This window comes from Pempheris klunzingeri, chromosome 19, assembly GCF_042242105.1.
Source record: "Pempheris klunzingeri isolate RE-2024b chromosome 19, fPemKlu1.hap1, whole genome shotgun sequence".
Classification (NCBI taxonomy): Eukaryota; Metazoa; Chordata; class Actinopteri; order Acropomatiformes; family Pempheridae; genus Pempheris; species Pempheris klunzingeri.
In genome coordinates, this window is record NC_092030.1 from 17,122,353 (window position 1) to 17,188,553 (window position 66,201).

Consider the following 66,201-nt stretch of genomic DNA (forward strand, 5'->3'; position numbering starts at 1 on the left):
CTACATTGTAGTCTAAACTATGGACTAAAGTGACTTGATGATGAGGTTTAAAATTTTGTTGTATGAAATTTCCTAATTAGTTGTGTAACTTCACTGTTCACTATGGAATGTGGTAGAGTAGGAAAAACCCAAGTACCTCAAAATGCATTTTAAGTGTAGTACTTTCCATCACTGGCGGTTGATCAGACCTTATCTCAAACACTATCCATGCATGAACTTTATTCGTACGTGTGCAAAATTTGTTGACTGACAGTTATGACAACTGAGATATGACGCAGGCGGTGACAGAGCTGTGCACAGCGCAAACAGAAGCTGCTACCTCGAGCACAAATGCGGTGACTCTCTGACAGTACGTGTCTTCAAACAGCTCACTGGTTGAATGAACTGCAGAGGAGGAGCTGCCTTCAGAGGCCCGATAACAAACTTCCCTGCCAGTTGGTGAGTGTGACAACAACGTGAAGCGCAGCTCGCGGCCTCGGAGCATCAATTTGCAGACCAAAACCACCACAGTTGACACCTCTATCCTGTGGACTGCTCGTGTTTTCATCAAGCGGCGGAATTTTGAGCTTTCGGTCTGTGCGTAAAAGTGCCATTTGGCAAAAATGGATTCGCTTGATGATGGCGAGCCCGGACAATGCTCATTTATGGAAACTGTCACTATTTCTGAAGTGAGAGGGGAACCTTTGCTTGGTGTCAAACAGTGAAAGAAGCCCCTGCAGGTATGAATTCCACGACAGCAACTAGGAGATTTCAACCGCCCACCATCCCTGTGATTATGTTCATTTTCGGGGTGGTGGGAAATGTCATTGCCATAGTGGTTCTACGAATATCAAGGAAGGAACAAAAGGAGACGACTTTTTACACCCTTGTGTGCGGCCTGGCGGTGACAGACCTCCTGGGCACCCTGCTGGTCAGCCCTGTCACCATCGCCACCTATGTGAAGGGCTCGTGGCCGGGAGAGGACCCGCTGTGCCAGTACTCCGGCTTCATCTTGCTCTTCTTCTTCTTGGTCCAGCTCAGCATTGTGTTTGCAATGTCAGTGGAGAGATACTTGGCAATAAACCACGCGTATTTCTACAACGAGTACGTAAATCAGAAGCTCGCCGCGGTGACTCTTTTGGTCATCTACATGTCCAACATCGTGTTTTGCGCGCTGCCCAGCGTGGGGCTCGGCCACGTGAAGCTCCAGACCCCGGGCACCTGGTGTTTCATCGACTGGCAGAACAACCAAACAACCGTCGCGGCTTTTAATTTGATGTACGCAGGTGTGAACTCAGTCATCGTGCTGGCCACTGTTATATGCAACGTGATGGTGTGTGGGGCTCTGATCCTGATGCACAAGCGGTTCATCCGCCGCACGTCTTTGGGGACAGACCAGCGGCGCATCTCGGAGCTGCGGCGCCGGCGGAGTTTCGGGCGATTAGCTGGAGCAGAGATCCAGATGGTGATCCTGCTTATAGCGACCTCCGCTGTGGTTCTCATCTGCTCCATACCATTAGTGGTGAGTATTGGAAAAGTTAAACCCGTTACATTCTGCACCGGGTGTGTGCGTAAAAGGGGATGTCACAGATTTTCCACAAATAAGCAACTGTGAGAAGGAAAATGCAAAAGGATGCTACTAAATTCATGAAAAGGGTACTCAAATAATAAGGAAAACACTTACTTAATGAGCACTGTAAGAAATTGTGTGGCTCGGGACTGATCAGTGTCATCTGTCATGTGGTGTTTGCAAACAGTCCCTCAGAGTTTTGCTCACTTTAGCTTTCAGCACTAGAAATTAGTGATCAAATTAAAGGATAAGTTCACAGGTATAAAACAATCTGTCATAAAAAAATAATCAGGTGCTCATATGTGCACTGGAACAGTTTTTGTGGGTGTAATCCTTCATCCTGTTCATACCGCCAGTGGAACAACTCTCATATATGCTTCAAGTGGAGGAAAAAAAATCACTGTCCTGATCTTTAGAACAATGTTCATCTGAAAATCTGAAAAAAGGTTTCAGCAGTGTGAGTGAGACAAATCAAGTGAGTGTCCTCCAAAGCTACAGTATTTTAGTACTAAATTCCCTCTTTGTGTTACTCTCCCTCCACTGCAGCAGAGAAACAGTGTCAGGAAAACACAGTCTTTGTATTTTTTCTGATTGCTGGAGCCTCACAGTAACATCAGATAATCAGATAATAATTGGACTTTTGGGAATGATTACAGCAAATAAAATTTGCTTTAACTTTGGTTTTGTTTTAGGAAAAGATGAGAAACTATCCTTTAAGGACCTCATTCCTCTGATTGATGAAATGTCAGACATTAAGGCTTTTGTGATAGGATATTATTAGACCCTGGGGAAGCCCAGTGGCCAAAGGCTCTCTTATGATGAATGATGGTGAGAAATGTAACTATGTCTTCATTGGCATCGTACCATCTCTACACTGCTGCACAGAAGTTACATTCAGCCAAGTGTCTATTTAGATTTGACCATTGTATGCCAACCAATGTAGGAATATATAAAATAAACACTTATGTCACTCTTGTAAACAAACTGCTGACAGTTTTGGGCTTGTAAAAACAGTAGCTCACATTGCCCCCACATTTGACATGTTCCATGTTGCTTTGTGTGACAAACAATTTGTGGATGCACGTTAAGTTCCTAAACTTATCTACCGTTGCTGTTATGTCTTCTGTGTCGTCAGTTGAGGATCTTTGTGAACCAGCTGTACAGGAATCAGAACGAAGAGTCTTATGGGTTGAATAAAGACCTGCTGGCCATCCGCATGGCCTCTGTCAACCCCATCCTAGACCCGTGGATCTACATCCTGCTCAGAAAGACAGTGGTCCTCAAGCTGATGGAGAAAATCAAGTGTCTGTTCTGCAAAATGGGCAGAAGCGGACGAAGGAACGGGGGGCAGTTCCGCTGTGCCGACGGCCGCCTCTCCTCCTCCGTTGTCTCCCGGGACTCTCCCTCACTGGTGTCACGTGAGCTGAGGGAAATGATGAGCACCTCACAGATCTCCCTGTACCCAGCGGAGGGAAACTCCAGGAGGCTGGGATCATTTCAAGCAGGGGCACAGGGTGGCTCCACTCCACCAGCTGCGCAGACATTACAGGGCCCCCAGGAGGTCGAGAGGCCTCAGATGGGAGTTTCGCACAGTGATTTGGAGGACACAGCGCCAGGCGGGCTGCTGAAAGACCTCCCAATGTGCCCTAAGGACCCGGCTCTACATGTGACCTTCACAGATGAAACTACAAACATACAAGAGAAATGCATATAATATAATAATGAGCACTGCAGAATTAATGGAAAAGCATCTGAAGATTGAATAATCATCCATCGATCTGTAGATATGTAGTGGACTACTGATGTAAGTTTGTTTGACAGATGCATTACTGAACTACCTACTTATTATCAATGTATTACTCTTCAGTCATAACTTGCCACAACCACCATATCGCTTAATACACTTCAATACAGTCACAAAAGATGTATCCACAAACCCATAGAGAACACGACATTCTAGAGGAGCTCTTTTGTCGCACTTTCTTAATCCTAAAACCACTGCCAGGCTGTTCAAAATGTTTGTTTCATAGCATTTTGACAACCTGCATGATGACTGTAAAGAATTCATGTTGAAATGTGAAAAATGTTCCATGATGTTAATTTATTTCTAAGTATGAAATTGGATGTTTTCGTCTTCTCTGTGAGAAGGACCAGATGGAGCCATTTTAAAACGATACAAGATGAATATGTTCATAGTTTTTTTTCCTTCTTTTTCTTGGTACATAGGAACATTTGTGAACAATTTGGTGAAACTAGTTGACGACGCAACTCTACCATCAAAGCTAAAATCACACCATCCCCTACATTTCATAATAAAAGGCAGCTATACTGTGGCTTTTCCACAATGCAGACACCGGAGGATGTTGGAAAGTAATGTCTTAATACAAAATTGTCAATTTAGACTTTTTACTCCATTACTTCCTAAGAATTAACCCAACCACATGTTATTTCACTGTAACGTAATGTGCAACCCCTCTCATCTAATCAGCCTTTTTCGGGAAAATAAGAAAAAGAATGAAAATTGAACTCATTATTAAGTTTCCTGTCTGATCTGTTTCAAGATTTGGCCTCTCTTACAATCGGTTTCCTGGTGTAACCCAACATTATTGCTATTGTGGCTATAAAGATTGATATAAATATCATGTTCATATGTCATTATTAAAGTTTTTGTTGCAGCAACAAATTTACCACAAAATGTTGATTGTCTTGTGAAAAACTTACCAAACTCATAAATAAACCAAAAATAAAAGTTGTTAAATATTTGTGTACATTAAGAATTTGTGTCACTCTTTTGCAAACTGAAACAGTTAATCACAGGGTTTAGTATGACAGTGAAGTATGTGTTAGTACATGATATTTAGCTGACAATACCAGTTGAAACCATCATTCGATTAAGGAATTAGTCAATGGACAGAAAGTTAATCGAATAAAAGCGTATATCGCTAATGGATTAATCGTTCGTCATTTTTGAAGCAAACATTTTCAGCCTCCTGAATGTGAGGATTTACTGCTTTTTACTATTGTAAACAGGATATTTAGAGTTTGGGTTTTGGATTGTTAGTCACAAAAAAGTTATTTCAAGGCATCGCCTCAAGCTTTAGTAAATGGTCACTATTTTCTGACACTTAATAGACCAAATAATTAATTAGAGAAAGTAATGAGCATATTAAGTGAGAGTGATAGGAATCGTTAGTTGCAGCCCGATCTGTTCATAAACTGCACTTAACTCAGCAAAATCTATCAAATGGGAATGAGGCCTCAGCTAGCGACCGCTTCTATGAAGCTGAAAATTAAATATTGATCAGTCCTCAGCAGAAAAACTTTAATGCTGGAAATCAAATTCAATACTAATCACTTGAGGTTAATAGGTGGGAGTCACACCATTATCAATCACAACAACTGAGCCTGCTGTCAGCGCAGTCACGTGCAAAGAAATGCTGCAAAGCTCATCATGAAAACCCTATTTAATAATATTTACTATATGATTCATTTCTATGTAAAAGCAGATGTAGACCCAGATAGCTCCAACAGATCCCAGCTGAAATTCTAGCCAGCCATCAAATAAGTGCTCTGCAATAACATTTTGCCAGCATGACACTGTCAATGCCATTTAACTGACAAAAATATGGGTCAACTTTTGTCCCTTTCATCATCTTACGACGGTGCTAATGGTTAAAACACACTGCTAACCAATGGCCAGATCAGGTGGCATGTCAGAGCTCACCTGCAGACAGATGGTTTCTGCACCTCAGAACATTTCCAGCTCCAATGTGGCCGGTGCCTACAGCCTTCCGGGAGCAGTAACACCTCCCTCTGAGAACAATATCCCATTAAAGAGAGCTTTGACCTCAGACTGAGAAATCTGTTAAAGCTGTAGAGTCGCTCATGAGGCAGGAAAATAGTGATTGACAAAACAGTTATCATAAGATTTTACCAGAGGGTGAAAGGACAAAAGATTCTTCTTGGAAACTTGTCCCCTCTTTCCCCACCCCATCAGCTAGTGCCAGTAATATACTACAGTACATGTGACAGCCTGTTTTAGACATTTAAAGTCGAGGAGCCTGCAAAAACAATCGGCTATTAGAAGACGCCACTCAAAAAGCAGTGTGTTCATCATGAGGCCCAGGACAGGAGTGGAGTTAAGAGCATTGGGGAATTCCAAGAAACAATATAAAAATGATAATATTTGCACGACTGTATCTGGGCTAAGGTTCATTTTAGGGTTGAGGTGCATGAAAATTAATAAGTGAGGTCAAGTCTATTTAGGATTATGTTTAGGCTGAGGTTGTGGCCAAACACAAAATACAGCTAAATCTGATGGGAAAGCCATTAGTTTTGCAGGTATTTGGTCATAAACCAAAGGATTAGTATCAGGTGGCAAGTCAGAGTGTCACCAAAGTTTTTACAAGTTATCCTCAGGAGGACATGAATGTCTGAAACCAGTTTGATGACAATCCATCCAACGGTATTAAAATGTGTCGAACTTAAGTGTAGCGGTTACCAAAATTAATAGGATTCATCATCTGGGAACCATGAGTATAAGCAGCAAATTTTGTGCCAATCCATCTAGTATATGTTGAAATATCCACATCAGAGTAAAAACGTTGACCTGATGATGGCACTACATGAAAATTCAGGGGTTTACGAATCTAATGGAAATTCATCCTCTTTCTGTTCCATATTTCATGGTTATCCATTCAACAGTTGTTGAACTGATACTTCACTAAAAGTAACACTCATGTCAACCTCTTGGTGATGCTAGAGGAAACGTCAGATCTCCAGTCAGCAGAATTTACCCTCTGGGGACTATGAATCTCTCTACTACATTTCATGGAATCAATTTAATAGTTGTTGAGATATTTCAACCTGGAACTTACCATTGCGTTCCCTGGAGCCATGTCAACAAATGAACTGTTTATTCTCAAATGTGCCAAAACCAGCAGCTGTAAGTGTTTAGTTTTAATAGAACAGGAACCATCAAACAATTAATAGCCAATTCTTTATTCCTTCAAGTTTTCAATAAACTTGTCATAGATTAGTTTGGAATGTGTTTCTTCATTATGCAATGTTAACTTAGAAACTGTTTCACCATTAGTTGGACCATCCAGATACATGCGTACTGAACCTAAAACTTGGCACACCCTCATTACACACAGATGAGCTCCATTTATCTCAAACAACTTCTAAAAACAACTGCTGTATCAGCAATAATTTGGGTGTGTCATGGGCAAGGGTTTGACAACAAGGTTTTTTTGTTTTACATTTGTATTCAATTGAGAGCTATTTGTAGAGATTTGTTCCCTTTGTCTCTGCCATGAAGACCTATTTTTAAATTCATGTCTAGCACTAATACGTGCTAATTGCAATACTTTGTATAGTAGTAAGCATGCAACAACCCTTGAATTGATTTTCTGTGTACATCATGAGTCCAATTTAACTTTTAACTGTCGTCTACTCGTGTGACAAAAAGATTCTGATTATTAGATTGAAAAAAAGAATGCAGCACTGATATTTCCAATATTAAGACATTGTTGCATGTTTAGATTACCTGCCGGGGATGCTGACTAACCACAGAAATGTATACAGATATATACAGTGTATGTTCCAAATAATGGAGTTATTCACAGAGAACCTTGTCTCGGGACATCCAGTGGCCCTTTTACAGAAACTCAATTATTTCTATATTTACTCTGCCCTACAAAGCTGTGGGCCACGAACTGCTTCGGAAGAGAGACTGAAAATGATTTTTTTGTATCATGTTTTCCACTGAAATGAATGTTGTCCTTCACAACTTTTGGCTTTAAAGAACACAAAAACCCTGAGTCCTTCAAATCTGCATAATTATACAAAGATGCAATGTACAGCTAGAAGCTACAACAAAGGAATAAAAGCACCTCATCTCCTTTTATTCCATGCAGGCCAGTTCTGTTGCAATTGCTCCATCACATAAAAGACATGAAAAAAGCTTGACAGCCGATAGCAACAATTTCGATTTTCTTTTCCCAAGGTTACAATAGAACCACAGCTGTGAATATATGAATCTAAATCATAACTTTTTTAACAATTAGTCTCACTACTTACATTCTGACTTAAAAGCTGTTAGAAAGGAGACACTGAGAATTCTGCAGCTTGTTGTTTACTGTCTACTGCTTTCTTGTGTTTTTCCTGTTCTTTGTTTCGGCAATAAAATCCTCTGGTTTGTCCTGTAACATATTGTATAGAAGTGTGATCTACTGCTTGTCCTCCAAGGGCGTTCAGTGTGTAGTGGGTGAACTCAAACTTAATTTTGCTATGTGTGGTCTAATATTGTTCTGCAAATTAATTCAAATGCATTCTCAAGATTCACAGAAGTACTATTTTCAAATAGCTTATTATTGAAAAGACACAACAAATTATCAATATCAACAGTATTTTATCAGCTGTGAATCGCATGTATAATGTAGTATTATTTTGTTTTGTTTTGGCTTGAAAGTCTGTATTTGGTATATAGATTTCCACTCACGCCAGCACCGTGGCTCTAAGGATGGCATGACATGTCTGTCGGCCCACTGCTTTGGGCCAAACTGAAATATCTCAACAACTGTTAGATAGATTTTGTACAGAAGTTTTGTACAGATGTTCATGGAGCCCAGAGGATGAATCCTAATGACATTTCTGATCCTCTAACTTTTCCTGTGGCAACACCAGCAGGTGAAAGTTTAAACATATTCAGTGACATATGTCAACATCTTCCGAGCGGATTGGAAAAAAAGATTGAACAGTTATTCATGGTAACCAGATGATGAATCATCTGAATCATCAATGACGTTGGTGATCCCCTGACTTTTCCTCTACCTCCACAGTGAGGTTAGCATTTTTGATTTTAACCAAAACATCTCAACAAAAACTTGCTGGATTGCTGTGAGTTCAGAGTCAGATTCATAATCCCCAGAAGATGGCCATGCCATCTTATGGTGAAAAAAATTAACTGTTCAAAACTTTGGTTTATGACCAAATACCTGCAAAACTAATGACATTTGCATCAATCCTGGAACAAGTTGGTGAAGAAACTTGTAGCTCATTTCCAGAAAACAGTAGTATACGATAAAAGTACAAGGTAACCTCTGGAGTCCCTCAAGAAATATAACTGCAAGAAACAGAGCTATTACACGATGTTTATTACACTTTGACAATATGCTGAGCATGCAAGCCATTTTTCAGCAACAATCTATCTCACACAAAAATATCGAAACCTCACGTCATTAATGTTTGACTATCAAAGCTGACGTGCCTTTTGCTTGATAAAGGCCTTCATCATTATGCTGCTGGATTTTTGAGTTAAGGTAACTATTCTGTCATGCTTAAATCTCCATCTCTACCACTTCTCTTTCTGGATTTTGATTTGTGTTCATATACTTTAATCCTGGAGAATACTAGATTCTTAAAGATAAATTAATTTAGAGGCACACAGCTTTAACGCAAATGCTTGATTGTGTTGCCTCAATTGTGTGTTCCCAACTTTTGCCTGCTCTGTCTATAGGATAATTGCACTCCTTTATTTGTACATGTTTTATGTAAACTGAGTCTACATTTTATAAAATTTAGACCAAGCACTATTTGAAATCCTGTTATTTTCATTAAAACCCATGGACTCTGCAAAGAGAAGGTCTTGTTTTAGACAATCAGAAAGTAGAATCTAATGTAACTACAGAGTACATTAGCGAATAGCTAAAAGTGCTATTGTGCTATTCAGGAGATAAATCCACATTACAATGTAATAAAACTAGATGATTTATAGCGTTTAGATTATAGTGATGAATAGGCATTTAATGGCTGAAATATGACTTAGCTGTCTGGAACCAAATGTGACTTTGAGTCAAACATTCAACACAATTAACATTAAAGGGATGGCAAATGCTTTTCTTTGTTTTCATTCTGTTGCACATAACCCTTCACCAGAACTAAGTTGGTAAGTTTTCTAGCTTTACACACTCACAGTGGTTTCAGAAATAATATCATTCAGTCCTAAAAAAGGTAACTAGGACGATCAATTCATGCTGAGACAAGTTCAAAGTCCTCTTGCTTTGACAAACTGTTCTTTTGATGGCGTCGCTGTGTCCTCTGATCCACCTTCCCCAGTGACTACATGTTTTATATTTCCCTCAGTGTCCAAGACCACGGCAGTCCTCTTCAGCTCCTCGTAGCGTGTCTGTCGCTCAGCAACCGCCTCACAGGCGGCCAGCACCTCATCAGACTCAAAATCATAGTCCTGCTCGAGCTCAGGGGCATTAATGATCTGCTTTTGGGTCTCCTCCTCTTGTCGCAATTTCTCCTTGGTTGCTAAGTGCTGCCTCTGTAGCCTCAATGCCCATGCCAGGTCTTCCTGCCAGAGGGTTTGCTGTGATGGGCACAGGTGGATCGAAATCTGGAAGGACCTCACAGCCTACAGGGACAGTACCGCATGAGATTAGGATTCAGACACACGCTTTGAAAGGTGGTCATGACAGACAGGAGGAACTGCTCAAACTGCCGGTGAAGACGAGTTTATAGTCTCCAAATTCAGGCCTGTTTGTGGGTTTGCTGTAATTCTCACAGATGAATGGTGTGACAGTGGCATCTGTGCAGCTGACTGAGCAGGTGGATACATCACCAGCATGTCGACAAGCACTCAGCGTTTTGTATTGCAGGCAGATTTATGGTTTCATTGAGGAGACATCAATGTCTCTTAGCTGACTGTTCAGTTGCTCATTGATGTGAAAATGGTTGCTCTATTGAACAGGAATACAAATGGTCACCAATCTTTTGTGGGACCTGATGTCAACCTTTAGCTACACGCCACTGATGAGCTCATGAATCAGTCCTGACAGATATTAGATACCTGCTGTTTAGTAGTTATGTATTTGTAATTGTCCACATTAATATGGTAATAAGGCCAACTAGATAATTGGAATACCAGTTAACTTGGCTCCACCTTAAAGGGTTCACAATTATCCAAATGACCCTGGCTGGACATTGAACACATATTTTGATCAGTAGTTCACCCAATCACAGTTCTCATGACCGACTTTTGCATGAATTAGAATGACAGCGATGACACACCCATCCAGTTAGAACAAAACAAGTCAAAGAGCAATAAAAGGTGAGCAATGTGATTTTGTGGCCTTTATCCTATTCCGATACTTATTTTTACCTATATGTCCATAAAGTATGTATTTAAACACATTGTTAAAGCCTACTAACTTAGAATTTCCTTGACCTAAATATTGGAGGTATTTAGTTGATAAACTTAAATGATTGATGTGCTATGAATGAAAGTTTGACTTCACACAGCTAGATCCTTTTACTAGAGAGGACATATCACTCTGTTGGAGCTGTTGAAACTACACAACACTCCACTCGGAAGTGGTTGCTTGTGTTACAGAGTGGACTTTCTTTCTTCACAAAAGATGTTTTTGATGGTACTGGTCCTGATACCACTGCTTAGGATCATTTGAGGACCTGCAAGCCTGAATTGCTAGCGTACTCCTACATGTACCTACATGTGGTACTGATGAGAACACACATATCTGACAAGTTCACATCCTAATGAGGAAAGCTCACCTTTAGAGCTGCACCTGTTCCTACTCCCAGTGAGCCACATCTCTTATGAAAATCTAATCCAATGTCAGCCCTGGAACAAAATCCAGGTTTGGTTCAGGCCAAAATTAGGCTGAGGAAGTGTCACTGATGCATCAAATGGCAAGCTGAATAGAACGAAAACAAACTCTAGCTTTTCTTGGCCATAAACAATGGCTTCAACAAAATGGGAACCTGCTACTACACTGTGATCACTGATCACTTTGAATACAGAATTTGGCCTGTTTCAAGGAAATTCTTCATTAAGAAAAAATAGACTGGTTCCTATGTGAAAGAATGAGCCTTTCGATTAACCGCTTCATCAGAATCTCTGCTCACAGCTTGATGTGAAACATTCCCAACTGTTACTTCCAAAGCAGATCAACCGGCTTCTCTGGGAGAGTCGTAGCCAAAAGAGAACTTAATGATAATGAGAAGATAAATGGTGACAGCGTTGTCATGTTGCAATGTTTTCAATGTCAGTCTCCAATATTATTATACCATTAAAAGTGACAAAAAACTAAATCAGAAGGAATACTGTTTTATTAGGGTGCTTTCCATTTTCCTCAAGTGAGAGAGAGGAGTGGAAATTAAAGAAGGAAAAGAACAGACTCATAAAAGAGAAAATGAGGAATCACTGCACTCACATTTGCACAAACAGGCGCTACTCAAACATGTTGATGCATACAAAGCTGTACAACTTGACTGAACAGGTCAGGCTAAAAATAGATGTGTTTTTTTTATTCCTTTCCTTCCCAATAGCTTTATTATTCAAAGAGGTGTGTCTATATTTGGTTTAGTTTTTGCTCAACTAACTTTCAACATTTCCCATTGTTATTTTTGGTGCCGTAGGACAGGTCTCTCACTCTAGGAGTGACAGGCAGGGTCATTAGCTGAAGGCTTTCTGAGTTCAGCCCTCTTTGCTTAGCTCGAAATGGGCCAACAGTGTAACTGTGATCTGCAGGTTTCATACACCCACAGGTCCCAGCGTGTTCTGGGGCAATTTATGCAATCGTCCCAGCCCCAGGCACCTGGGTGTGCTGTGAAAGAGGGACTTCATCTCAGAGGCAAGGAAGGAGTTTGCAGAAAGTAGTAAACAGAAGTAACTGATGTATCTTAACGGCTCTTCAAACACAAAGACGCACCTGATTTATAGTCAGCGACACAAACAGTCATAGCTTGTAGCAAAATCAAATGTTAAAAAATGAAATAGGGAAATTTAGATGATCATCATTAGTGACTGACTGAGCGAGGAGCCGTCAACTGTTATGCAACACTACTGAGTGAATGTTGGTACAGTCAATACATGCCAGCTTGAATTTTGGTGTGTTAGCACAGGCAAAATGGTGCCTTTTCGCTTATGTTTAAACAATGCGTTTGGTTTTTATCTCTGCAGTCAGCACAGTCTAACCACTCTATTCACTTTGTATTTGGTGGAACACACCTTTACGCGATCATCTGCAATTAGTAAACAATTTTATGTGGTTTTTCTTTCCAGTCTTTCGTGTCCCGTTGTGCAACATCTTCCATCTAGTACATTTGTTTGCAGGCCTGAATTTGACAGCAGTTTGACAGCTTTGTGAACATGCTGTACTCTCATTTTGGAGTGTATTGCTGGTCGTACTCACCAGGTCCACCTCTCCCAGGTTAAGCTGGGCACGGCCAAGAGTCTGCCAGCCCTCCCACCAAAGGGGATGTAACTTCACTGCCATCTCTGCTGCCTTCACAGCTGGGAATACTTCCTGCAGAATGGTCAGTACCTGCAGAGAAACATGATTTGGTTCAAGACTCTATACCTCCTCTAATCCAGTGATTCCCAGTGTTAACACAGTATGCGCAAAATAATGATTTTATTTGCCTTGAACTACCCTTGAGGCTGATCTCCACAGGAGCTGTTTTAGACATGTTTTTCAGCCATCCATTCATCAGAAGTGGTAAAACAGCATTAAATCAAACAAATGTGACTCATTCACCATTAAGAACATGCTGTATAGTCGTAGTTACAAGGTGACTCTGTAATTGACTTATTGCTCATCTTTAACTGTGTTGCGCTCACCTCATTAACCTTTTACCAGACCCAGTAGAGTCTTAGGAAAGATCTTTTAGTCAGACACTAAGTGGATAAATGCGTGTAGTTCTATGGGAAAACGAGCTGTCAACAGGCTTATACCACTGTGCATGTATTTGCATAACAATTAAATTAATTTGAGACTTAAGGGGATTCAAGAGGCTCACTAATTATTGGCAGTGCTAGAGGCTTTTTATTCCATTGTTATTTGTTGTTTTAATCTAAGCACCTGTAATTCTGTAAAACTATTAATGCGCTTGGAGCACTGAGAGTCTGTCTTTGGTTCATACTGAAGAAGGATTTTAAAAGCACGTCACAATAAAATGTGGCCAGAACAACAACAACAGTTGTAATGACAGCAGTATTAGCAGCATCTTTTTTAGAAATCCTTCATGCAGACAGAAGAATGTGGTGACAGTGTAACAAATGGAGCCAATTTCCTCCACTACAGTCTGCGGTGGCAGACATACAGGGTGCATATTAGGCAAAATACTGATTGAGGAGAAGTAAATGACAAGCATCAGTGAAACAATCCTCCTCATCTGGGGCCAGTAATGATGAGGTCAAAACTATTTTCAGCCGGAAGAATGTGAATAACATCAACGCAGCTAATGGACATTAGTATGCAAGATGTGCTATACACATGTAGTCAAACACTTCATTTAAGCAAAGATAGACATCTGTGCTTATTTTATGCTTCAAGTTCGTCATAACATTAGTAAAGAAAATAGGCCTGGTCCTCTAATGATTTCCTTCTCAAATATCCAGTAATGGATAATATTATATTAGGATTAGAATACCCCATGCGATGTGAATTATTCTGGCTATAGGGAGAGATTTTATTGTGTTAGTCGTCGTAAATGAATGAGAAATAATGGAGGGAGCTCTGTCTGTCTGTCTGTCTGTCTGTCTGTCTACCTCCCCTGTCTTCTCCATTTTTCCAAATCATACAGTTATGGGAACCTTTCTTTTTTTTCAAAGATGAAGAAGAGGAATGATGGCTAAATAAGAGGCAAAAAATACTCAAAGACAGTAAAGTATCAACCCAGGGGAAGAGGAAGTGAAAGGAGCAAAAGAAAGCTGTTGGAAACATACTGCAGACTCTCAGCGGTGTCATCAACGTGCTGATATCACTTATCTGGCTTAAAAGCATACCAAAACAGCAGCTGAAAGAGGGTCTACGTGGCAATGATGGCTGATACATAAACACACACACGAAGGGATGTGTAGAAGAGCACACACAGCATGCTAGTGGTCAGTAGCAACACAATGTGTGTTTGGTAAGCTTGAGCTTAAAGCTGCAAAACGAGTAAACAGTAAGATAAGTTTATAAAATACCTGAGACTTCATCTCATACAATGCTGGGTTGTCTGGAGTCAGCTGGATGGCCTCGTCCCACTTCTTAATGGCCTCCCTGTGCCTAAAAACACACACGCCATGGTTCAAACACACATGATAGAACTGGGGAACTGATCATACAAAGAGTTTATTAATGACAGCAGGTGCTAGGGTATGCTTTGCGTAGTAATATACTGCTACAAAGCCACGCATCTGAACTATTTATAGAACATTAATGTTTGCCGGCTATGATTTAAAGTTGCCCAAAGCTACGCCAGACACAGACATGCTGCACGACATCGGGTTAAACATGGCTTTGTACTGACTTTGGCTGATGTTCAATGCAATACTAAAGCGTGATAGGGTCAAGTAGACAGTTGCACAAAGCACTGCAATTGGACGCTCATTTGATCAACATAGGGCCACATGTTTGTTCAGTGGATATCACGGAGCTGTTTTCCCCAGTAATTTCTTATACAACATAAGTCACTTGTGTTATTGGAAAGCTTCCCCCATCCTGTCTTTCCATCTTGACTACAACCTCTCAAAATTTGAAATGAACAGACTTTTAATGTGTTTTGTGCATTTTAGTTATACTTTTTACTCAAATAAAAAGTTCTAAATAGAACTGACTGATCTTTTTTCACATAAATAGAGTGAAAAAGGCGAACAATTTGTTACAGGGGCTTCTTGACGTTATAAAGCTGTGGGTCCACAACACCTGTCCCCATATGTGGCAGATTGGTAGCACAGAGTGTACAAGCTCTACAGCAAGAGCAAGCTAAATAAACACACACACGCACACACTTTCTGAGCTAGCAAGACCCTTAGTGGCCAATAGCTCCTTTTCAGACATGCAAGGTGAAAAATAAACAAGTCACATTAAGCATGATTGCAGATAAATTTGTTTGGTTTGTGAGTCTTTAGAGTTTTGACAAGCAGATGTTCATTCACACAATGAATGGAAACATAAATGTGTCTGCGCTCACTGCAAGAACCCTCTCCTCCTCATGTCAATATTGACTCTGGAATCATTTCAATAGCCTGATCAAGCCAAAGGCTTTGAAAGATTATGAGGTGGAATCCTGGGTTTGACATCACTATGTCTGCTGTGTCTACATCTTTTATAACTTTATGGACATCCTGAAAAATTCACATGCAATTAAACTGCACAATGAGCCCAATAACACTAATCAGTTACAAAATGCAGAACCAGGATCAAGCCTGAGAAAACATTGCTATTAAACAAACAGAGAGGGGAAATGGACCTCGAGCAGTGTGGAAATCTTTACAAAAGATGGGGCAAAACACACTGCAAAATCATGTGAGGAAATGAAGCAATGAAGTGATACACCACATGAAACCTAAGAGCTAAAAATGACAGCTGTGCTTTTATCACAACCTATGTACAGCAGACTGGGCAGAGAGCGTGCTCTTTTGTTGAAAAGAGCAGAGGGTTGTGACATTAAGACCATTTCACACACTGCTGTCCAAAAGAAGGAAACATCCCCAGTGCATGGTTATGATGACAGCACTAACCTTGCAAAAACCCCAAAAAGACTGAAAAAACTGACTCAGCACGGCAGTTGGAAGCCAGACAAATCAGAAAACTATGAGGAGTATTTGGATGACTTGCTGCCTCACAAAAACTCCCACAATGGGGTCAAGCGGATGTCTGAGTGAAGGAGAGAATTATCAATCATCTTTTGTACAAGCGATTTGAAATGACAGCGGCCTGTTGAGCTTTGTCGGAGTCTTTGCACGGCTATAACAAATGTTCAGAGACCTAAAGACTCTCAAATTAACTCTCAATTCAGCAACGAGCAGTGGCCCAGAATTAAGCCACGTTTACAAATGAATAGGGATTCTGCATCGTGTGGTGTGCTTTTGATTGCTTGTTTGTTCATTATTCACTGCTCATTCGTCAGTCAGTCAGACAATGGGCACTTTTCATTTTCCTTTCAGTCGGTGCAATTCATGAATAAAAGTCACCTTGCTCATTCATGCATATAGAACAATGACAGGACAGTCTGTCACCCTTATTAAGATTCCACTCTGCATGGCAGCAGTAGCTGATATTACAGAAAATGCTGGTGTGCAGCTGTATGAAGATTACGGTCTTTCCAGAGAGTTTAAAGTATTTTTCTGTACTGTTCAAGAGGAAAAAACTCATGTAAGATTAAAAATGTACACTCTCAAATATAGCTTAACATTGACTGTGTCTGGAAAAACCTTTTTAATTGTATGAGTACAGGAGGCCGAGCCTACGAGTGACTATGGCTGTGAAGATAATGTCTATCTTCACAGGTCTGCCTATCTGCATAGGGTGCGACTCAAGAGGAGATTCAGATCACAAACAGGTAATAGAGGAGCTCTTCAATTACATCAGGAGCATCCAAACCTTGGCAATAACAGACTGACATCAGAGGTCAATGTTGTTAGAGGAGAAAAAACTCCTGGCTGACATCCCCGACCAGACACCATCTCAAACCTCTAAACAGCCATTACGGCGCAGCAAAACATCATTTCCTCAGCAAAATCCACTTTCTCCTCGCAAATACAATTACAGACAGTCACAAAGGGCAAAAGCATTACATCTTATGGATTGGGGTTGGGGGGGTAGTTTATTTAGCTATAAAGGTCAATTATCGTGGAAGAACGATAATAGTCCGATAATTTAGTTTTTTAACATCTGCGTCCAACAAAAAAAGACAACTTCACACACAGGCTGAGTGGTTTTTGTTTTGTCAGATAGTAATGCTAGTCACATAATGCTAAAAGTGATGCTGGATATCTCTTTGAAATTCACAAGTAGAGAATCATCACTTAACTCCGGTTAACATTATTCAAAATAACATAAACTCTCCATAAGAGTATACTTTGCAGGGTGCTAGAATAGCTTGTAAGAGCAATTTAAACATGCATTTTTCATCACTTTCTGTTTGAAAAGCTTTCCTTAAATTGCTTCATGCGTTTATTTTTCCCTTTAATATTAAATCTAGGTTGACAGGCCTGAGCACCAGCTTCTCCCATGGCCAAAATAGAAATTACTGTTGTATCCATTTACCCTTCTCATCCCGAGAAATACAGCTCTTCGGCTTTTGAAATTCAAATCTACACAAGAACATATGATTATAGACACCAAAACACATCTTACTAAAAAGCCACAAAAAAGTCATTAGATAATGTTAAAATATGCCTTTGAACAACAATATTTATAGAATGTTTCTCTTGGTTAGCACACCAGTGGAGAGCTATTGGCTGTGTGAGATGGGTCTGCATGCTCTGTACAATGGTGCCCTCCCTTGGACAATTTCTAATATCACAAGTCCTTGCTGTTGGCAAGATTGAGCTCCTTTAGGCTTTCCTGTAGATAATGCAGCGTGATGATCGACCAAAATACATAAGAAAATCTGGACGTGTCATCCTCACTGCACTCTCCTCTCCTGCAGTAAATTTCCCAATCGCTCATCTTTGACAGAGCCTGCCTCAGAAGATGAGCAGCTGATGGTTCACTGGCTACGGAAATAACTCTCTCTCTGGACAGGATGTCTCAGTATCCTTAAAGGTGAAATTAAGCACCAACTGTCCAAGCCAGTAGTCGAGCAGCACACACAGGAAGCTCTCAGTATCATAGAATAAAATAAGATTAAAGTTGTAATCCTGCTTGTTATAAAACTGGCGCAGAGCATGGAAAAGGCCTTTCAAAAGAAAAAATGGCGTGTGCATAAAGCTTGTTTGTTCAGCTTAATAGTTTTTTATCAATGCAACAGGTAATCCAATATTCAATGCCTAGGATTTAACAGTACAATGTGCATGTTTCTAATGAAAACTAAATACTCCCTCCACCCACACAACAACTAATACTTCTATGTCGACTTACTCTGTGCTTCTGTATACAAGCAATTTACTGTGTACATTATTGTAAAGCTGTCACACACGTGATGTGCACACAACAAGCTCAGAAAGCTGCCAGCTATAAACAGTATCCCTCACCGGCCTTGCTCAGCCAGCAGTGCACCCTCATCCTTCAGCCTCTTGCTCTTGGTTGCACAGTCCTCCAGCAGGATGCTCCGCCGTCGTTTGATGGCGTGCAGCCAGTCCACCTCCTCTTCCAGACCTGCTTCATCATGCTCTGCCTTCTCAGCCTCAGCCTCAGCCTCAAACTGCTGCACCACTGACTTTGAAACCTTCTCGCCAGCTTTCCTCTTCCAGCCAAATGAAGCCATCCTGTGGGGGAAAGATGAGCGGGGTAAGCGGTGGGTACGGTCACACGCATTCTACTCAATGCAATCGGATTTTCATTTAGAAATATCAGAATACTGGCTAAATTTAAGCACATTTAGCAGATACTCGTGCAGCTTACCCAGCTATCTGGATGGCTAAATTGTAGCACGGCTGTTAGGTGTATCTATTTTTAAGAGTAGGACATATAGCTAATAACTACAACCGTAAGACTAGTTCAGAAACAGAAAACAATTATGTCAACGCTAGCTAGCGTTAGCTACGCTAGCCTACCTAACACTTCCCTTAACTCCTGCTAACTCGATACATTTGCTCAAAGAAGCTGCACGTGAATACATTTTGACAAAACATAAACAACATTAACTATATTTCATACTGTTGTTTTAAGACAGCAAAAATACGCAGGAGAAAAGGTATACGCACAAACGTGTACAGTTTTTCCTGAACACAACTGGACAAGCTAACGGAAGCTAATGCTTAGCCATATTTGGTGACCTTTCAGATGTAGGACCCGGAAGCTGTATAAATGTTTACATCGCGTCTTAAAGAAACACGAGACCTATTTTTTTAAGTTTAGATATGTGATATGTGTTTAACACTATGTGAAAGAAGAATCAAAAATTTATTATACTAAAAATATCTTCAATTATACTAAAAATGCAATGCTTGGATCTGACGCACAGTTTTGTCCACTAGATGGCACAACAGGGATGAGCCAGGATAGTTTCCAAACTTCAAGATTGAAGATTCAAAGCGTTTATTATCATGTGTACAGTGCAGAAACGGGTTTCCCTGTACAATGAAAATCTTACTTTGCCATCCACACTGAATGCCAAAGAGTAAAAAAGAAGAGGATAAAATATAAAATATAAATATAAACTACTATTGCTATATAAACTGCTATTGCTAACATATAAATATATTTACAAAATGTGCAATTTAACATGAGGTAAAGTGAATGTGCAGATTAGAGGTAGTAGTAGTGACTCCTATTGGCTGTTAAGGAGCCTGATGGCGGAGGGAAAGAAGGAGTTTCTCAGTCTGGATGTCCTGCACTTCAGACTCCTGTACCTCCGGCCTGAGGGGAGGAGAGTGAACAGTTTGTGTTGGGGGTGGGTGGGGTCCTTGATGATGGAGGCAGCCCTCCGGTGGACTCTGCGTCTGTAGATGCTCTGCAGAGAGAGCAGGGGAGTCCTGGTGATCTTGGACGCGGTCTTCACCACTCTCTGCAGGCGTTTGCGGTCCATGATGGTGGTGCTGCCGTACCACACAGTGATGCAGCCGGTCAAGATAGACTCAACAACGCAGCTGTAGAAGTTGGTGAGGATTTTTGACGACATGCCAAACCTCCTCAGCCTCCTCAGGAAGTACAGCCGCTGCTGGGCCTTCTTCACCAGCTGTGTGGCGTTCAGTGTCCAGGTGAGGTCCTCGTTGATGTGGACCCCCAGATATTTGAAGCTGCTCACCCTCTCCACTTCCTGACCTCGGATGAGCAGTGGCTGATGAGGGCTCCTCTCCCTCCTCATGTCCACTATCATCTCCTTAGTCTTGTCCATGTTGAGGGTGAGGTTGTTGTCCTCACACCATATCACCAGAGTGTCCACCTCCCTCCTGTAGGCTGCATCGTCCCCACCGGTGATGCGTCCTATCACAGCGGTGTCGTCCGCAAACTTCAGGATGGTGTTGTCCTTGTGGGAGGCTACACAGTCATGGGTGAACAGGGTGTAGAGGTTAGAGAGTTAGGGAACATTAGCTTGCAGTTTACTGCATACAGCCGGTGGCTGCACTGAACATATGATGTGGAAGTTACACTGGAATTTGTCATTTTTTAATGTGCCAGATTTCACAAAACTGGAGTGACAATTGTGATGGAAGTTTCTGGAGCTTCAGAGCTCAGACTTCTCCCCTGTAGTTTGTGATCATTGAAAAGTCACTAAAGTTCATTAATATATGAATGATATGAAAACATGCTGATTTGTTTTTTCTGCATGAATAATTGTTTTAAAAAAGACCATTTGTTTAAGGTATTACACATGACCTGATAATCCAATCTGAGTGTCAACCCCACCGACACGCTTAAACAATGCATGACAGTGACGGGACCACCTTGTGGGTGATGGACAGACACAAACCAGCTGCAGTTGCTGATGAGACTACACTTGTGCTGCTTCCAGCAGCTGCTTAGCTTAGCTTAGCACAAAGACTGGAAACAGGGGGAAACAGCTAGCCTGGCTCTATCTAAAGGTACAGTGACTTCCTGTAGGCTCCACTGGTTTCTTAGAAAGTTGATGGTAATGATACTGGGTCTGATTGACAGGCTCTTTTCATTTTGTCTGACTGCTCAGCTGTTCCTTAGATGATATCTGGCCATGAATGGCGTCAAACTACCAGCAGTACAGTAGTGAAATTCTGTATCACATTTTGCATGGATTCAGCTGCCTGTCCTGTTTCCTTAAACAAACTAGCTGCAGTTTGCTAAAAAACCAAGATGGCGAGGGCCATGAAAACAATATGGCGCCGCCTGTACAGCGGGACTCAAGGCCTCAAAGTGGCGGTACACAAACCAAGCCCCGAGTCCAGATAAAAATTCATAGTTGAAAAGTAAATACGAAGATGGAATGATGCAGGCGGCACACAAACAGAAGCAGCGCTACGGAAACGAGTCAAGCTTGGCTTCCCCTATACCCGATCTTGCACGCCGAGTGAATCTGACAGCGGGGGGAACACCCTGCAGAAACTCGACGGCTCAACTCGAGGCCTCTGTTTGTCGAGGGACACCCGCTGCATCATCCCATCTAAGGGAGCGGGTCGACTCCAACTCAGTGGGTTTGATCTTTTCAAGGTCTATATACAAACTTCCGTATGACAACTGGTGACATCATTTGTGACATCATATGTGAGGTCACCATTCCAACCAACTGTGACATCATCTGTGAGGTCACTATTCCAACCAACTGTGACATCATCAAAAGAATAAGAATAAACTTCAAACACACACAAAAAAATCACCTGTGAAGTAACATAAGAGGCTAAAGCCTTAACACAACAAAAGACTAGGGCTGTACTGGAAATGGCCTACTAGACTGGCAGTTTGTATTGAATAGGACAAAATGTAGTTTGTCTTATACAGTTTGCAAACAAAAGCAAAATCTGCAGCATGCATGGGACCAGTCTACTTCACCTACTGTGTCCCACAATGCAAGGCGCCTACCGTTGTATGAACAGAGACGTTTCAGAAAGCCATGTAAAGTTTGACTTGTTTCTCCTGAGCAGTCCACCTAGAGCTGTTGGCGAGGGAATTCCAGACAAGAAATATGCTACTGGACATTCACTTCTGTTAGATTTACAAGGACAATTTAAGTGCTTGTTCCCACTTTGGTGGACCTGCTTTCTTGGCCACTAGCCTGTTAGCTTACCAGTGGAATTCCCCATAGAGGGTGGGGCTGAGGACACACCCCTGAGGTGTGCCGATGTTCGTGATGATGCTGGCTGAAGTCCTGTTTCCTATCCTGACAGACTGAGGCCTGCCAGTCAGAAAGTCCAGGAGCCGGTCACAGAGGAGGGGGTGTAGTCTGAGTGAGAACAGCTTGTGGGGGTGACCGTGTTGAACGCAGAGCTGTAGTCGATAAAGAGCATCCTGATGTAGGAGTCTTTATTCTCCAGGTGTGAGAGGGAGGTGGCACCGGTGGTACTGGAGCTGCTCCTGTAGTCCGTGATGTGCTGCAGGCCCTGCCACACGCGCCTGGAGTCAGCAGAGGAATAGAAGCCACCCAGCTTCTCTCTGTACTGCCTGTGATGGCCTTTCTCAGTCCGGACTTCGCAGCTTTGTACTCGGTCTCGTTGCCAGATGTGAATGCAGCAGAGCGAGCACTTAACATGTGACGCACGTGACTGTTTCTCCAGGGTTCCTGGTGGTGGTGGTGGTGGTGCTCATGGGGACGCACAATGATTTGCAGGTCCGGTGGTATGAATCCGCTAAACTCCAAGTTGTGCGAAAGTTTGGCAATATCCAGCAGTGCTTGTCTGTTCTATGGTAACAGCGCATGACATCTGCGCAGTGCAGTACAAACAGAGAAAACACAAAAAAGAACAAAAAGCCGGTATTCGAGAGCGGATCTTGATCTAAAATGATCACTGCCTTCCATCACAGTAAAGCAATGTTCCACAGAAATACACTAAAGCTGAATAGTTAGGAAAGATATGAAAGAATAAATGTGATCTCACTCATATTTCATGTTATTCTGAGTCAAAAGACTAGAAACATACAAAGAGACTTCAGCAGAATTGTGTGCAATTTAGCAGTTTATTAGGCAGTTGTGTATACAAATGATTTCAACACTGTCCATTCAGACTTACACTGGTCAATCTGGTAGGGTCCCTTTACACACCAAACAAAAATAGAACAATATTTCTTTGAAGCAGTTCAGACAGACTAACAGAATTCATCTGCTAACAGTCCACTAAGACACCACTCAATAAGCGGTCAAAAAGGTCAAGTTTTCACACATTCAGCTTTCCTACAAAACCCATCACGGAGCCCATGACATGTTTTGTAATCAGAACTTGCAACTGCCCTTTAAAACTAAAAATGTTTCATTTTACAATATCTTTCAGAGACCATAGTGTGTGTGTGTTTTTTTTAACCATGATCACTCTATTTTATAAACTCTAGTTTAAAACTGAAACATAAATGTCAAATATCAACTAAATATTTCAGTCCAAACCTGCCTCGCAAGACAGCAAGAGAAACAAGATGATCATAATTATTGTCACTCTTGGCAATTTTTGTTGTATGATACCTCTGAAATGTCAATCACTCATACAAACGAGATATTTTAGATTTTTAAAGCTGTGGAGAGCTAAACACTGGAAACCTAGACTTCAGCAACTGGTAACTCCAATTAATAAAAATACAACTTCAAGTGTCTGATGATACAGTGAGAACATGCAAAGTTCTTTAAAAAACCTGGTTTAACTGACTGAAGACAAAATGCAGATGATGAAATGAGAAACCAATGTACAGTTTTTAAGTGAGCTTTGTCTTTCCTATTGCATATTAAAAGGTGGTAGGAGTTACTGAGGTCCATAATAGTTTGGCAACAACATAAACAAATTAAATTTCACAATTTTCTAATTTTTTGTAGTGATGATACTTTAAATAATCTTAATTAACAGTAATTGTGAATTAACAACACTGAGGAAATAATTTGTGGACATCAACCCTTAAAACTGCAAAAGGTGCCAATAATTCTGACCAGCACTAAATTCCAACTTTTTTCGACATAAAAAAAAAACTGATTAACAGTACTGATAATGATAAGGCAGCCAAACAACAGACACCACTTAAAACTTTAAGACTGTGGACAGGAAACGGAGGGAAACGCGTCATACTTGTGATTAAAGACATATTTTAGACTTTGTGAGCTTGCAAGTGTCAGGTTCTGTCTGACAAGTTTTTAAACCAGCCACACATTTCTGATCTTACTACATGATGTTTTCCCCTCTATCTACCCAGCAGGACTTTACATTTCCAAGCTCACAAATCTGTTTCAGGTTTCAACATATGTAAACCTTTTTTTCCCCAAGGTCAACCTCCAAGGGAATGTGTGGGCAATCAAAACATAAACATATCCAAAAAACGGCAATATTTTGGATGTATTTATCTGCCAATAGACATTGTCCATGCACTGCATGTAATTGCTACTACTTACTACTCATGTTCAAATTGAGCCCTGAGGCCTATACACTTGTGATGGATTGGCATTACAAATTGAATGTAGGCAAAAGGCATTTCACTCAGTAATCATACTCAAGTCCTAATCCTTAATCTATAAAACAAGAAATAGAGAAATTACAACAAAAAAGTCAAAATCATCTGGTCATTTTAATATGTGACACTGAAAATGATATATTTCTAGATTTTGACTGTCATGGCAAAATACCTCTTAAATGGTAAAAGCAGGCTATATTCATCTGGAAAGACAATCAAGTATCAGAATAACTGTGATTGAAGGAAACAAAACTGTGATATTGATTTAAAAACCAGACAGTAAAAAAGAAAAATATACACCATCCAGCAATAGATCTTAATGCAATAAAGAAAAAAAAAAACAATTCCATTTCCAATAGAACCAACACTGCGTCCACTTAACGCACTGATAAATATATTCACGTCTTTATATATAAAAATGTAGGGGACAGACAAATTCAAACATATTTTTACAACAAGGACAAAACCATGAAAATTTAGTCTCTGTCAACTCAGATTCACAAAAAAAAAAGAAAACCAAACAGAAATCTGATGAAGCATTATTTTGTCCCTGACACAAGACAGAAATACAAGGGTCATTGCACTTCTTAAGAGTCCAATGAATGTGATGGGCATGACAACCCTAGTTATAGCCAGCGCAGCGCCCCGATACATCTGCACCACTTCTCCGTCCCCCACTGAGAGAAATACAAGAGCAGCAGGAAATAAAAGATACTTGTGCAAAAGTGCTTCCTGCATCCTATTCGACTGCCACCCAAATACCAAACCCTCAGTGGGTGGCTTCCTTCTCTGCAGGCAAAAACTTGATCTTGTTCTCTGTACTGGAAAGCAGTGCTCACTGGCTACAGTACAGAAAATTCAGTGTAATCACTTGCACGTATATGTAAAGGTGGGATGTGGTGATTTGCTATTAAATTGATCAGAAAATTGTAAACCCCCCACCTAAATGTTGTTCTGTCCTTGCTATTAAGTAGCTTGTCATTCATCTTTCCCGGTAACACCTTACATTCCCTGCCAGCTCAGTATACATCACTTCCACTTAGAGAACGCTAACCTGCATCAGTGCCATGGAACAATCACTTCATCCTCAGGCGGGATGAATTGAGCCATGAATCGGTTGCATGCTTATTGCTATAAAGACACTCGGAGAGGAAAAAAGGCTAGCGATTGTTTTGCAAGCTATCGTGCAAGTAGTTTAATAAGATTTGCACACATCTCAAAGAACTCGATGGTGTGGCTTCCTGGTCGGGGGACAGTCGCGTTGTCCACCCCTCCCGTTGAGTCGATGGATGAGGTCAATGATGAAGCTAAAGAGCCTTCTGCAGCCTTGGTGGGGTGCACAGTGCTAGATGTAGCTGAAGCGTCTGCCCCATCTACATCGTTCTTAATAGTGGTGCGGTAGTTGCCCACAGACCCAGAGCGGAGAGGGGTAGCAGTTCCAGATTTTGTCTCCAACATATCATCTGAATAACACAAGACACAAAATGTTTTCAGCAAAATACTCATACAAATAAGTCTTTCAGTTCATTCAGTGGATTGTGCACGCAGGCAGCTTTTCAATCCTTTTTTATGAAGTTTTAATACATCTGATATCCAGCAAACAATGCTAGCTACAGCTAGGAAGCTCATCGAATTATAAGTGTTACTTTTATTCAGAACTGGCTAATCCATCTATCATCATCATCATCATCATCATCATGCTCTGCCACTTACCTGGGTCCAGGTCATGCTGACTAATAATTATATACAACTAAGAAATATTGTAGTGATGTCACGATCAAAGTTTCAGTTCTAACTTGATGAACATGGCCGAAACCACAAACGAAATCTCATTAATCAGCTTCAGAGGTTCTGCATTTCTAAGCAATGAGCTTTTGACATTAATGCCAAATTCAATCAGGCTTCCATTCCTTGAAGCCATGACTTACAAAAACACCTGATAAACATAAACTCTGTGCCTGACTTCGCCGTAGTCTGTCAAAATGTAGTGCCCCCTGTACCCTTTACACAGCATGCCTATGCAACGTTAATGGCCTCTAACAACACACTTATCTCATATTTTCCTTTGAGCTACCGCTGCACACCTACACAGACTGTAAAAGCCCAAGCCCTCAACCCTAAGTCAATCATTTATGAAGTCTGCACTGATGCAGCCTGCTACAGGACAGAATAAACACTACATAGATACAGGGAGCTGAATCCAGGGCTTACCAGGATATCGTTTCAATGTTATCAGGTTATACCCTGATATAGAAGTGGTATGAGTCTGGTTTACAATAACATTGGATAATAACACATCTAGCATTTTGACCATCTTTTAACACATACATTTTTGTTTTTCCACATACATCTCAGTAAATGCAACTGACAGTGTGGTTAAGACTTACCATCTATGCTACGGAAGTCAAGGAGGTAGGTTCTACTGTCCACCTGGTAGAGTTGAAGGCTCATCTTGGTTTGCATTCCGGTAATTGGATTCTTCCTTCTCACACGTAGATAATATGGATTTACAACCTGGAGGAGTTATGAAGGGTGAAGAAACAATGACTGTATAAAGCTACCTTTTTAAAGAGTCCTCTGATAACATAACATGATCTCAACATTAATTCATGTTTATATATGTGATCGCATTTTAACATCAACAAATGAAGAACCATTAGAACCTCACGTGCAGTTTTTCCTTACCTTCCACTCATAATCCAGCTGTTTCATGGCACGACACACTTCTGACATGATATCATTGGGTCTACTCTGGCTGCGGATACCCAGGTGCCACTTGGCCCTCCTAACACCCTGGTGCTTGGACTTCTGGGGGTTCAATTCATCCAATGTGTGGCGGGGCCTGGGAAGAGTCTCCGCCACGAGGAAGGGTACACGCTCAGGGTGGGGTTTGACAATGCCGGTCACGGCTGCACCAGACGAGGTCAGGTGCTGGTCGTCTAGAAAAGAGTCGGGAGGGCTGGATGCCAGGTAGAAATCCTTGGCTTCGCTCATGATGCGACGATTGTCAATGATGAGGTGGTAGGCCACGGCCAAAGGATCCTGATGGTTGCGGCTGTATATGCAGGCTAGGACCTCCTCCTCTGTGCATTCAAACTTCTCGCATACCTCCTTCAGGGCCTCATCATCAATCATGTTGTTGCTGTAGGAGGGGTCCTCAGGAAACAAGTACTTGGGTAGGTCCTGTTTGAACCACTCATCCTCTCTGTGGGAGGAGAAATTTACGTACAGAGCATGAATGCAACTGAATCAGTAAGACTAAACGTGTTTAATTATCATTTGGCTTTGTAATTAAGCTGGGCAACTCACCGAATTTCTCTGATGGTGGCTCTTTTCATGGGGTCCACCTGCAGCATGTGTTTAAGGAGGCTTATTACCGAAGGGTTCAGATACTGTGGGGTGAAAAAGATCCCGTCGCAGATCTTCTTAAAGAGTGTTGGCACATGGTCATCATCGAAAGGAAGTGTCCCACACAACAAGGCATAGAGAATGACCCCACTGCTCCAGATATCTACCTCTGGACCAGCATATAACCTGAGGACGAGTAAAAATAAACATCCTGTAATCACGACAGCTACATTTTAGTTTGTTAGAGTTATTCAGAAACATCTAGTAGCAACATAATTGGAGGCTGTTAAAAGTTCTGTGTCAATTTCGACTTTTAATGATGGCAAAAATAATATTACCTTCCTGAGATGACCTCAGGAGCAGCATAGTTTGGAGAACCACAGCTTGTTCGCAGGAACTCTCCATCTGACATCATGTTTGATAAACCTATGCAGAATTTGACACCGTTATATAGCATACACGTGTAATTAAAACACCCATACATTTGAACCTTCAGTTACAGATTCTTTTTTGGGCCCTGTGGGCCAGCAGAAAGACGTTGTGAACACACATTGACATATCAGCATCTTTTAAGTTGATTATGTTAACAAACATTGGTTTATTTACACACCCTACAGTTATGGAGAAATATCATTATTCATTTTGAGTTGAATCTCTGGTCACCTGGTGAATCCAATAAGTCCAATATTCCTCTATCTTTTGACTCTGTTTTTGGTTTCTGCCAACTCCTGGGGGAAATATTTCACTCTTTAGCTGTTAAACACTCCACTATCTTCATCAGCTCGCCACTATTTTTGTCTGTTTGTTGTATGATACTGAAATGTGGGTTTTAGAGCTTTTTTCCACCTAAATCTGGTGCCTGCTGTAGCCAAAAAAAGACACTATAAGAGCAGTGAGAATGAAAAACTAGTTAAGTTTAACAGCTAAACAATAGAGTTGACACTCATTATAAAACCCTGTCAACTGAGGAAAACTGCAGAGTTGGGTGATAATTCTCTATAGGCTCTGTAGGTTCTACAGTTACTGCAGTTCAAGTCTCCAGCAAGGAGCAAATGCCTTTTTCTCTCACAGCTAAAGCAAGAATTACCCACAGAAAAATATCACAGAGCAATGACACAATAAAAATAGATGGATGCAATAAAGATTAAAAAAAAATCAAAATTCAAAAGAATTTGGAAAAAGATCTGCTAAAGAGGACAGAGTAAAATAAGGTGAAATTCTGAGTTTGAAAACAAGTTCTGCACATGTAGATTGAGGCTTAAAAGTAACCTGCTGTGTTTTCTTGTAAAAGAAACACAGTCATGTTTACATGTCATTCTAACCACAATGCACTGAGTGTAGTCCTTGAGGCTTAACAAACATCCCAAATACATTTCCTTCTTCATACAACATTTGCTTTTCTAAAATATTTTTAAGCCTGGATTGTTTGCATCCATGTACACTAACTGTTAGTTTTCATCTTCCTTGCTGGCATGTTACTGCACTTCCTCGGCTTAGTCCTGTCAATCAGCAGAATAGAGTGAAAAATCTCCTGTGTATTTCATCGTACGCATCTGTGTATTTAGGGATACACCAGTCCAACCTTTTCTCTCCTGATTTCAATACCTCAACTCAGGGTATACAGATTGCTGATCAGACACCAGTGCACTATTTTTCCCAAATTTAAAGTGTGCGTACATCAGTGTGTGGAACTTACTGGAATTTTTTTCTCTACAAAAAGGTAACATGATACCCGGGATGATTCAGCACTAAAAACTGAGTCAGCCACCCGCACTGACTTGATGAGTATAAAGGATAATAGAAACACTACATTTTATAATGACATAGACAAAAAATTTGCACATAAAAAAGTCAGTATCAGCCCTGATAGTGACCCAACAAACTGGATTGGTGCATCTCTACATATCATAAAAGAAAAAGGTGAAACCCACTCATGAAAATGTTGTTCCATAGCTCTATTACAGGTCAAAAACTCCACAAGGTACATTTCATTTAGAGTTACTGAACAAAGTCCTGTCCTATTGTGCACATTATTTTTATATTAAAACAATGTAATCTGGTAAGAGTCCGAAGTTTCGGACTAAGACACACTTACCAAAGTCTGCAATCTTGGCATTCATGTGTGCATCAAGGAGGACATTTTCAGGCTTGAGGTCTCTGTGCACCACCATGTGTCTGTGGCAGTAATCTACTGCTGAGATAATCTGCTGGAACAGCCGACGACTCTCCTTTTCATCCAACTGTCAAAGCAGAAATGATCCATTTGGTGAGATCTTCTCTGTGAATCAGTTCACACATCAAAGCTGACTAAGCAGCGCTTCGCGTTGTGTTTTGATATCTTTTCCAGTCGCTGTTAGTTTTTAGTTCACAGGTTACCGTATCCGCACCGAAGGCTGCCAATAACACCAAGCACATAATGCACTTCTGTGTTCTGTTCCCCTCACTGATGAGAAAATATATAACAATGCTACAAGATGGAAAGGGTGAAAGAAAATGAGGGACACCATTATACTGGATTATAGGACAGTGCATTACCTTTCCATTTTTGCAGATGTAGTCGAAGAGCTCGCCACCTGAGACATACTCCATCACCATGAAGATATCTGTAGGGGTGCTAATAACCTGATACCTGTAGACATTAACACAAATTTAAAATCGTGTGACTCAATAACAATTAGCAGATATTCCACTGTTCAAATACAGACAGTTACGATTTATTTTTTCCTTGTTTGTACAAAGAAAATATAGGATTGTGTGCTTTTAAATCTATTGGATTTGCTATCCATTTATGGAATATTGTAGAAACCTCAAAAGTGGCAAGAAGAAAAGGTTTGGTGTTCTTCACGTCTCACCAGACATGCATAAAACCTCTCTAGGCCCATGGCAGAGCAACAATATGATATTGCTACGTCAAACATGTTGATAAAGGCTCTCAATTGTTGGTTAGTTGTTAATAAATGTTCATAAAAGACATACACACAGACACCTATCATGCTAACATCTACTGTATTAAGACAACACTGGCTGTGTGGCTACGTTTGCACATAAGTCACATCTCTCGATCAAGAAGCAGAATAAATCAACTGAAACTTCTGTTAGCAGCAGAGGAACCAGGTTGTAACCTTGCAGTGCTTCAGTTTTAAGTCTCAAATACTAAAGGCACAGTAATGACAATGTGACAGAGTTACGGTACTGTAGTAAAAAAACACTGACCCTATTATCCTCAGTTCAAAATGTCACAAAATGAACATGTCTGGTAAATGATTGTGGCACAGTCCACAACAGGAAAATTTAATTACCAAAGCTTCAGCAGATGTCAAAGATGCTGACTAAGTGCTCGTGTCATGGGTCACGATTGCTACAAACATCCTGTAAACCAAGTGAAGCTGTATTGTGTCAGATTGCTCCATTTACTACACTAGACATTATTCAGACTAGATGGGCAATGCTATGCACTCTGCCTGAGTGTTTGTGCCCCCTGTCAAAGATGGGATCTCTCTCTCTCTCTCTCTCCCTCTCCCTACAGAGTTTACATTCTTGTGCATGCATGACATGGAGCTGGTATTTTAGACAATTAGCCACACCTCCTCGTCAGTTTAACGACCCCTTAACTGTGGCCTTGGGCCACAGTTGTTGTAATCTGTGTAGATTTACATACCAGGCAAATGGTATCTCTGCAAATTTATGATCATATTTTAAGATGTGACTTTTTCAGCAACAATGAACCACCACAGCATTTTCGTGTTGCCAAATAGTGTTCACTTTAGGCTAATAGTGGTTACTCTGAAAAGTGTCACAGTCAGGTCAGACATGTGAACTCAAACAATGACTCATTCAAAATCACGTAGTCATGTATCTATCTGCACCAACACATGCAACTGTTATCAGCAGTAGCATAAACTATTTAAAACAGAACATAGAGTATGTTTGCTTTGACAAAAACACTAATTCGGATCATAAATGACGGGGATAAAGCACTTTTTTTTACATTAAAATGAAAAGGTCAAAAGAGGAGATAACCACAACGGGCAATAAAGCAGAATGAGCCGAGGATTGAAAGGAGAGGAGACTGGGTCAGACAGATATCGTCCTAGATGGATGTATCCTAAAACACACCATTAAAGCCTGGAAATAGCTCAGTGGGTGGCATTAATGTGGCGGCAGGGGGATTATTGAGCAGTGAGCAGGGTGTAATCTAGGACTTACAGTTTAATTATGTGAGGATGCCTGAAAAGCTTGAGGTTTTGGATCTCCCTGCGGATCTTTCCCACCACATCCAAACTGCGGATCTTCTGCCTGTTCAAGATCTTCACCGCCACTTGGTGCTTGGTCAGCTCATGTTGGCCAACTGCAGGGTATAACAAAATGAACACAGATGAGTGATGCCTATTACAGCCCAGGACATATAAAAGATAAAAAAAAAACAAATTGAAGGAGAAGATATCACAGAAATATGCAAAACTACTGGCGCTATGAGATGTATACCTTGTTTTAAACATGCACTAACTGATTTTTTTTGGCCACTTGGGGGGAGCAGACAAAAGCTGTAAACATAACATCGACATATCATCACTTAATAAAGTTGATATGGCAAACATGTTAGCAAAGAGCTGCTTATTTCTACATCCAGCTGACACAGGGCAACATTTATTTAGAGCTGTGTTTATGTCCACTGCTTCTCCACCAGCTCATAAGGTTAACAACTTGCCTTTACGCCACTAAATACTCCACTATGTTTACCAGCTGGTCACAAACTTTGGCCAATTGCCGTTTCTTGCTGAGCAGATAGCATACAGGATGTTTAGTGAACCAAAACGGTAAAACTGTGGGCCAGAATGCCACAACCTAAAGGAAACGACAATGCTCTGTAGAGGTGATGGGAAGTGCAGAGTCAAGTGATATTTCTCCTAAGAGTCATCACAACAAGTAAGCCAATTCTCATAAAACTTGGCATGAGATCTGTTATTAATATAAGAATGCTGATTATAGCTATTATTATTATTATATAAGCTTCATAGCAATAACAAAATACAGATGAAAAAACAATCCAAACAGTTTGTTTTTAGCTTGGGGATGTAGTTTGAAGGGAGTTCTCAGCCCTTAAGGTTTGATATTTATCTACACCCAAAGAAAAGAACTATAACTGATGTTGCAAAGATTTCACATGACAACAGGGATATGCAACAGTTGTAGCCTGGAGAAAATTATGTAAACTCTCCTGGAACATATCAGAACAAATCTACCATGCAGAGAAAAAACTAACATCTGAATGGATGGTGGGCACCCAGCACACTTGCACAAGGGAGTTAGTAAACAGTTGCTATTGATTAACCACTTGTGCTAGTGGTGAACTATTAACCAAGTGTCCAGTAATCAAGACCAAAAGCACAGGAACAACAAGCTACAAGAACAACAAAAAACTAAGTGCAGAGAGATGACTCAGTGGGAAGGAATTGACAGTAAACAAAACTAGTGATTGTTCTGTTTCTTTTCTGCAGAGGGCCTGGCTGGTTCACTTCATTTGGGCATGTTGTGGTTAAATCAAGTGTTACTAAGAAACACAAGGCATTACATGGTGAAACAGACAGCAACCTACAAAAGAGGTTTTCACCTATTAGACAATCACATCAGTCGGAAATATGGACATATCTGCAATTATAAGTTTACGAAATCCAATAAGTGTGTTAGACCGACAACAAGCTGCATATTTACATACTGATCGCACCGCCCTCTGGACTGACAACACTGGACTGCCCTGCCCCCCCCCCCCCTTACACACATTTATGGTATCACTGTCTCATCAGTAGGATGGTGGATAAAATTCATAAAGAGGGCAGAGTTACGACCAAATGCAGTGTCAAGCTGGAGATCTTGCTTATATCATGTTCAGAAAGATAGAAGAGGAGCCGGGATAGCTACTGTATGCTACTAATTAATATATAGCCGGTTAGCTAGCGCTAACACCAGGAGGGTTTACTTCCCGGTGTCTGTCTTGACAAGCGACTTGTGGCTCTCCGGCTAGCTCACAACGCCACCAAAGCTAACTGAAATATAAGTGGCAAAATAGAGGCAAATGTCCTCAAACTTGCAATACGAGGCTGTGACTGGCGACTGCAGACACATACAAAAAAAACGTCATGTTTGTCACAAACAAGTTGAGCTAACTAGCAGGACAACAAGTGTGTTAGCTGCCTTCCTGGCGTTGCGACAAGTTAGCTTTCGTAGCAAGCTAAATTAGCAGCTAAAGCTAAAAGCTCCCGTTGCCGACATCTTTCCGTTGGCAGGATGCACAAGCGTCAAGGCGGTCGGACATACCTTTAACCTTCCCAAACGTCCCCACTCCGAGCGTGTCTCCGAGAATGTAATGTCCAATTTTAACTCTTCCTTCATGTTTCTGTTTTTCCGTCGCCATCTTCCCGCAGTGGCCTTGCTGCGGGGTTAGCTAGCTGCGGGCAGAGATGGACCGGACTCCGCTGTGTGCGTCTCTACTCTGGCGGCTGTGCTCCGTACGGAGGATGGGAGGCGCCCAGGTTCCTGCGCGATTCGTCAAAAGCGTAGGCGGCGTAGTATGATGCCTTCAAATGCTCCCAGTACACCCCGAAATCACAGTTTCATTATCGGCTTCAAAAACTTCTTTGTGGAAAAGAGTGCGGAAGTGCATTAGACATAAATGTGTTAATGCATGAGAAAAAGTAAGGAACATAATGTATCACGGAGGAGAGAGAAATTTAAAAGAATGTCACTAGCAAATATGGACAAATGGAATAAATAAAACATTAATTATTTACAGAGAAAGCTTACCCATGAGTGCAATAAATATAAATATAGCCATAAGAGGCAAGCACTATGGGACAACTCAGCACTGCAGTGCCATATAGATTTATTTTCATCAGTCAGATGGGCCTTATGGATCCAGCTATGTCTAAGATGGGGCACACACAATTGTACATTAAAGAGTTATGGACTGGGAGTTAGATATCTAATGCATTGCTTAAGTCTTACAATTTACATTGTGTTTTCTGTGGTCACACATTGTGGCTCAGTTTGAAATGTGTGCCATTCCCAAGTATCACTAACCACCATCAGTCTTGTTTGCAAACCTCCGTAAAATTAATTCATACTTGTTCACACTTAAGTGGTCTCAAATATATCGCCAGGGTTCTGATGATCACAAGACTATAGACCATTAGACTAACATTTCTGGTCCATTATGGTCCTTTAATGCCATTGAAATGACATGAATATTTCAATTACAGTCCTCTGTATGTCTTTCTGTTAATCTGGTAAGAAATAACACGAATCAGCCTTTCTCGGGTGCCACAATATTTTAAGATGCAAACATTTTTCTAAAATATCTTTTGTCAGTATAAGTCTTTTAACTACTGTAGATGGACGTCAATGTGGATCTCAGATGAGAAGCCACCTCAGTAGGTGACCTTTATTTTAGATGCATTACATATATCTTAGATCATGAGTAATGATCTTAATGTAATGATCATTGGATGTACTCGTCAATCTAAAAACAATGGATTTGTGATTATATAGCTAGGTGCTGACAAATAAAGTGTGCAGGTGGCTCAAGAGAAGAACAGTTGCTCTGTGTCCAGAACAAAACAGGCAAACTCAGTTAAAACATGACTGCTGAACCAAGCGTCATGCTGCACAAACTCCATACAAATGACGAAAAGGAATGCCAAAAATGCATCTAAATGAATCTTAGCCTCTTTATCACTAAATCTCTCTCCATTGTGTCATTGTGTTGTGCTCACTGTGTTACGTAATTCCTTTCCCCTGTACTGTTCAATTCTGCTGCTAGGTGGGAATGAAATGCGTAATTTAGGCTGTTTTAGGCTCCAGTTTATTATCCGGAGTTACATTTTGTCATGTTATACTGTTCTATTTTTAGGAAATCATTTAAGAGTAGGAATGGCAAATGAGGTGGAACATTTGGTAGGATTAAGAGCAGCAAGGACACTCATCTGCCTCCATAGACTGAGATTTGCACCACTTTAGCATTCATGGGAACAGTTATTAAAGTTCTTACATAGAAATAAGAGGCTGAATCAAAGTAACTGATGGTTTTGGTTCCCATGATGTCCTTTCATATGTGATTGACATGTCTGTAATCTCCTACACAACTGTGAATTATTATAAACAAAGTTGTTGTTTTGGTTTACTAACTTATTTTTTAGTTGAATGTCCTGCTGAGAAACAATTTGACAGCCCAGATCTCCTCTCACAGATGAGACAGATGTGCACTCCTGTGTTTTCCTGCAGATATGACGTGTTTCTGTTGCTGTCTGGGTTGGAGCTCCATGGGAGTTGTGAACATCTCCAGAAGCAGTGAGTCAAAGGCAGCTGGACCTGACTGTGTCACACTGACAATGCCTCTTGATTTTGAACAAAGCCACTTCTACTGTATCTCATGAACCCTCATGAAAGACTGAGAATCCTACTAGACACGTTGTGAATAACAATTAGCTCATCAGGGTTGTGAAGAGCAGCTCAGTGACAGTAATGGACAAACAGACACTCTTGAAGCATCCCAAATCACACCTCAGTGTAATATACTTTGAAGAAATATCCTAAATAACTGCAAAAATGTTGCTGCATGCACTTTTTGCTATTCCAAAGTATAAATAACTGTACAGGCTGAACAAATACAGGTTTCATTCTGTCAGTGAGTGATTATTAAAGAAAGAATAGCCTGGAGAACAGTTACCATGACTCCCCAGAGAGGTCTGCGAGGAACTACCAGTCAGTACCAAAAGTCCTTGTCAGTGACACTTGGTGTACCTTTGTGTGTGTTTGTGTGTGTGTGTGGGTGCGTGTGTGTGTTCTCTTTATGTGCTTTGAGATTAAGATTAAGAGATTAAGAGACACTGATTAAATTAAAAGTACGATACATACAGAAGTTCCCCCATTTCAGGGCAGCCTTTAGGGAGTTTAACATCAATGCAGCTCAGTGCATATAGTATTTAGTTCTGTTTCTGTTCTTATTAATCATGTGGAAATCTGAGCAGCAACACTGGCTGCACACATTTTACCACTCCAGTTCTAATCAGAAACCTACAGATGTGAGTCAACTCAGTAGCGACATCGTATGGTTGCTTGTCAGTCTCGCAGACGCTATTCGGCCATCGAGGTTCTGGTCAGCTCTTGTTGTTAGTTGCAAATAAAAGAACGATGTGTCCAGGACGAGAAGTGCTGCTCGTTAACAGAGAAACCAAGATTTGTGTTTTTAAAGTGACTGCGCAGGTTCTACATGTAGAGGGATTAAGAAGTAGGTCAAAGGTTAAATGGAGGTGTTGGAATTCAAACCCAAACAGGTCATTAAAAAAATGTCATTCAAGATTGCTGTAGCAGCTTATCCAGAAAGAGGACGCCTCCACTTTAATAACTATTCATGATATACACAGTTAGGTCTGTGGTGCCGCCAGATGGTGGACAATTTGACTAATTCAGCCATGAGTAGTTCAGTGACTCTAGATAACTAGATGACAGACTATTGGTGATCTTATTATCAACCAGTTTATACACTGAAATACTCCTTGAATGAGATGAATACACAATGTGACCTATGTGGGACTCTGACACAGGCACTTTTTGAAGCATCTCTACAAAATAGTCTTTGGATATGGCTCAAGGTGGGCATATATTGGTATTACCTACAATGTAGTGCCATAATATATGTTTAACAATATGCTTTGGTGTATACAAAGATGTCACATGCCGCTGTCTGCTGGTTCAGCGCATCAGCAGCTCAGTAATAAAGGCTTTGTTTAAATGCTACGTCACTGCAGATCTAAAGTTCACTTCTTTCAAACTCCACACCTCCTTGTAGTGCCGGGTTTCTGTTTCTGTTGAAGTGTTGGCCAAAGTTGAGATGACCTTAATGACATCATTTTTAATATGTGAAAAACAGATTGTGCCTTTTTTATTGGGATTTTGTTTAATAGGCCTTAATTATACTTATACATTTACAGCCTCTTGTGCTGGACATTATAGGAGCTTTGGAGCTGTGTCCTGATAATGATCTTAATGAAGCCCCACAGCTCAAATTGGGTTTTAGCACTTACTGGCTTTCTTATCACCACCAGTCGGTGAAAGACGAGCTATCACGCTTTTCTTTTGAAATGAAATCTTTCTTATTTAATTTGGGGCGCTTGTGTCACTAACAGAGACAATATGGCTCTTCAATTTTCATACGTCCATTTAAGATAGTGTTTTACAGATTGTTAACAGTCAAATATCACTCACTCGTGTCCTGACTGTAAGTGACCAGTAGATGGCAATGTTTACACAAGAGAGCAGACACTCGGTCCTGCCATGGGATATACTACAATGTTGCTTTCATTGTTCCCATGTCAGTCACACCAATGACCATAATCAGTGCAAAATGATACAACTTCTTGATACTGGTCTTAACTTAGCAATAACTAAAATAGATAGAAATAAATAAATAGAAATAACAAATGAGTCAGCGTCTACACCAAAGCACATAGCTGAAGCAGACTGACAGATGACATTCAGGGAAATAAAAAATATTGACACACTGCTCACATTTTAGAAGAAGAAGAAGAAGCTAGATGAAAAGCAACAAAGGACGCAGCATGCATTTGATGTGGCTCACTGTAGAAAACACAGTGGACAAAATAAGACCTAACACGGCCCCCTGGGGGTCAGTGTCATCACCGTTAGCTGGATGTTTTATTTTACCTAACATGAGCATCCCAGCACTGCCCAGCGCTGTTATTTCTGGCCCTACATAAGCTCCTGGCAGTTTATTACATGCAACAGTGATTATCGTTTTAATTACAGACGTGCTTATTGTAATCTCACTGGAGCCCTGGGTTAGATTGCTTGTTAAAGTACAGTATTGCTTACACCAGCGATTCCCAACGAGGAGCACTAGTGCCCCAGGGGGTACTTCTGCAGTTACAAGGGGGTATATGGGAAAGAGAGGTTTGGAGCTGAGCTATTCTGACAAGATACAAATTATGATCTAATGAGGAAAAATATACATCTGCATAATGAGTGTGCTGTTACACATAAACTAGGTTGTGTAGTTAACAAGTAGGGTAAGTGATTAAAATAGCAAAAGTAATGGATAAATGGTTGGAAGCAGTTGTAAGAATGCAGGTTTCACCAAACTGACCCAAATGTTTCATTTAATTGAAGAAAGAAATTATTGCAACTGTATCTACTTTTATAGAATTTATATTGTGAGGCACCATCCAGTTTAAAACCAGCACACAGGCAACATGACCCTGATGTACCCCCACAGCCGTCACCTAACAGGGCCGGGGTGGTACATCAGACAAAGACAAGAACCACCTGCTCACACACTTGGTTTTACCAATGAAATGGAACACAAATGGTCTTTACATACAAGAGACAAGACATAATCAGACAAGTTTAAGCAGCCGTTGACTTATTCCATGAAAAAATTTTATTGCTCGAGAGAATGTATGCACACAGCTGCACGTAAAATAAGCAACATGGAGAGAGAACGAGGAGAAAATAGGGAATTAAACCATTCTTACAATGAAACAAGGTGACTCAACGTGCTGTCAAAGATTCCCACACACGGCGCACGTCTGCCTGTGAATAAACTGGACGATGATCATGCAAGACATTGAGATTTTCTCACTTGCTAAATTCATAATGCATAGGTTTCACCTTTACATTGGTTTGCGCTGAGAGGCAAAGGTGTGTTGCAATGTGACTCCTGGCTTGACGGACAGACAGATTATCATTATGACTGTGGAGATCTTCCTAAGCCAAGGCCACTCACCTTTCACAAGGGGCAACAGTTGATAGCATTACTGCATTTACGACTGATCTCCCTCTCAGCATAGTGTGTCATCTCCTGCTATAAATAGTGGAAATGTTTTCTGAACAAACACTGGTTACAAGTGAAATAAAGAAAAAAAAAATGACCACAATTTTACATGTTTCACCCAAACTCAAAATTAGTAAAGAGTTTAAAAGAGATCACCATTACCGCAATAAACAATTCAATACTTAACAGGCCAGTGTAAGAAGAATTTTAATTCCTTTGGTGTCTGCAAACAATGTGCATTTTAACAACAATAAAGATGATATATACCTATCAGGCTGAAAACAAAATAACATAATAGTTTAAAACATGTTAAGTGGGTTAAAAATACTACGAGTACCAAATTCACAGTAAATGGTGTGAGAAACAGGAAAGTTTTAAATGCAGAGACAAACACTGAGGCACAAAATACAGAATTCACAGGACAATGAACCCAGTTTAACAGAGGAGTGATGGCTGGCTGCTGAAACAAATATGGGGGGGAAAAAAGGGATGAATCCCAGACACAGAGAAATGAATTACACATATAAGAATTGCAAGACAAGTGCAGGTGAAACTAAACAGTTACATCAGCCAATAAACGGGTTAAACGCTTGCTGTGCCGTAAAAAAATAATTATAAGAAGAAGGGAAAACACAGAAACTACAATGAGAAAAAAAATATCACTCAGTCAGAATGTTGTGGAAACACCGTATCAATATAACTCAACAAACATCATTTCAACTATCTTACCAAATAATAAACAATAATATTTCAAGGTTTTCTGGAATTAGTGAGCTAAGAGGACGGCCTGAACTGAACACTTGTGCACTCTCCTTTTTCAATCTGTGTGTTTAAGCTCTACAGTATCTGCATGTTGAGGCACTTGGAAAGAATATGATTGTACTGTGTGGAGTATATTATGTACATTTGTTATGCCTGTGTGCCTGTAAATCACACTCCTTCCAATATTAACGTGTGCTTAACCTTACAGATCTAAAAGCCCCATGGTCAACATGATCTCTTATTCTTCTGTCAATCTTAACTAGTGTGAGTGAATATCAAACGCATAGCAGTACAGTCATCTACAAAAGAAAAGAAATAAAAAATAAAAAGTTTTTCTATTGTGGCCATGACAACCTAGTTACTGATTCCAGATCAGTATTTCGGCTCCAGAAGCTGACGACTTTGACCCAGAGGAAATGGGCTGGGCCTGTAATCTCTGGCACCTGATCTAATGCGAGACGCTGACCGAGATTAGTCTGGCAGGAATCCATCCAAGACCACTGAGGACAGTGCAAAAATGTGGTGGAAAAACGACTTCTTTTCCTTGTGCTTTTTCCAAAAGCGTCCAACTCTCACATTGTTAAAATGAATGCGTCTCAAAAACAAACAAACAAGGAAGGAAAAAAAACAACCTCTGGAGAATTTTGAGTCTTCCCTTAATATATAACCATAAAACACTTACTACAAAATTTAATTTACCAAGCAGATTACATGTACAACTATCAAATGCTACATTTGAATTAAGGGGGAAAGAAAAGGTGAGTGATAATATTCACAGTCAAACATCATTTAGTGAGTTGTGGGCTCGGTCTTCCAAATAACACCGTATATCACAAAATAACATCCTTGAATCACTGGTCCCACACTAACACAACACTCCACATGTTAAGAGAACGACTCAGTTTCACGTAACCAACGGTGTTCCCTCTGTTCTACTGGCAGTTTGGAGGCTGACACCTTCACTTTAAGGCAGGCTAGCGATGTCCCGCTTTGGAGGGGGTCCCTCTGGTTTGCAGGGAGAGCCATTGGCTTTGTCCTCAAAGATCAAGACTCTGCAGAGAGAGAGAAGAAACATGAAATAGTAATATATATATATATATATATATATATATATATATATATATATAGTGAGATATAATGGATTGTATGATTAAAAATCAAACAAAAATACACTGGATTTTTTGAGGCCAATACCAGTGTTGATATTGTTGAAAAAGGTCCATAGAGGATTAAAATTCAGTTGGAATATTGTAATGTCTGTGTGTAGCAGTGACACAGGCTGATGTGACTAATAGAAAGCTAATAACTACTAAAATGTGGTTATTGTATTGTTCACTGACTATGCACAATAACATAAGTAAGTATTTAGATTTGGTCTCGGCAATGTCATATTGATGTCTGATGAATCAAATGATTAAAAAAAAAATCACATACTGCAGTTCAGTGTGTAAAAATGTAGCAGTTAATATGCGTTGTATTATCAATTTATTAAAAAATCTATTTCTCATTTAATAGACTTATCGTTTGGTATATAAAATGTCAGAAAATAAAGAAAATAGCAATTTACTATCACAGGGAGCAACTTTTTGCAAGTGAAAAATGATGTAACTAGTGATTTATTACATTTTCTGTCAATGACTGATTAATTAATGATTAATCCGCTTATCTCTTTGGCTGAACTTAATTAAAGCAGGCAGACACAGAGGAAGGGAGACTTGGTTTGACAGCTTCAGCACCATGGAGAGAGGCATAAAGACAGTAAAATGTAAGGGTTAATTAGGAAGACAGAATAGTAATAGTAACTAGAAAATTTGCAATTCCTGAAGAAATTGCAGTGTGAATGCTGCCTGCTGAATAGCTGACGTCACACTGCACTGCTGCCTTTTGTAACTGTAATTCATGGTTTAAGCTTCCCTGATATGAATGTATGTTCTTTTCTTTCCATGGCCACATCACTGCGACGAGCACCATTTGTCCTATGTTTCGATGTATAAATGGTGAGTGTGAGTGACACACGTTGGGCGTGAGAGCGAGATAAAGACAAAACTTTCCGACGATTTTAATGCTCCTCTGCGATGACGTCACCCACTCTAGGCAGTGCAGTACACACCCATAAAATATGAGAAGGGAAAACGACATAAAACTAAAACTGATATTGTCAATATTGTAAAATCCGTAAAAGATATCAATGAGCTGAATTATGTGGTAACATAACAGGTGACCTGTTTAAAAGTTGAATGAAGTCTCTAGCTGAGAGTATGAGGAAGCTATAACCTTTCAAAGTGGAGGACGTTGAGGATGATTTGAACATTCAGCCCATAGACTTCAATGTTAAATGCAAGTTGAAAAAAGCAGAATATTTTCAAAAGTTTAAAAAGGTTGAAATGTTTCAAAGTCACAGTTGAATGTCCTCAACGAGCTGAACATTTTGATGTTTGAATGGTTTCTGTAGCACAAAGTATGAAGCAGTTGTTAAGTGCCAAAAAACGTACGTAAGAAGAAAATGTGTGAATAATAAAGAGGATAAGAACAGTGTGAACGCTTTTCAGCAGCAACACTTCAGACCTGAAGTCCACCCAAAATATTAAATAATATATAATACAAAAAAACAATACAAAAACAAAACAGGGTCAGTAAGGACATTTGAACACATCGGTTGGGGTGCAGGTATATCTATGTCTATGTGCTTTAGTCCAAGTTAAAACATGGCGTATCTCCAGGATATAACAAGTTGTTTCAACCTTGCCGTTACTTTAAAGGTGTTTTTTTTCAGAATCAAATGCAGAAGCAAGTATTTTTTCTCTGTAGCTTGAAGACATCACTTTCACCATTTTTCTTTTCTTTCTTTTTAACTGATAACTTGATAAAGCAAGTTCAGTCAATCTGACAACATTTACAAGTAGTCAAGATGATGAATGTAAATTTAACCTACAACAAACTAGAATTAAAAATCTAAAACGTATCCGAGCACTTTGAGTTAAAGAGAAAGTGTAAATTGACATAACTAAAAGGGGCTGTGATGTTTTACAGTGTTCAAACTTAACATTGGTGTCAAACAGTGAGAAAGCAAAAGGCATGAGTTTATCCCAGTTTGGGAGGGATTACACAATCTGAGGGGAGGCTGAACTCGCCTCTGCCTCAGGAAATATGCACATGTAGCTATTTTGATTTTTAAAAATGATTGAAATTATTGGAATCGTACAGAAGTGACATTTATTGCACAGGTCACTTAACAAATATTAATATTTATTTTATTGTATCATTATTTGTTTTTTTACTTTTCATGATGGCCGCACGTCCCTGATATGATCCCTTATTAATTCTGCTTCGTTCAACACTTTGACACTTTGAGAACAGTTATCATGCTTTCATTCTAAGTTTTTAACAGTGTGCAGGTATATTTGATTGCCACTGTAATTATGTGTTTTTTCTCAGTTTTCACAATTTCAGCCAATAATTCAACCCTTGATAGAAAACCAGTATTTGATCACACTATGATATGAACAGTGAGACAAGAGCATGAAGGATGATGAACAATGTTCTACAGAAATACAACAATACAGGTACAATTTATCTATTTGTATTTTATTCCAATTATAGTCTATGTGGGAGAAACCGGAGCACCCGGAGAAAACCCGTTCCCGTGTGTGTGTGTGTGTGTGTGTGTGTGTGTGAGAGAGAGTGTGTGTGTGTGTGTGTGAGTGTTAGTCCAGGTCCTGGACCTTCTTCTTGCTCTTGTACTTGCGCCGGTGTTTTGGCGTCAGAGCTTTCTTGAAGAGCCTCCAAGCTGAGATGTGCTCCTCTGTTTCCTGGATGTTCTCAGGAGTGTCTGCGTTCTCCGGTGGGGAGGTTGTTGCAGTCAGCTCGCACATCATCTCCACTTCCCTCTCCAGTGCCTGATAGGCATCCTGCTGAGTCTTCAGCTGGGAGGCCAGCTCCAGTTCGGCGCTGGTCTTTTCTTCCAGCTGCTTCTTCACCTCCTTCAGCTCCTCAGCAGTCAGTCTGCAGACCTCCTGCTCAGTGTTCAGCTGGGAGGCCAGCTTGAGTTCGGCGCTGGTCTTCTCTTCCAGCTGCTTGTTCACCTCCTCAAACTGTTCGGCACTCAGTCTGGAGACCTCCTGCTGAGTCTGCAGACTTGAGGCCAGCTCAACTTCGGCGCTGGTCTTCACTTCCAGCTGTCTCTTGACCTCCTTCAGCTCCTCAGCAGTCAGTCTGCAGACCACCTGCTGAGTCTGCAGACTGGTGGCTAGTTCAAGGTTGGAGCTGGTCTTCTCCTCCAGCTGCTTCTTGACCTCCTCGAACTGCTCGATAGTTTTTCTGCAGACCTCGTGCTGAGTCTTCAGCTGGGAGGCCAGTTTGAGTTCGGCACTGGTCTTCTCCTCCAGCTGCTTCTTGACCTCCTTCAGCTCCTCAGCAGTCAGTCTGCAGACCTCCTGCTGAGTCTTCAGCTGGGAGGCCAGTTCGAGTTCGGCACTGGTCTTCTCCTCCAGCTGCTTCTTGACCTCCTCAAACTGCTCAACAGTCTGTGTCTGCAAACTAGATGCAGGCTTGAGTTCGGAGCTGGTCTTCTCATCCAGCTGCTTCTTTACATCCTCAAGCTGAGCCGTCAGTCTGCGGACCTCTTTCTGGTCATTTTTCAGCCCCTGCATCACGTTGCCATGGGAGATGTTTTTGGCTGTCAGCTCTAAAATCAGGCTGATGTCCTTGTCGATTCTCTCCCTAAAAAGTTGCAGGACTTCTACAAGTGTTTGTTTGAAGGAGTCAGCCTTCTTTCTTTCACCCAGGACCCGAGCTTCTAGATCTCTAATAAGATCCTGGTTGCCACTGTTGTTTGACTGGTCCTGGGGCTCGGCTGTGGAGGAGAGACTCTTGATTTCTTCTTTCAGCATCTCCACCTCATTTTCTCGCCTGCATCTCCAGTTGCGCTCCTCTTGTAATTTCTTCTCTGCCTCCTGGAGCCTAGACTTGAAGATGTCCGCATCACCTTCTGCCTTGAACCTCTTCTGTCTTTCTTGATGCAGCTGCTGGTGTAGAGGTGGCTGCCCGCTGTTGACGTGTTGAGGTGGCTGCCCCCTGTTGACGTTTTGAGGTGGCTGCCCCCTGTTGACGTTTTGAGGTGGCTGCCCCCTTGGCTCGTTTTGAGGCGGCTGCCTCCTCGGCTCGTTTTGAGGCGGCTGCCTCCTCGGCTCGTTTTGAGGCGGCTGCCTCCTCGGCTCGTTTTGAGGCGGCTGCCTCCTCGGCTCGTTTTGACATGGCTGCCTCCTCGGCTGGTTTTGAGTCGGCTGCCACGTCCGGCTGCGAAGGGGATGGTTGATTCCTTCCATTGATGTTCTCTGTAGACTAACTGTCTTGAAGAACTGGCTGAAATCACTATCCAAAATCGCTAACCAAAATCGCTATCTAAAATCGCTTTCCCAAAATCGCTGTGTGTATCTGTTACCTGTGATCGCTGTGTGTATCTGTGAGTATGAAACTGGTGAGTTTTCAAACTTGTACCTTATATATACCCAAACTGAGGGTCAACATTCTAAATGTCTTTGATGTGTCATCAGAGCATTTTAGAATGTTGATGCGTCAGAACCATCTAGAATGTTGACGTGTCATCATATTTATTTACAAGTTTCAACAAAATGGCCGCCCCAACATCAAACCACGCCCCCAGGAAGTGCTCAAGGATTTGATGCCAATTGTACATAGTAGCCAGAGATGTCTGTAAATCAGTCTATAAATGTTTTTTAGCGTCGCAAACTGTGAAATCACTCGTTTGGCCATCGGACTTTGATCCAGTCAACAGTATCACTGAATTTTATTATTTGAAATAGAAAAATTGCAATTCCTGAAGAAATTGCAGTGTGAATGCTGCCCCCTGCTGTCTTGCTGCTGCTGTACTGCCGCCACGCCGCTGTTGCTGCTTTACATGCTGAATGGCAGCTCTGCTGCCACCTGGTGGCTCACAGGTTTTTATTAAGCTGCTGCTTCTGTTTGACCCGTTTGTAACGGTACTGAAGAAAGCGCCGATGACGCCACCACATACACACTCATGTAAAATGAGAAAAAGGAGGGAATAAAATTAAAGCTGTGATTTAGAGCTGAACCAACACCACCATGAGCAGCAGAAGACTGCTGAACACAAATGTGTTATTTGTTTGGATAAAGTTGAAAAATGACCTTGATTTCACAGCTTTAAACTTCCAAACTTTGTGGGTTTGGTCACAGATTTCAGAGCTGAAATAACATTAGAGTCAATGAGGGTTGAGGGTTGAGTTGAAGTCGTGTCCTGGTGCTTTGGGGCCGTGGCACCAAAAACGGTCCAGCAGCTGAAATGCTTACATGGTCTTAAACTAGTCATGTTTATCTACATTTTATCTATCTTGTGAAATGAGCGCTTGCATACTGAATATTATGGAAACTATGAATGAGAAAAGTCATAGCACTCGATTACAGATTGAGCTGCACATTTAGCAGTTTGAATGATGTTCATACCTTGAACGGTGTGGGAGGAGAAGCGCGGCAAAATATTTCAGTAGAAGAACATATAGTGTGAATGCTCTGGAGCATTCACACTAATAAGTGAAAAGACTGTTAAAGAGGAAAACAAGACAATATACAGAATACAGGGGTGTGGGGGGGGTGGAGGGGTGAGGAGGGATCATCAGCTCCTGGAGGTACACAGAGCCACAGTTACGGTCGGGCTATGAACTGATTAAGCAGTAAGTGAAAAGAAAGGAAAGGAATGAAGGGAAACCACAAAGAGACAGAGGGGGAACAGTGGTTTATGCTGCACACAGTCGAGTGAGCGATCTGACAGGAGCTATTCAGAGCGAATGCCTGTCTTTAATTTCCTTTTTTGGAAAACTCTGCAAAGCTCCACTAAGCCCATAAGGAGCAATGATCCCGGCGACGAAACTGGCACTCAGCAACTCAAACTCTGGCACATCTCTCTGGCAACCACTCTCATTCCTATTTTTCTTCACAATACCAATACCTCCTGTGCTGCCCGAAGCTGCATGAAGTCGGTTGGCTGACTACCGACAATCACCGGACAACTACTGCTGACACAATGCTGCATCCAATAGCAAGTCAAATGTCTCTTATTTGTTACCATATATGATGCATGTGAATTACATCTTTGTGGCTCTGTCTCCATTAGAATTAATGATTATTATGGATGATTTTGGAATATGTTAGGATAATCAATGTTGACAGCTTACTAGATAGTGACTCCATCTTGTTATTGTGCAGTGTACAGTACATTCCAGATATGTTAATCTGCACGAATAAAACATACACATAGGACCACTGTGATAATCTAATTCAACACATATGAGTTTTATGTGGTTTCATGGAAATAAAAGGGTAAGTTTGCCATAAAAAACAACAGTTTTGTAGTCAAGATCCCTCTCAGCTGTTGCCACTTGTCAACCAACTGCTGGTATAAAATAGAAGATCTGTAAGGCTCATCTGTGATTCAAAATCTTGGGGAAACAAACTCAAGTCAGTGTGCTTCCTTGTATATTGCAATAGTGACAAGAGAGGCTTTGTACTGTAGACCTTTCTAGTTATCACAGTAGGCTGTCAACTGGAGTTACAAAGGCACAAATTACTAAGTAATACCATAAAACTCTAGGTAGGTAGATAAGGCAACGTGCTGTGACCTGTTTTAATCTGAACAAGCCATTTGTACATACATACGACAGGGGCAGTAGCTATTAGAGGTTCGCTCAAATGAACACTCCTTTAATACATTTGTTAATTCTACAACATTCGGCACAGTGCTTGACTGTGCAGAATGTTGTAGAATTAAGATTTCACAAGAGGGAACAAAATCCTTCAAACATTTGTGTAAAAAAAATTAGCCTGAAATTTTAACAACTGATTAAATTTGCTGATCTCCTCTGTCAAAAGCAAAATAGAATCGCTGACACAACATTCTCCTGGTGAAAATAATTCCAAAAAACAGCCTTTTCTGTAATACGGAGACTATTTTACTGGAGCACTATCAAGTGGACAAGTGAGGCCGGGAGGGAATGACATATATAAATAGCTGCTGGGGGATTATGGGATACACTTTCGAAAAACAGTAAAGGGCAAAGGAGGAAAAGTTATGCATTTTCTCTGCCTGGTGTTTTTGGGATTATGAGATTTGTCTACTAAAGGGTCTAGCCAGCTTAGTCCAGCAGACCTGACAAGCAGCGGCCAATACACTACGGCTGCTGCAGGCCGACCCACTGCACGGCTGCTTTAAAAAGGCTGACACCTTTCAAAATAGCACAAAATATGTCACCCTATCCACAAGGGACCACTGAACAAAATCATTCATCAAGAAATCATGTCTTTTTGAGGACAGAATCTGATGAGTTTTGGTGTTTTTATCAGTCCTACTTGACTGTCTGCAGTTAATCAGCCTATAATCAGTTACCTAAGCACATGATCCCAGCTAAGGATAAGGATAGGTTGACTATGGATAGGCTACATAGATGGGTTGTGTTGCCATGGAGATTAACGACTAATGCAGCATGTGGGTAATGACATCATCACTGGTCATCCCAGAGCGCCCTGCTGATGGATGAAACAATCGGCTGACACAGCACACGATTCATATCCCCCCTCTTAGACATGTGATCATAGACATTGGTGGTTTAAAGACACAACTACAGTTTACTTACAGTTTGAGTACAGCTGAACGTTTGCCCAGCATCATCTTGACAAAGTCCCTGTAGTTGATAGTGTTGCTGCTGCCACCCGTCACCTCAACGATCATTTTTTTCAACTCCAAGTGGGTCTTGGGCACCCCAAGCTTCTCCATCATCCGCTTCAGACCCATCAGATCTGAGAAAAGGTACGGTTGGCAATCAGATCCATGCTTAGGTGACAGAATATGAATCATTTTCATGTATTCATCAAATCGCAAGTCTGCATTTCTCACAAAAATTAGGTTGTAAGGAAAGTGGGTCATTTAATTTTGTGTATTTGGAGCAATGTAAAATTCACTCCAACTATTTTACACAGTTTACTTATCACAGAAGTCTTTCCTCAGCCTGTGAAAAGAGCTGTATAATATCTCTTGTGGCCCTGGAGGGAGCTTGCCAAAAGTTTGAAAAGATAACCCCTGATGATCAGGGAGGTTGTAATGAAAGATGCTGGTGAGTTGCATTGTGGATAATGTAGGAGCAAAGCCCATACTAGGAACTAAAACATATTTGAGCCTCTACTACTTTAATTTTGATTCGTTCTTTTAATCTTTCAATATTTTAATGTTCATAATACTCATGTTTACCATGCATGTTAGCATGCTAATATTTGCTAATTAGCACTAAGTAAAAAGTACAGCTAAAGCAAATATAAATGTCATTTGTTTTGAAGTTATTTGGTTATAAAACAAAAAATGGACAATAAAAAAAGGTAAAGGATCATCAACGTGCTTAAAATTCATTCTCTAGACAGCACAGATATCTGTATCAAATTTCATGGCAATCCATTGAGTTGTTGTTGAGATTTTGGACCTTAATGGTAGATAAGCAACTGACATCTCCATCGCTGGAGCTACAGTGCTCATGTGGCCAGTTGTTGTTATAAAGGACATTTAACTGCTTCTTTCACACGTCACATCTGCCATCTGTCTTCCAAACTACTATTCGCCTCACATCTGCTCAAGAACTAAAGACCTTTCACACTGGTGTACAGTATGGTCTCACTTTACATACGGGACACAAATGTGACACATGAGCCTGTTGAAGCTCTGAGTTCAAACTGGTCAGACAACACACACAGTATTAATTACTGTTCCCTCATGCTGACACGGCACATGGGTCACCTGGCGGTAGTTATCTGGCGTGCAGTTGGTGCTTTAGTACTACTATTACTCACCAATCTCTCCTTGGTCATTCAGGTCAAACTCAGCATATTTATCTGCAAAACAAATACACACCAGAGATTACTACTCACAGTGGTAATTCATTCTTAGCTCACACACCACATTCCCTTTTACATTTCAGCAAACACCAATCCCCAGCTGGCATCTTACATGTCAGACAAACTGCTGACACACACCGTCCAGTGATCTCACTCTGCTGACAGCTGACAAGGCAAAAGGAAAAACACAAACAGCTGGTAATGGCAGGTGTGTTTTTGTGTGTGTGTGTGTTTTGGGTGTCTGTCAGTGGAAAGCAGGCAAGGAGCAGCTGAGTGGGGTTGACATGTGAGACAGATTAGAACGAGAGGGTCCTCGGAAACACAGATGTCCCTCACAGTCACTCACTCCAATTAAATCTGATCCTTCTAGCCAGACTGATGATTACCAGACAGATCCCTCACTTACAAATTAAGTTAAATTAAACATCAAACACTCAAATGGATTCAAATGACTGATAGGTATAAAACTGTTGGGACTGGTTCCAGTAGATCCCCTCCACCGGCAGCCAAGATCAGGTGGCCAACGGGCTGTAATGCCTGTGATTTAATCCTTTAGAGAAATTGCACCCAATCAAACGACGTATACTAAAAGTGCTTGTTTTTGCCTCTGACAGGCTCATTGTCATTCAAAGTATCCGACAACGTTACTGAAAAAAACAAACAACAACAAATAATTATGTTTCCATCATTCTGAAAGATACTGCAATTGTAATCAAATTGTGGGAATGATCATTTTTGCATTTCATTTTTACAAGCATGTTCCCTTACGTCTAAAGATTTGTTACGACGGGGCGTCTCTGCAGCACCACAGTGCTTCATTTATAAAAGGTATGTTGCAACACATTTTACCTTTATTGACGAATTGCAACGATTTGGACTCTGCACTTGGTCATATTGTGATTTCCATTATATTTTGATTGATTGTTCAGCCCTTGGAGCAAGTTAGTTTTGCAGTTAGGTCATTTTGAGATGAGGCTTGGTTCACAAAGGCCTGCCATGCTGTTATCAAATGGAGTCGATACGGAGGTTTAGGGAACAGCCCTCGTACATACTAACTAGTGCATTCTTATTAACATATAAAAGCTCATTATCAACATCCTACTGAAATGGCTGCTGCTGCGAAACACTAAAAGCAGGCATTTTCCCGCTTCTCCCTAAATTTCACCCCTCTTTTCTCCAGGAGACCACTTTAGTCGGATTACACTTTCTATTTCTGTCTCACACTGGAAGCTCTGTGTGTGTATTGGAAGGGAGAGGGAGCACTTTGTTAACTGTGTGAACCCATGGGGAGTAGGACAGGACAATGCAGACCCTGTTCGTAAACTCTGAGGAGTGGGCCTCTGAAAACACACACACACACACACACACACACACACACACACACACACACACACACACACACACACACACACACACACACACACACACACACACACACACACACACACACACACACACACACACACACACACACACACACACACACACACACACACACACACACACACAGAGCAATTCTTGAGTGGGGCACTTGTCGTAGAGCAGCCTGTTGATCATCTGCAGCCACAGAAAATGGCTCAACTGAACAAAACTGCAGTCTTCAGTGTATCCTCCTGACCTACTTTTCTCTAGCAACTGATGTAACAAAAATTGCCACTTTGGCCAACTTTTCCCATTGTTTCACAAGACACTGATTTAAATTCTCTTTTCTATCTGACTGCAGACTGACGAAAAAAAATCTGCTGTCTTGTGTAGAAACTAAGTAATAAATAAAAAACACTGGAGCCAGTCCAAGGGAAATTGAAAATGATCAGACGTCAGACTTGTGTCTGACCTGCAGTGCAAAAACATCATCAGTAACTATGAATGATTTTCTAAACCTTTTCCAAACTTGTAAAAATTTAACATTCCCGAACTTTGTACGTGCTGCTGTGATTAAATGCTGCAAAGTGAAGGTACGGTGTGAGCAACGAACCATCTGCTGAGCTGAGCTGAGCTGAACTGCTGTAAACATGGCTACAAAACCACCATCACTGACAGTTACATCTAAATAAGTCTTTTACTAACACTAAATTAATTCAGCTGTGCGTGTATCTCTTGTTTTACTTGTTAATAAGCAGCTACTAATATGGAACATGACAAAAGAGATATTTTGGATATTTATCTAGTGATTACATCATTATGGGAGGTTTTCTTGTCCTAATCACTGTGATAGCCAACAAAGTTTAATTAAATCACTCTTTAAATTATTCTTTTCTTAACAATGATCGTTTCAATGACAAACATGGCAACAAGCATAAAAGAAAATTATGATCAGATTAATCTAATTATCCAAAAACTGATTAACAAAATGCTTAAGTTTTGTCTGTTAGCTCTAGTATGTAGTCATTGTAGTCAGTGGTTAAAAGCACAGTGTTTAGATAGTGACCTCTAGGTCATTGGGACAGCATGGAAAAAAAGTACAGCAAGTCTCTCAGGACGTGGGTGTCGGGTCCTCTTTCTGTTTATATATTACTGCTCCATTTCCTCCAGCAAGCATAGATTGTAAGTAGGACACTGAAGCATATTTCTCATTTCAAGACATATGCTCCATATTAGAAAAAAAAGCCTTATGTTATTCGGTCTGGAGAAATCACTGATTAAATCTCACAGACAGAAAAAGAAAACAAAGTACTCTACAAGCACCCAGAGCATACGCGTGTAATATCTGAGCAATGGGGAGGTGTTTGTTGATAAATCATGCAATTTTGCTGCAGTAATTAGCTCCTAGTGGCAGTGTTTTTTTCTATTCCCAGGAGCTATGAGTTTACCCAGCAAAGTTCTGAATATTGTAACAATAAGCAGAGGAACGCCCCAGCACATTCCTCCGAGGCCACTGAGGACTTGGCCTTGCAAACCTCTTAGAAATCACAGCAGTCAGTCTTTCCCACAGAGAAAAACAAAATGTTGAAGACTTCTGTGTGTGTGTGTGTGGAGACTGCCAATGAACAAACAAATAGTGAGGCTAAGACAAAAGCCAGGAAAAAGGAACACACCCTCACAGAGACAACCACGTACAAACAGATACTAAAGCTGCTGAGGGGAGGGGACTGGATTTGCTTACTTTTGAGACCCTCCAGTTTTTCAGCCAGGTCCTCTTCATCCCTGTATTTCTGGTCTTCCAAGTATTCCTGGGGAGGAGGAGGAGGAGGAGAACAAAAGGATGAGACAAAAAACAAACAAACATGTTTTACAAGTCTGACTGAAACCCCTTAAATCAGTTTTGGGCTCATTTCTAAACGATGCTGAGAAATGTCTTGCTGTGTTACACAATACACAAAGAGGAGAGAGGCCCACGCATGAATTACAGCATTAAGTGCATCTGATTGTGTTCTGTTAAATATGTCAGAAACGTCCAACTTGAGAATGATGAATCAGAGTCTTCAGATGCTTTTCCCTCTGGATTATCGCTACTTATCACCGTGCTCATTAAGTGGAACACCTCACATGGGTGGAACGGCAAGAGCCTGAAGGGAGCTGAAATTATAATGACATTATCTGCCATGTGGGAGTCAGCTTCAATCTGCACGGGAATGGAGAGCAAGAGAGAGGGACAGAGAGTGACGCTGTTCTCTGCATCGACCTCCGTGTGTCTGTCAGGCATATAATTAAGGCCGAAGAGGACAAACACCACAGCTGGATGTTCATCTGGGCCGCCTGACTCAGCCCTGCTGAATCACGGCAGCCACCCCCACGCACAGGAATGTCCTTTCCCAGTCACAGTCCATCTCCCAAGTATGCAAGCGTATTTGAACAAGTGCGGGGCCAAGATGACGAGGCATGAAATCTCTGTTATATCTCCACAAAGAGTGTTGCGCAACACGGAGGTCAAATATAGAGTATCTGCTTTAGCTGAGCTTTTTTTTTGTCTGAATAACAGTCCAAAACCCATACAAACTAATCTTCTGTTTAATATAACAGAGAATTAAAGAAACCTTGAACGCATTCACACTAGACAGGCTGGAAAAAGTGAATTGTAGCTGCAGATTGTCTACCAATCGTCTGATTGATTATTTGACTATTAATGATAGCTCCAAATATCTATCTGATCAGATTTTCCACCACCCTGGACACATGACTTGAAGTTTAATTCCCACAGGATCCACTTGAGCCGATGCAGGCATGTTAACATAATGGAAAGTGTGTAACAAAAACCCTGGATTTAACCACAGTACAACTATTTTTAGACTTAGGAATTAGGGGTGGATCCTCTTGCTATTTCTCTAATGAACAAATGGAGGATATTAAAATCTAGATAAAGCTCCGTTTAAAAAAAAAAAAGGAGCAGGGAGTGTGTGAACTGTGCACTGGAATGTCACAGGCGCTCCCGGCTGCCCTCTCGCTGCGACCTGGATTTCATGTGGGAGCCGATGACAGGCGGCAGGCCAGAGGAAAGGAGGGAAACAGAGATTATACAGACATCTAGTTAATCTGTGGGAACTACTACTAGAGTGATCGGACGAAGCGAGGCCTGATGGTGAGACAAAGAGCTCATTCAGGACACCTGTTTCCCGTCGCAGGCGTGGGCACAAAACACACACGCGATGGGCCACGAAACACGCTCCCAAACCCATTTTTACCAACAGATCGATGAGACCAGCTCAGAGGGACACTCTCACAGTCCCTCAGCCCTGACGTGTGTGACAGCATGCAGCCATTCAACAAGTGCGCGAGACTGCAGGGGCAAATCAATAAAGCGAATCAACAGCATCGCTATGGTCAACTTCGATAAACGTGTGGGGAATTTGAGGGAGGGGGGCATTAATTATTCACGATTCTAGGGAGATAGTAACATCTAACTACCTCGTATCATAATAATGGCCGCACGTTCAAAAACAAGGCCAATGCCAAGTCAAGTGTGCGCGAGCTCATTGCGTTCAAATTCCCGTGAGGTGCCGTTAGGGACGCTGATGGCGAATAAAGAGAACAAGCGTACCTGGTTTATTTCTTCCAATTTTCGCCTTTGCTGCTCCTTTAACAGTCCAAAGGCTTTCCCTCCTGTAAGAAAAGCACGTTATTTTAAAAGCAAGCTGGTTAATATCGACAGAGGCTTAGCTTGGACGGTAGCCGGTCGGCCTGCTGATGCTCTATTGTAACGACACTCAGCTTTAAGCTAGCAAGATGCCCGGGAAATTACACACAGTCCGCTGTCCTTTTATTTCTTACCTTGGGCGTTTATATTTGAAGGCATCCCGGAATTTATCTGTGGTGTTTAAATCCAGAAAATAACAAATATCCGAGCCAAGAGGCCACCGCAACTGTCCACCGAGGGTGATACTCCAGTACTCCTCTTCTCCGTTAGAGATTGGGCTCAGTGGGCCAGTCAGCGCTGGTGGTCAAGACGGACGCATTTAGAGGAGGGACATCCGGTCAAACCTTTCAAAATAAACTACGGAGCCCTCGTTAAACGGAACATGTTTTGTTTTGATTGTGCTGTATTTGGATGCCAAGATAGAGAGCAGAGCACAGCCTGTGTTCAAGTGTAGTGTCTCGAGTAAGAAATGTAGCCAGTTTTTTTTTTTAAACTGATGCCATTAGATATGTGACAGACAAAAATAGGGCTGCAACTATCAACTGTTTTCACTATTTCACACATTCAATGAACTGATTGATCATTTGGTGACTACTGTCAGATTTGGCAAAAAATTGCCCATTACAGGTTTCCGCAGCTCAAGATGAGGCCTTCAAATAGCTTGTTTTGCCCGACCAACAGTGCAAAACCAGAGATCCTGAGTTTACTGGATACAAAACAAGAAAGGAGAACAGAAAAGTGGCAAACATTTTCCTCGATTTAAATGATCATTTAATTATTTACATTAATTTTCTGTTGATTGACAAATTCATTGTTTTTTCTGGCCTTCAAATAAGAGGCACTTTCAGACTTATTTATGGAGTAAAGTGACATGTTCCTAATGAAATTTAACTTGAGCTCTCAATCTGTTGATAATGTTTTTAGTTGTGCTGGTATGGCTTTTTGTTTTGGTAGATTGATTTGTGACTTCCACCTCCCCTTCATTAGCTAGACATGAGGTAAACTAAACACTCACTGTTTTTTTTTTCTTTTTATTCCATGGATTTATCCTAATAACAGGCCTGTAGCTCGTGGTTGGATTGGCTTACACTGTATTTATCATGACTAGATGGTGTTTTTTTTTTACCACATCTATTGGTGCTGTGTTTGATTGCATCTTTAGTGAAGCTTCGTGACATTTATTTCTACATTTTCTGCCTAATACATTTTATGTTGTCACATCGAAACCACTCACACTCTCCCATAAACTTGCAATATGTACCAGTGTGTACAGGAAATATTTCATTCCTTTCAGCAAATCACATATAGTCATATCCGATCTTTGCACATTAGAGATGGCACAGAGCTGGCAAGATGGACACAAACAATATCATTTGTGTATTTTTTTAATTATTAAAAATTGGAACTCTTATTTTGAAGGATGACACATCGAACATCCGGTATCATTCTGCGCGCACACACTATCCTCATCTATGAATGATGCTCTCGGAGTAAACTGGGACGCTTACAGTCTGTGGACGCTTCTTAGTCGCGCTTACCATCATGTGGCGTGTGAGGAAACTGCACGTGGAGAGGGTGTGACCCAGACAAATGAAACAGACACAATTTACCACCAGCTGAAGCTCATTTAGATGAATTAAAGGGATGTCAGTGCGCAGAAATACATTTCAAAACAATAAAAGCAAGACAGCCACACATCCTCCAATAGAATGTCACAATCCACAATCAAATTAATTCTATTGCTTATTTTTCTGCTGTTGCTTATTTTATTTCTTTTTCTTTTTCTTTCTATCACTACTTATCTTGCCCCTGCCTCTGTTGCTGCTGTAATATGCGAATTTCCCCCTATGGGGGATCAATAAAGTCTATCTAATCTGATCTAAAATGGTCTCTTTGAGCGTGTCTCTCCCAGCAGTAAATGTCTAGTAAACAGAGTGATATGATGCCATATGCAACAAAACCGAAATTCATCATAGTGCATGTACACTGATATCATCTTTGTCCATAAACCTCCAGTCTAATGATTATTTCTTTGTTGGCTAATGATTGGGTCTGAAGTCATTCTGCTCCTAATTGCCTCAGAGGAGGCTTTATGGCTCTTAATGTGATGGTGTCATGTCAGGTTAGCCTCATAAAGACCCACTCAGTTCACACGATAAAACAGCTCAGGGATTTTTTTTCTGAGTGGAGCTTTTCAAAGCATTTCTGGGATGCTGACATGACTGCAGAGACAAAAACAAAATCTACCTGCCTGTTCGCAAACAAAGTTTAGATAAGAAAACTTACCATGAGGTGCAAACAGCTCTACAGTATAAACAAAGATACACATTTATTTTATTTTGTTTATTTATGTCTTTAATTTAACATTCAACTTCAAGGGTAAATACAAAGCAATCTTTCATCAGTGATATTATCTTGGTTTTTCAAATAAATTGGAAACAATATGGTTATGTCATCTTACTATGATAAAGTACTATTTGTACACTAAACATTTTAAAGCATTCCTTACAAGTTATAAACCATTTAAAGTGTATTTGAAATGAAACTGGAGATGTATGATATGTCCTACTTGTCTCTCATATAGTTTAATACATTTGTATTTACAATATATTATTATATCATATCATTCAGTGACAATTATAAGGTCATATGTGAATGAATTAATGCAATAATGTCCGTTACCACATGAGTAAACAATACATAGTATGTAATAAAGATGTTGGAAATGTATTCAAGTAAAACTCCACCCTCAATGTTATTCACACAATCTCACTATTTTCTCACTACTTACTCAGGTTAGCTGTTGAAACATGAACTAGTGAAAATATAGTCAAGTTGTGTTGGTATCATTTAGGGCAGTTTGTCTCCCCCTTGTGGTCATTCACTCTAAAAGCCGCATCCAGTCAAATGTTTGCCTGCAGCTCATCAGCTCTCTTTCTTTGCTGAAATTCAGGTTGCCTGTACAAGTGCAAGCCATACGTTTAGGGATGCTCACAGGGATGTAGTTTTGTTGCTATAGAGGCACAGGTATGTTTTGTATATAAACTATATTGTGCATAATCTGTGTTTGGAATCAGTGATGGACGCTGAGGGGCAGGGGTGGTAAAAATAAAAAAAAGGGCAGCAGCTGCACGCGGTGGGGCATCTGCATGCAGTTTCAAACCCTGTTGTTTTGTTTTGTTCTCAGATTTAGAGTTTAACTACTGCACTCTGTAAAATCCATCCATCCATCCATTGTCTGTATCGCTCATCATTAAAGGTCGTGGGGAAGCTGGAGCCAGTGGACAAGAGGAGCGGAGTCCACTCTATCAGTAATCAGTATCATTTAAGTAAAATCCAATCCAGTTTAAGGTCTTTGACTCTGGCTGATACTGGGACGTTAGACAAGTGCAGAAAATCACTAAAAACACTTGATTATGATTTACTTAATGCCCTGTATCTTCCTAGAACTAGAACTAAAAAATGTCACTTTTTAATGCCGGATTTGTGTGTAGGCTACATTGTTGACATGCAAAGCTTAGAATTTCAAGGAGCTGTCTGACACAAATGGCAGCATAATTAGAAAAATCACACATTAGCATTGAAAAAAGGTGTATAGAAAGTCATTTAAAAGTCTCCTCTATGGGTCTTATGGCAGCAATGTGAGTTGAAACATAAGTCAGTTTTTTAAATGCAATGTACTGAAACAACTTTGAATTATGGGAAAATAATCAGACTGCCTTTGTTGAATACTTGATCCTGAGTTGCCACTTATGGCATTCTATAGTTATTTCTGTATAACAGACCGTAATTGTAAATATACATATAGAATAACATGTCTGTCAGTGTGAATGAAGCTTTAAGCATTTTCAAGTGCCACTGAGCAGCCACTGCACTGAGCCACTAGATGGGTCTGGTAAGGGGACCTTGTCAAGTGCTGTTGGAGGACTCTGCAAGCTCTTTTTTAGCATTATTGGATTTTTTTCCTCTCAGCTCCAGTGTCTTCGGGGTTGTCACGCTCATTAATTGTTTAATAATGTAGGCACTGCGAAAGCCTTTTAGAGTGTAACTGCGGGCTGTTCTGCCCTATTAGCCCCTCTCAGATAAGCTTGACTTGTCACTGCTACTTCACAGTTTTGAGGCATACATGTTTTAAGGTGAAATATTGTGGAGCGGCAAAGGCTCACCTGATTAATTAGATGGCTGTGACGTACACTCGACAATTCAGGAGTAATATTAGACCCACATGTGCCAACATCGCTTTTAAAATGTAACAGCTTCAAATGTGGAGAAAAGGTTTTCTGTGAAAGGCTTTGCTTCTGTGAACACACACACACAGAATAATAAGATAGCCGAGGGCAAGGCCTTTATCAGGATTCAGCACATTTCTGAATTTATTTCTTCAGGTGAAAAAAGACAACACAGAAACAAAATGGACCTGTCCTTGGGAAGCAGAAAAATATTGTACAATCAGAAGTCATGTCTGTATGTGATTATGAAGACATTTGTATTCATATGTTACATTTTATACTCTGCCACAAAACAGGCTCACTGTTCCATCTTTTGTTGGTGTGGCAGTACAACAAAACACCAGAATCTACATAAATGACAAAATGTGTTTGGAGTGTTTTATGGGAGCATACTTGAAAGCCAATTTATTCAGTTTAGCTCAGTGTCTTTAGTTTTATTACAGGAGACAGTTTTCACGCTCACCATTCCGACTTACATGAAAAGGTCTACTGGTTTTCCTTTAGAACAGCGAGGGAGACTAAACTGCATCATTCATCTGTGCGACTCAGCTAAAGCTACTCTTGGAGCTTACATCTACTGTGTGTTTTTTTTTTTTACACTCATTAATTCAGTGCTAGATCATAGGGCTGCTTGGCTTTAAATAAATTATGACCTTGGCAAGACCACAGTCCGGTGCTAAATCGACTGCAAAGTGCTTTCAAATTATAATATGTTGCCCTCCCAGTGATTTTCAGGCTATTTTTTGTTGATGGTCAGAGAATGGGTGGCTCACACACACGTTTTCTCCATGAATATTATAGAATACATGTTGGAGACAGTTTGACTGGCAGAAAAATTCTCTTTACACCATTCTACTTTTTCTTTAGAATTCAATTCATAAAAAGCAATATTCATTCAAAGGAATAATTTCATGTGAAGGAAAAAGTCACTGAGGCGACAGTGACCACCAATCTACCATTTAACAAGTTATCTATTAAGTGAGCAAACATGTGATTATTGTGCTGCATAATTCATTTGCCATTTTTATATCAATGTCATGTCAAAACTGAAGTGACAGAATTTGCTAACACCTGTCACGGCATCAAAAAACGATGATTATGTTTGCAAAGATTTGTCATTAGAGGACAAAATATCAACAGGTGATAATAATAGCACAGATGTGATGCAATTCCTAATCCAGACACTCATCCCAGTAAAACACACGGTGGGAAGGTCTTCAAATGGGAGTGATCACTTTAAATCTACACTGTAATTCATAAAGACATCTGAAAACACAGTGGAACAAAGGAAAAGAGCGTTTAGCATTCTGTATCGGTCCTATTACCAATGAAAAGATCAAACCCAACAATGAAGCGATCCCACAAAGAAAGTCTTGCCTCTGTAGCTTCATACAGTTTAGACCATCATTACTGTCCTAATTTCATACTACACACTGATTCTAATCAGCTTTTGAGCTCGACAACCCAAAGAACACTCAAACCAAATCGTATGCAGACTAAATATGGCTGATTTTTGAGTGTGCTTTGGGACACTGTTCTCTAATTGATCTAAATAAAGAAATGCTGGTTGGTGCTGGGACGGCTCCATACAGAAAACAAGTGATATTTCATTAGCATAGCAGCTCTGTGATGCTGTTTTTAGCTTAATGCTAACACCAGTATGCTAAAATGCTCACAATTACAATTCTAGCATGCTGATGTATAGCAGGTATAATATCTATGATGTTCACCTGCTTATTAGATTGCCTTAGTATGCTAAAAACTACAGTGTCCAACTGTTTGAGGTAATTACTTGAACTTTTTTTAATTTTATTTCTTTATTAAACTGTATAATTGTGACCAATTTCAAAGACTTACATCCTCAGTTGGAACAAATGCATACAGACAAAGTAGAAAATGAATTATAGCGAGACAGACTCATTTATCATTTCTTTACTCATTATCATTTATCATTTCATTTCTAACATTTGTTGACATTTTTCCGTTTGCTGCCTTGTCCTTTAATCGACCACTTTTGGATTTAAAGATTTTTCCTGCCACAGTTCACAGCAGGAAACATGTTCCGCAACTGATGAGGCTCACATGCTGCTTGTTTGAAAGTCCCATGAGATCCCAGAGGTCAACGATGAACATCTGGTGGTTCAAAGTGTCAAAGGTAACTGAGGGTGAGGGCCGTGGAAAACATACGAGCTGCAGCCGTGTGAAGATGCAGCACAGACCGGTGCTTCAGCGTGGGGAGGTCGTGTGCGTTCAAATGTTTGAAGTGGAATAGAGGGCGAAATGCTTGTCTGCTCTGCAGTTTGATGTCAGTCAGGCTTTGACATTCAGACTTAATGATCTAACAGAGGGTGGGCGGGAGCAGGTTAGGAGGGCAGGCAGCATCATCTATGATGATGGGAATAATTTTCGTGTCACCTGTACAGAAAGAGATGATTAATTCATAGAATTCGGAGAAAAATAATAAAGCTGTATGTGAATTAGGTCAGGGGTTAAAGGGTAATTGCATCCTTGGAGGGTGTCAAACAGAAAACAGGGATGAATAGCTGCAGGGAACTGAAGTTAGAAAAGGTTTCATCAGAATTCACAAAGTGAGAGGAAGGAATCTAGCGGAGAAAATGAGTTGTGAATGGAGGGGGAGGTTAATATGTCTTTCACTGTGGCATGATGAGGCAGGGTAGAGGAGAGGGGAATGAAGACAGGACACTAGAAGGAATGCAACAGAAGGCCAAGACAAGTTGATTAACTAAAAGCAAAACAAAGCACGAAGACAATTGAGATAATAATGACACAACCGTGAATTATACCACCATCCGAGCACACATAACATCACCACAACACCCCAGCCAAGCGTTTCAAGTCCCAGTGATCCACGTGCAAATGGAAACTATTTGAAACAAATATATCAAAAGGGTTTTTTTTTTATATACTGAGAGTCACACACACCACACGAGGGCAGCATTGATTCATCCTGCTGTTGCCTCTCTGACAGCGGGGCCACATTTATGCTCCCTGCAGTATATCAAAGCAGAAGCGGAAGGTCAAGGAAATCACTCACAAGAATCCCTAGAACAAAATATTAGTCAAATAGAAATCATGGTAACAGAGAAGAACACAGGACAACAGTGTTAACACTGACATAATAATGACGTAAACATACATTCGCCCAAATGTCATCAATCACAGGTGTGTATAGGTCACATCCTGGGAGATAATGGGTAGTCACATATGCCGGATGCTGAATACCAAGCTTCAAATTAAAGGCAATGACACTTGCATCACAAAACGAGAGCTTATTATCACATGTAAAGGCCGGCTAATACTGCAGTAGTCAGCCACCAGTCTCCTAAGCATATATACTTGATAGAGTAAGATACTTAGTTCGCAAAGTTTCATGCTGAGCTGCTCAGCTTACAAAGATGAATGTCAGAAAATATCGCTAAATTCTCCCTTAAATCAAGACTAAAAATCCACTTCAAGTCATAATATGAAAAGACCGAAGAGAGGAATAAAAAAACAGAGAGATATTACTCTTCTCCCCACTGAACCTGTGTATTAAAAAGATTAGTTTCAACTTCACTTTCAAGGGCTTCTGTGATCATATAGACCTGTTAATGCGCAACTCAACTTTTAAACATTTTAAGTGTAAATATTGAAGTAAGACGTGGAAACTTGACTGTAGGCCACATCTTCATGCTTAAATCAAACATCTTAAATCAAAAGCGTAACTTACTAATACACATCTTCTGATCTTCAGACATTGCTCTCAGATTGTTACCTAAAGAAAAACTGACTGGTGTAATTTCTTAACAGATTAAGGGAAAACACAAAAAACATAATTAGGCAAATTTTCTTAATGTCACGTCACTGGTAATTAACTTTAAAACTTTCATTAAATCCTTTGCTATCAGTAAACAGTTCAGGAAATTAACAAACAGGCCCTACCATTTCATCAGACGGCAATTAACTGCTAAACAATGACTGATGCACTGCTTAAAAGTGATTATTAGTGCTAACAATATTCATTAACTATATCCTTGATTGGATTGTGTGATCATATTAAAGCATGAAAAAAATGTTAATCAAAATAATTGTGTTGTTAGTGAGTTGCCAAGAGTGGCATCATATTTTTAGGCTCTAGGGGTGGAAATGTCTGTCTGTTGGCAGTTGGTCGGTAGGTCCACCACTGTGATCCAGACTGAAACACCTCAGCAACTATTGGAATGGTCGCTAAGACGTTAAATCTGTTCAGTAAAATTCATCTTTCCCAGACGATATATCTTCATGACTATATATCCTCTGACATTTCCTCGAGCACCACCGTTAATTTTGACATTTGAAGTTTTACGTGAAGTGTTTTGACAACTATCGGATGTATTGCCATTAGATTTGGGTGAACTGTAAAATCTTGCTGGCGCCTAAACTTTTCATCTAGCTTCATCATCAGGTCAAGTTCCATTTTGTTCCACACTTTATGCCTGCGTACCTGGAAAAATGGCACTCCAATCATCCTCGGCTGCCCTTTGTATTTAGTGCTAATTTCCATGCTAACATGCTAAACTAAGATGAGGAGCCTGGTTAACATTATATGTGCTAAATGTCAGTGTGTCTGAACAGCCTCACATAGCTACCATAGAGGACTGGTGATAGCTAACCTCTCAATTCTAAAATACAAATCCATCTATTCATGCAGCCATCTTCTTACTGAGTGTCCAGGTAAAAGCAACAATGGCAACAGCAGAGCAGCCCCGAAAACCCCATTATGTCAGCTACTAAATAATAATTGTTTATTCTGGTTCACCATCATTTATTATGTCTCCATCTCTGCCTCCGAGAAGTAATTTTTCTGCCTCTCTGACAGGATTTCCCATATTGTGAGTGTTCTGATGTGTTGTGATGAAAACAAGGCAATTGTAACCTTATCAGATTACACTCACACACACATTTATGAACAAATTGATAAATGAGGACCAACGTGAAGAAGCTGCAGCAGGACCCTGAGGTCTTGCACCACTGAACCCTTCCCTCTATCAGGCAGAGTGAAATCAGCCACCCTCGAGAAGAACCTTTTTTTATCTGCTTGCCGGTGCAATCTTTTGGTGACTTCTCAAAGCTTGTGACTGTAGGTGAGATCAGATTTAAGATTGACCTGTAAATTGAGAGTTTGACTTTGTGCCTGAGCTCCCTGCGCATCACCACAGCCCCTTACAAAGTCTGCATCACTGCAGCCAATGCTCTTAACTGAGGTCACTCTTGTGATCCTTCATATCACTGAAAAATTGTGAATAAACCGTCTTTTTTGTTCAGTTGCTTCTTGAATTGCAACTTTATCCTGGTAGTGCGCGTGTGTGTGTGTGTGTGTGTGTGTGTGTGTGTGTGTGTGCCTCAGTGACCCTGGGAGCAACGTTTTCAGGAACATGAGCTCCTGTTAGGGACACCTGAGGCAAACTGGTATCAGATGAGGAGTCAGAAACAAGAATCGTGCCAAGAATAAACACACCAGGGTCCGAGGCGAGTGACCTCTGTAGCAAAACTGCTCTGCAGCATTGTAAGCAATGTGACACACAAATCTTCAGCATTATCTTTTGTGCTTAATTGTGAGTCATGCTGAGATTAAAGTACCAGTGCAATGTGTGCTCTCAATTATATACTCTTTGCTAATATTACCATTGTAATGTGCCGTCCAGGATTGGGCTGGCATAATGTGCATCAGCACAACAGCCAAGTTGACCTTGTGTGTGCTTGTACTAACTAATTCAACTGAAAACTGAAAAAAGCCAGTGACGACAGTAAAACGGCTAAAAAAGGCTTGTTTTATTTACAGTTCTTTGGAAGATTTTGTGTGAAGATTTTGTGCTGTGTGCATGTGTGTGAGTACTACACTTTCGGATGTCACTGTACCAAGATCAAAATGCATAATTGCTTCAGCTAGTGTCACTGCTGCTCTACTGTCTCAGTATCTGATTCTTGGTGGTCTCAGTTAAGTTTGTACAAAACTTTTTGAACCTGCCCTTCCTAGCAAACAATTAAACTTCCCATTAAGGAAAGAAAAAATAATCCTGTGTGCTTCCTTGAGAGGACTGACACACAATAGACCCAGATTGGGACAAACATCTGCCACCTGTCCTCAAGGTAGACTTCATTCAACAGTATCTCTGAAACCAATTAACTGTTCACTAAACCCTCCCCCGAGCAGTCCAAACATAGCTTAGCAACTGCAACTAGGCACTGCAAGCCTGTCAAGCTTTGAATTTCCTCCTTGTCTTCATGGGGCTGTAGAAAGCAGTGAGAACACTAGTTAAAGAGTAAAAGTGTAAGGAATGAATTAAACAGCGTATTAAACAGGCAAAGCAACAGTAACTGAGGGAGGCGCAGCTTAGCGTATGGTTAAATTGGTCTGCAGTGGTCTGCAATGTTAAACTGAACCATTCCTCAGAGATGCTAAGAAGTCACTATAAAAAAAAAAATCTGTG

At 40.7% G+C, this 66,201-nt stretch overlaps 4 protein-coding genes across 5 annotated transcripts; 1 reads left to right on the forward strand and 3 right to left on the reverse strand.

The window, feature by feature from the left end:
- Nucleotides 1–330: 330 nt before the first annotated feature.
- Nucleotides 331–4,286, forward strand: ptger4b (prostaglandin E receptor 4 (subtype EP4) b). The gene is made up of 2 exons (XM_070850414.1): nucleotides 331–1,501; nucleotides 2,685–4,286. The coding sequence occupies exons 1-2, from the start codon at nucleotides 722–724 to the stop codon at nucleotides 3,261–3,263; spliced, it is 1,359 nt and encodes a 452-aa protein (XP_070706515.1). The 5' UTR covers nucleotides 331–721; the 3' UTR covers nucleotides 3,264–4,286.
- A 4,422-nt stretch (nucleotides 4,287–8,708) lies between these two features.
- ttc33 (tetratricopeptide repeat domain 33) lies at nucleotides 8,709–19,285 on the reverse strand. Of its 2 annotated transcripts, none has more exons than XM_070850751.1 (5): nucleotides 19,228–19,285; nucleotides 18,546–18,779; nucleotides 14,550–14,631; nucleotides 12,772–12,903; nucleotides 8,709–9,971 (listed from the first exon to the last, which is right to left on the reverse strand). In XM_070850751.1, the coding sequence occupies exons 2-5, from the start codon at nucleotides 18,776–18,778 to the stop codon at nucleotides 9,597–9,599; spliced, it is 822 nt and encodes a 273-aa protein (XP_070706852.1). In that variant the 5' UTR covers nucleotide 18,779; nucleotides 19,228–19,285; the 3' UTR covers nucleotides 8,709–9,596. The 2 variants fall into 2 exon arrangements, with proteins under 2 accessions (XP_070706852.1, XP_070706854.1); XM_070850753.1 differs by having other exon boundaries at nucleotides 19,218–19,249.
- A 3,793-nt stretch (nucleotides 19,286–23,078) lies between these two features.
- On the reverse strand, nucleotides 23,079–34,439 carry prkaa1 (protein kinase, AMP-activated, alpha 1 catalytic subunit). The gene is made up of 9 exons (XM_070850258.1): nucleotides 34,228–34,439; nucleotides 32,119–32,260; nucleotides 30,448–30,541; nucleotides 30,008–30,152; nucleotides 28,251–28,338; nucleotides 27,874–28,098; nucleotides 27,250–27,769; nucleotides 26,952–27,078; nucleotides 23,079–26,027 (listed from the first exon to the last, which is right to left on the reverse strand). The coding sequence occupies exons 1-9, from the start codon at nucleotides 34,322–34,324 to the stop codon at nucleotides 25,744–25,746; spliced, it is 1,722 nt and encodes a 573-aa protein (XP_070706359.1). The 5' UTR covers nucleotides 34,325–34,439; the 3' UTR covers nucleotides 23,079–25,743.
- A 6,906-nt stretch (nucleotides 34,440–41,345) lies between these two features.
- On the reverse strand, nucleotides 41,346–55,762 carry aif1l (allograft inflammatory factor 1-like). Its single transcript, XM_070850354.1, has 6 exons — nucleotides 55,637–55,762; nucleotides 55,407–55,468; nucleotides 53,535–53,601; nucleotides 50,387–50,428; nucleotides 49,186–49,348; nucleotides 41,346–41,571 (listed from the first exon to the last, which is right to left on the reverse strand). The coding sequence occupies exons 1-6, from the start codon at nucleotides 55,659–55,661 to the stop codon at nucleotides 41,484–41,486; spliced, it is 447 nt and encodes a 148-aa protein (XP_070706455.1). The 5' UTR covers nucleotides 55,662–55,762; the 3' UTR covers nucleotides 41,346–41,483.
- Nucleotides 55,763–66,201: the final 10,439 nt, after the last annotated feature.

Excerpts from the sequence above, each read along its gene's own strand:
- ptger4b (XM_070850414.1), top strand. The coding sequence starts at position 722 with ATGAATTCCACGACAGCAACTAGGAGATTTCAACCGCCCACCATCCCT. Across the intron at positions 1,502-2,684 it reads TCTGCTCCATACCATTAGTG|TTGAGGATCTTTGTGAACCA; the intron begins GTGAGTATTGGA and ends CTGTGTCGTCAG.
- ttc33 (XM_070850751.1), bottom strand. The coding sequence starts at position 18,778 with ATGGCTTCATTTGGCTGGAAGAGGAAAGCTGGCGAGAAGGTTTCAAAG. Across the intron at positions 14,632-18,545 it reads CTGCTGGCTGAGCAAGGCCG|GCACAGGGAGGCCATTAAGA; the intron begins GTGAGGGATACT and ends GTGTGTTTTTAG. Across the intron at positions 12,904-14,549 it reads TGTATGAGATGAAGTCTCAG|GTACTGACCATTCTGCAGGA; the intron begins GTATTTTATAAA and ends GTTTCTCTGCAG.
- prkaa1 (XM_070850258.1), bottom strand. The coding sequence starts at position 34,324 with ATGGCGACGGAAAAACAGAAACATGAAGGAAGAGTTAAAATTGGACAT. Across the intron at positions 30,153-30,447 it reads ACATCTGCAAAAATGGAAAG|TTGGATGAAAAGGAGAGTCG; the intron begins GTAATGCACTGT and ends CTGCTTTGACAG. Across the intron at positions 27,079-27,249 it reads AGCTGGATTATGAGTGGAAG|GTTGTAAATCCATATTATCT; the intron begins GTAAGGAAAAAC and ends TAACTCCTCCAG.
- aif1l (XM_070850354.1), bottom strand. The coding sequence starts at position 55,661 with ATGCCTTCAAATATAAACGCCCAAG. Across the intron at positions 50,429-53,534 it reads AAAACTGGAGGGTCTCAAAA|ATAAATATGCTGAGTTTGAC; the intron begins GTAAGCAAATCC and ends TTTGTTTTGCAG. Across the intron at positions 49,349-50,386 it reads GAATGACCAAGGAGAGATTG|ATCTGATGGGTCTGAAGCGG; the intron begins GTGAGTAATAGT and ends ACCTTTTCTCAG.